Genomic DNA, 72,089 nt, shown 5'->3' with positions numbered 1-72,089 from the left:
CTGCTGAAGTCACGGTCAATGAAGAGGGTTGGCAGACTCGATCCATGGTGAAGGGATGAAGATCAGTCGACTGACTAGGGGTCAGAACATCCTGGCAATAGAACCAGGTCGACTGCCACCCCCTAACCAACTCAGGAAGAGTCATAGGAGGAAAAGTACTCGTAACCCTCATCTGAATCCCTAAACCCCCACACATTTGGATCATGTGCGTCCTTTCATCAGTCGGATTTTCCTTCTTCACAGTTTGGGAACGGCGGGTAAAGATGTGTTTGAATAAACCCCAATGCGGTCGACAACCCAAGAAGTTTTCACACAGAGAGCATACGCAGCGAGATATGTGATAGTGTTGGGAGAGAAATGATGAAGTTGGGCACCACAAAAGTTTAGGAAACCCTAGAAAAAAGGATGTGGGGGCAGAGTGAAACCACGGTCGACATGAGTTGCGAGGAGGATGCACTCACCCTCCTGCCGCTGAGGCTCGATCTGGTTCCCCGGCAACCTCGAAGAGCTGTCAGCAATCAAGCCCGCTCCGACCAGATCCTCCAAATCTTCTTCCCAGCTCGTGGACCAAATCCAGTCCCCCTGGATCCAACCAGGCGGTAATCCAGACCTCGACGATGACCCCCGACTCGTCTTCTTGCCATTCGCCGTCGTCGTCGCCTTCTTCGCGCCCTCCAGGGCCGCCGTCTTGTCCTTAAACATTGTGGCAGACTGCGCACGGGCGGGGTGGCGGCGTCAAGAGTGGAGGAGGATGCAGTGGGGAAGTAGAGGAAGAAGAAGGGGAATAAGGCGCACTGTGCAAACCCATCGGCCTCGACGCCTTTTATGGGTCTGCTTCCGAGTGGCTGACTTGTGGGCCCATGCAATCCTGTTAAATCCCGCAACAGTCGCACGCCTGATACGTGGCGAAAAAGGTGGTGCGAGAATCGAGGCGCCCCTGTCTATCCACCTCGTTTACTATGGCGCGCTCCATCCCGCGTGCTTCCCCAACGTTTCAAATCCCATGAGATCCAGGAACCAAAGAGTAACCAATCACACCGAAGATTATGTACCATATCGACACTTGAAGATTGTTAGTATAGTTCACTCGACGACCTCTGAATCAATCAAGGTGACTGAAATAAAGTTGAAGTTTCAACATGATTCCCAGACTCAGGAAAAATGCCTACGAAGCATAAGAATCATGTCATGATCAACTTCAACTCTCTTTTCATTCAGACCTCAATCCATTCGGGGGCTAATGACGATGCCATGGACCTAGGGTAGGGTCCTAGGCCTGACCTAGACGCCTTACCCAAGGTCACTACCCTAGAATCAAGAACATTCAAAGTGCAATAAAAGACACCGACTAAAGTAACCTTGGAGTGCAATCCACTCGATCAATTATCTCACTCGGATACACCAATATCATTCGACCAAGATGAAGTCACTCGACCATGCAAGAAACCAATTGGAGTGCAGAAGACCTAGTGAGGGAGTGCTGGATTAGGGGGTGTCCGTATAGCCGGACTATAACCTTTGGCCGGACTCCTGGACTATGAAGATACAAGATTGAAGACTTCGTCCCGTGTTCGGATGGGACTTTCCTTGGCGTGGAAGGCAAGCTTGGCGATACGGATATGTAGATCTCCTCCCATTGTAACCGACTCTGTGTAACCCTAGCCCTCTCCGGTGTCTATATAAACTGGAGGGTTTTTAGTCCATAGGACGAACAACAATCATACCATAGGCTAGCTTCTAGGGTTTAGCCTCTCTGATCTCGTGGTAGATCTACTCTTGTACTACCCATATCATCAATATTAATCAAGGAGGAGTAGGGTTTTACCTCCATCGAGAGGGCCCGAACCTGGGTAAAAACATCGTGTCCCTTGTCTCCTGTTACCATCCGCCTAGACACACAGTTCGGGACCCCCTACCCGAGATCCGCCGGTTTGGACACCGACATTGGTGCTTTCATTGAGAGTTCCTCTGTGTCGTCATCTTTAGGCCCGATGGCTCCTCCGATCACCAACAACGATGCGGTCCAGGGTGAGACTTTTCTCCCCGGACAGATCTTCGTATTCGGCGACTTTGCACAGCGGGCCAATTCGCTTGGCCATCTGGAGCAGATCGAAAGCTACGCCCCTGGCCATCAGGTCAGATTTGGAAGTTTGAACTACACGGCTGACATCCGCGGAGACTTGATCTTCGACGGGTTCGAGCCACAGCCGAGCAAGCCGCACTGTCACGATGGGCATGATCTAGCTCTGCCACTGAACAGTGCCCAGGAGGCCGCCCCAGTGTCCGCTCCGACCCTCAGCTCGGAGCCGACTGCGCCAATCGAGGACGGGTGGCTGGACACCGCCTCGGGGGCTGCAATCTCTATGGCAATCGAGCCGAACACCAGCCTTGTCCTTTGCGAAGCTCTTGACTCCAAGGTGCCGGACTCCTTTCCGGACTCCGAACCTTCCGTGCCCCTGCCGATCGAACCAGATTGGGTGCCGATCATGGAGTTTGCCGTTGCAGACATCTTTCAGCACTCGCCCTTCGGCGACATTCTGAATTCACTAAAGTCTCTCTCTTTATCAGGAGAGCCCTGGCCGGACTATGGTCAGCAAGGTTGGGATGCGGACGACGAAGAAATTCAAAGCCCACCCACCGCCCACTTCGTAGCCACTGTCGATGACTTAACCGACATGCTCGACTTCGATTCTGAAGAAATCGACGGTATGGACACCGATGCAGGAGACGACCAAGACCCAGCGCCTATAGGGCACTAGAAGGCCACCTCGTCATACGACATATACATGGTGGACACCCCAAAAGAAGGGAATGGCGATGGAACAACGGAGGATGACCCCTCCAAGAAGCAGCCTAAGCGCCGGCGTCAGCGGCGCCGCTCTAAATTCCGCCAAAGCAAAAACAGCGATTTCGGCATGGGAGATAATAACACCCCGGACAGTGCCGAAGACAACCCCCTACAGCAGGATTCAGCATAGGAGGATGGAGAAGCCAGCCCTCATGAGAGAGCGGCAGACAGAGAGGTAGAGGACGATAATTAAATGCCTCCCTCCAAAGACGAGGCAAGCCTCGATGACGACGAATTTGTCGTGCCTGAGGATCCCGTCGAACAAGAGCGTTTCAACCGCAGGCTTATGGCCACGTCGAGTAGCCTCAAGAAAAAACAGCAGCAACTTAGAGCTGACCAAGACCTGCTAGCCGACAGATGGATTGAAGTCCTTGCGGCCGAAGAGTATGAACTCGAATGCCCCTCCAAGAGCTACCCAAAGCGTAGGCTGCTACCCCGATTAGAGGAGGAAGCACCCAAACCTACATCACAAGCGCACGACGCGGCCGACCGACCACCTCGTGGCCGCGACAGAGAGGCCTCTCGGCCATCCACTCAAGCCGCACCCCGGCATCGCTCAAAAAATACCAAGGCACGGGGAAATGCACCAGACTTGTGAGACATATTGGAGGACAAGGCAAGGCAAACAAGACGATCTACGGATCGCGTGGGCGCCCCACGACACGTGACGATAACCGTCACGCCGGATATGGCAAATACGGCTAGCCCGAACACAGCAGACAAAGCTCATTTGAGCTACGTCGTGATATAGCCCAGTACAGAGGTGTCGCACACCCACTATGCTTCACAAATGAAGTAATGGATCATCAAATCTCCGAGGGTTTTAAGCCCGTAAACATCGAGTCATACGATGGTACAACAGATCCTGCGGTATGGATCGAGGATTATCTCCTTCATATCCACATGGCCCATGGTGATGATCTACACGCTATCAAATACCTCCCAGTCAAGCTTAAAGGACCAGCTCGGCATTGGCTTAATAGCTTGCCAGCAGAGTCAATTGGTTGCTGGGAGGACATGGAAGCCGCATTCCTCGACAATTTCTAGGGCACCTATGTGCGACCACCAGACGCCAATGACCTAAGCCACATAATTCAGCAGCCAGAGGAATCGGCCAGACAATTCTGGACACGGTTCCTACCCAAGAAAAATCAAATAGTCGACTGTCCGGATGTAGAGGCCCTCGCAGCCTTCAAACATAACATCCGTGACGAATGGCTTGCCCGGCACCTAGGACAGGAAAAGCAGAAATCCATGGCAGCCCTCACAACACTCATGACCGCTTTTGCGCGGGAGAAGACAGCTGGCTAGCGCGTAGTAATAACATGACCAAGAGCCCTGGTAATTCGGATACCAAGGACAGCAATGGCAGGTCGCGTCGCAACAAGCACAAGCACCGCATTAACGACAATGCTGAGGATACGGCAGTGAATGCCGGATTCAGAGGCTCTAAACCCGGTCAGCGGAAAAAGCCATTCAAAAGAAATACTCCGGGCCCGTCCAGTTTGGACCGAATACTCGATCGCTCGTGCCAGATACACGGCACCCCCGAAAAACCAGCCAATCACACCAACAGGGATTGTTGGGTGTTCAAGCAGGCAGGCAAGTTAAGTGCCGAAAACAGAGACAAGGGGCTGCATAGCGATGACAAGGAGGAGCCCGGGCCACCGAACAATAGGGGACAGAAGGGCTTTCCCCCACAAGTGCGGACGGTGAACATGATATACGCAACCCACATCCCCAAAAGGGAGCGGAAGCAAGCACTCAGGGACGTATATGTGTTGGAGCCAATCGCCCCGAAGTTCAACCCGTGGTCCTCCTGCCCGATCACTTTTGATCGAAGGGACCACCCCACTAGCATCCGCCAGGGCGGATTCACCGCATTAGTTCTAGACCCAATCATTGACGAATTTCACCTCACTAGAGTCCTTATGGACGGCGGCAGTAGCCTGAACCTGCTTTATCAGGATACAGTGCGAAAAATGGGCATAGATCCCTCAAGGATTAAACCCACAAAGACGACCTTTAAAGGCGTCATACCAGGTGTAGAGGCCAACTGTACAGGCTCAGTTACACTCGAAGTGGTCTTCGGATCCCCGGATAATTTCCAAAGCGAGGAGTTAATCTTCGACATAATCCCGTTCCGCAGTGGCTATCACGCGCTGCTCGGACGAACCACATTTGCAAATTTCAATGTGGTGCCACACTACGCATACCTCAAGCTCAAGATGCCAGGCCCTCGAGGAGTCATTACGGTCAATGGAAACACCGAACGCTCTCTCCGAACGGAGGAGCATATGGCGGCCCTCGCGGCGGAAGTACAAAGTGGCCTCTCAAGGCAATTCTCTAGTCCGGCTATTAAACGTCCGGACACCGTCAAGCGCGCCCGGAGTAACCTACAACAAGACCGCCTGGCACGTTCCGAGCAAGCGTAGCAGTGCGGCCCCAACCCCAACCCTCGCGAAATTGTGAAACCAGTACCAGCGTACATAATTATGCTCTGGAAATACCATGGGCATAAGAGGAGGGGCACAACCACGACACGCTCAAAATGCGGCTCAACCGCACTAGGGGCTCCCGATTTTGTCATTTCTTTTTTCTTACTTTCAGGACTCCACTGCTCGAAAGGCCTGTCCGGCAGTACAATCGCTGAACACACGATGTAATAGCCAGGGAGGCAGCAAGCTACGTCGAATATCCAGGTCGTCTCTATAACGAGCTAAATACCTGTCTTACATAAAGCCTTGCAGCTTGCCCCTGGAGGGGGACATGTCAAATAATCCCATCTCTTGCTTATCGCACTATTTTTATCGTTCTGCTCTCACAGCAACCTTTTAATAAACAATACATAGCTCTTGTCTATTATTGCATTCCTTTTTTATGTACATATGTTCAGTTATGACATTATGCAACTGTACACTTCGGTAGAGCCAATACATCAGGGGCTTAAGTACCCCAGAATATGGTGTGAGAAGTCCGAACACTCTCACGAGTGCGGCACCCCGAAGTTATAGCATTATATGCATCGGCTGTGAATCATGTCTTGGGTCAATAGTTGGGTTTTCCCGGCTCCCATGTTTTGGTACCTTACGTTCCGTTATATCGGCCAAGGTAGCGTTGGGAGAACTACTGCGATTGTGCCCCGGTTGAGCTGGGTTAAGCACCTCAGTAGAGAAAGCTAAAACTGACCGTCATGATAGGGCGAGAGCCGGTCGCTGTTCGAGAGGTTTCGAGTCCCTAAAGACTTATGCCGCTTAGAGCGAGGAGCTGGCTTTGTCCGGCCTAGGCGTGAATAGCGCCCCAAAATCGGTCTTTCGAATACTAGGGGCTTCGCCGAAATTTAAAATTATAGAATTCTATGGCTAAGTGAGAGTGATAAAGCATTATAGTCTGATTGCCTTGTTCGTTGTGCTGAGCGCCTCCCTCAAAGGACCCAAGACTGGGAACAAGAGCGCTCAGGTTTATCCCGAACACCACAGCACTCGTGGCATGGGGGTAGAAGCCGACGACTCGCCATCTCTCAGGTTTAATAAACGGTTGCACAGAAGTTAATATTTTAAATTCAAAAAGCATTGCTTAGCGCATATGAACAAGTTTTCAACACACAGGATAACACGAGCGAGTTTACTCAAAAATTACATCCTTGGAACACTCACCCGCCACAAGGCGGGCACCCTTCAGGACGGCCTCATAATACATCTCGGGCTTGCGATGCTCCTTCCCCTCCGGTGGCCCATCCGTCACCAGCTTCTCAGCATCCATCTTGCCCCAGTGTACTTTAACACGGGCAAGTGCCCTATGGGCGCCTTCGATGCATACGGAGCGCTTGATGACCTCAAGCCGTGGACATGCATCCACCAACCGCCTCACCAGCCCAAAGTAGCTCCCAGGCATGACCTCCCCAGGCCATAGCCGGACTATAAGGCCCTTCATGGCCTGTTCGGCTACCTTATGGAGCTCGACCAGCTGCTTCAGCTGGTCGCTCAAGGGCACCGAGTGTCTGGCCTCACCATACTTGGACCAGAACACCTTCTCCGTCGAGCTCCCTTCCTCGGCTCGGTAGAATGCGGCAACATCGGACACACTGCGGGGCAGATCTGCGAATGCTCCTGGAGAGCTCCGGACTTGGGTAAGTAACAAGTAATTCACTTTCACGTGCTTGCTTTGCATAAAAAATGCCTTACCCGCCGCTATCTTCTTCATCGCCTCAACTTCCTGGAGGGCTTTTTGGGCTTCGGCCTTGGCAGATTTGGCACTCTCAAGGGCCGAGGCAAGCTCGGACTCTCGAGTCTTTGAGTCAAGCTCCAAACTCTCGTGTTTTTTCACAAGAGGATGGAGCTCTTGCTGCACCTCCGCCCCCCGCGCCTCCTGCTTTTCTCACTCGATGCGCTCCATGGCCGCATTGTCTTCAGCCTAGGACAACGCTTCCTTCAGGGTCGCCACCTCGGTTGTGGCCCCTGTAATACTCACGTTGGTCCTGTCATTATTTGCAACCAGTTATTTTTATAGACTTACATAAGGTATTACTTACCTTCCCTGTCCTCGAGCTGCTTCTTGGCAAGGTTGAGCTCGTTCTCGGACCTCTCGAGGCTCTGCTTCAATGCATCGACCTCTGCAGTCAGTGCGGCAGAGGTCAGCAGCACAACCTGCATTCCCATATTGACATACTTAAGTAAGACTCTTGCGTTTATCTTTTCAGATCCTCAGTTCGGCTTTTCTTTCCGAACACCAAACTGAGCATTAGGGGCTACTGTCTATGCGGTAATATTTTCACATATCTTAAAAACATACCTCAAAGCCTGTTAGAAGGCTGGCATAGGCTTCCGTCAGCCCGCTCTTGGCGGACTGAACCTTCTGGATCACCACACTCATAATAGTGCGGTGCTCCTCGTCGATGGAGGCACCGTTAAGCACCTCCAACAAATTAACCGGTGCCTCCGGTTGGATGGAGGTCACCAGCGTCGTAGGCTTGCTCTTCTTACTAGGGGGCCGCCTGCCGGACTCCGGAACCACTGAAGGTTCCGATGCGGTGTCCGGCCCAGGGCCGGGCTTAGAGCCCTTTGGGGTTTTATCCCCTTGGCGCCTGGAGTCTGGGAGGTCGCCTTGCGGCGCCTCCAGGAGCACCTCCTCCTGGCTTGGACCCTTTTGGGACTCCACCTCGGCATCGTCCGTAGGGCGAGGGGAGGTAGAAATCGGGAGTGAAAGACTATTCACATCCAATGAATCCAGGGAGTCGCTCGACGGAGCGTCGTGCCGGACCTTGGGCGGACTGCATGATTATATTCGGCGTCAGAAGATACTGTACAATAAAGGAACGCCATGAGTTATTGTGGTATCCGGATACTTACGATTTTGCCAGGGGCTTGTCCCTGGATGGCCACCCCTCTTCGCCGTCATCGGCGTCGATGGAGTAGTCCGGAGGAAGGGTCCTTCCCTTCTTGGGCCCTCCATCCCCCCTAGTTGGGGCGGCCTTCCTTTTCTTTCCTCCCCCCGCTGGAGGGGGAGAGGCCTCTTGTTCCTCCTCCTCGTCTTCGTGGGAGGAGTGTGCTTCGGAGTCATCGGATGATGAATCCGACACCACCTGGTGCCGGGAACTTTTTCGAGTTCCCGTGGCCTTCTTCTTGGCCTTCTTCGCTGGCACCACATAAGGCGCCGGGACCAGCAGCTTCGCCAAGCGGGCATCTGCAGGGTCTTCGGGCAAGGGAGCCGGACAATCGATCTGTCCGGCCGTCTTCTGCATGTCCTGTCAAAGGAACGAGAGCTTAGATCCCACATAGAGTCAAACTATGAAAAAAAAGTATCCTATAAAGGGTAAAAAAGCTTACTGTGCTGGCTTGGCGCTTCATGCAGAATCCGCGATCCTCTGTAATTGGAGGAGGAACCTCGGCGCCCTTGAATAGCACCTTCCAGGCATCCTCGTGCGTTGTGTCAAAGAGCCAGGTCAAAGTTTGGTGCTGGGCCGGGTCGAACTCCCACAAGTTAAAAGCCCGTTGTTGACACGGGAGGACCCGGTGGATGAGCATGACCTGGACCATGTTGACAAGTTTAACCTTCTTGTCCACCAGGTTTTAGACGCGGGTTTGGAGTCCGGTCTGCTCCTCTGAATTACCCCACATCAGGCCCTTCTCTTTCCACGAGGTGAGCCATGTGGGGATGCCAGATTGGAACTCGGGGGCCGCTGCCCATTCAGAGTCACACGGCTCGATGATGTAGAACCACCCTGATTGCCACCCCTTGACGGTTTCCATGAAGGAGCCCTCGAGCCATATAATGTTGGGCATCTTTCCCACCATGGCGCCTCCACACTCCTCTTGCTAGCCGCCCACTACCTTCGGCTTGACATTGAAGGTCTTCAGCCATAAGCTGAAGTGGGGCTTGATGTGGAGGTAGGCCTCGCACACGACGATAAATGCCGAGATGTTGAGGATGAAGTTCGGGGCCAGATCGTGGAAATCCAGGCCGTAGTAGAACATGAGCCCCGGACAAATGGGTGGAGTGGGAAGCCCAGTCCGCGGAGGAAATGGGGGAGGAACACCACCCTCTCATGGGGCCTGGGGGTGGGGACGAGCTGCCCCTCATCGGGAAGTCGGTGCGCAATGTCGTTGGACAAGTATCCGACTTTCCTCAACTTTTCGATGTGCCCCTCCGTGACGGAGGAGGCCATCCACCTGCCTCCTGCTCCGGACATGGCTGGGGAAGGTTGAGGTGGGAAGTGCAGACTTGGCCGCTGGTGCTCGAGTGCGCGGAAATGGGTAAGCGAAGGAGGAAGAAGGCATAGATGGAAAAGGTGGATCCTTATCCCCTTATATGGGCGAACGAAACTATGTGCCCCACCAGCTTGGTAAAACTCGCTTATCTCCCAAGCGCCGTGATTAATGGCACGGTTGGGTTACCCACGCCCGTATTGATGAGAAATCCCGGAATAAGGGGACACGATCTTTGCTTCGACAAGACGTGCCAAGGAAACCGCCTCGCTAAACGTGCTGAGGTGGGATAGTAAAATGATTCGAATAAAGGCTTGGCCGTGGCGTGATGTCACGCTACGGAATACATTAGCAGATTAGATTTGTGCAAATATTATTCTCTCAACGGTGGTATGTGGAACTTATTTTGCAGAGCCGGACACTATCCTTGTGTTCAAAATCTTCTATGAAGTATTCGGAGGAGGAACCCGCCTTGCAATGCCGAAGACAATTTGCGCGCCGGACTCATCATTATTGAATCCTGGTTCAGGGGCTACTGAGGGAGTCCTGGATTAGGGGGTGTCCGGGTAGCCAGACTATAACCTTTGGCCGGACTCCTGGACTATGAAGATACAAGATTGAAGACTTCGTCCCGTGTCCGGATGGGACTTTCCTTGGCGTGGAAGCCAAGCTTGGCGATACGGATATGTAGATCTCCTCCCATTGTAACCGACTCTATGTAACCCTAGCCCTCTTCGGTGTCTATATAAACCGGAGGGTTTTTAGTGCGTAGGACGAACAACAATCATACCATAGGCTAGCTTCTAGGGTTTAGCCTCTCTGATCTCGTGGTAGATCTACTCTTGTACTACCCATATCATCAATATTAATCAAGCAGGATTAGGGTTTTACCTCCATCGAGAGGGCCCGAACCTGGGTAAAAACATCGTGTCCCTTGTCTCCTGTTACCGTCCTCCTAGACGCACAGTTCGGGACCCCCTACCCGAGATCCGCCGGTTTTGACACCGACACCTAGAGTCACCCAGGATGGCAACGGTCAGGCGTTCACTCCGTAGTCTTAAAGATCATTGATAGCTCTTTATAGCTGGCATTACCAGTAACGCCCTGTCTTAATGTACATTGAACCCTATAATGGGGGATGGTTGGGGTCTTGGCGCATTCTATATAAGCCACCCCCTCCTCTGGCACAAGGGTTCGCACCCCCTATAACACACACACACTCATAATCCAGTCGACCGCCTCAGGGCACCAAGACATAGGGCTTTTACCTCCTCCGAGAGGGGCTTGAACTCGTAAACTCGTGTGTACAACCTCGTCGTAGCTAGGGCCTTGCCTCCTCATACGTACCGCCTACTCTTACTGTCAGACTTAGTACCATGACACTATCCACTTTTACTGCCTTGCAATTTATCCACAGTTTTATTCTTGCAAAGTACTCATAGTTTTACTCTTGCAAAATAGTTTCATACTTGTTCTAGGTAAAGCAAATGTCAAGTGTGCGTAGAGTTGTATCGGTGGTTGATAGAACTTGAGGGAATATTTGTTCTGCCTTTAGCTCCTCGTTGTGTTCGACACTCTTATTTATCGAAGAAGGCTACAACTGACCCCCTATACTTGTGGGTTATCAGGGCCCGGCTAAGTGGCTGCCAGAGCTGCAAGTAACCGCACATTTTGAAAACCGCGTCAGTAGCACGTCATAGAGGAACATGCTGATCACAAGTTTATTGCACATGGTCCAAAGTGTCCAGCAAGAACCCCAATACACAACCACCTAATGTTGTTGTCACACTAAGGGGTGGCCTGGATTTCTGCAAAGAGGTCGGGGCAGTTGTTGTTGCACCAACAACCACCAACCGCTTCATGCAAGAAACTCCAAAGGAATTGGACGGACACACAGAGGAAGAAGATGTGATTCGAGTCCTCCACCGCCTGTCGTGGTTCTAAGTCTGACAGTAGAAAGGGGGTAGGTATGGAGAGGCAAGATCCTAGCTATGGAGTAGTTGTATACACAAAGGTTTTACGAGTTCAGGCCCTTCTCGGAGGAAGTAACAGCCCTATGTCTCGGAGCCCGGAGGCGGTCGACTGGATTATATGCGTATGAGTTACAGGGGTGCGAACCCTTTACACTGAGGAGGGGGTGGCTTATATAGAGTTCTCCAGACCCCTCTAGCCCTCAGTTATGCAGGGTTTAAAGTACATTAAGGTAGGGCGTTACTGGTAACGCTACAAATAAAGTGCCATGATGACCATAAAAGCTACTTAATGACCGACCGTTTCCCTTCTGAGTAGCGTTAGGTCTCCTGGTAGTCGAGTGAATGGCTTCATGGTAGAGTGGCTTCGAGTCCGTCGAGTGCCTTCGCGTCAGGTCCACCAAAAGGTAGTTTCTTCTAGAGATGTCCTTGGGGAGGGTATCTTGGACAGGTCCATGACCCTACCCTAGGTACATAGCTTCATCATTAGCCCCCGAATGGATCGAGGTTTGAGTGGGAAGGAGTTGAACATACTTCCGACTCATTTTCCTGCTATGAGTATGTCTTGTTTTGGATCAATGAGCTTTAGGTGACGGCACCAACTTCTTTCTCAGTCGCCTTGATCCATTCTTTGTATCCGTCGAGTGAAGTTTTCGCTTGGAGAACTCCGAACGGAAGAGCGGAGGAGATCTTCCGTTTGACGAATTGTTCTGCAGCTCGCGGATTTAGCGGGATCCGCATTTTTGGGAAGCGCGTGGGGCGGAGGAGGCCGCAGCAATTGGAAGGGATAAGGCAGGGACGCCTCGATTTCTGTGCCACCTTTTTCGCAACGTATCGCACTCGCGACTGTTGCGGGATTTGACAGGATCGCCCGGGCCTACAAGTCAGTCACTCGGAAGCGACCCCATATAATGCGTCGGACGGGGTTTTTTGAATAGTGCATTCTCATTTCCTTCCCTCTTCTCCAGATTCATCCGCCACGCTTGCTTCCGCTCTAGCGATGCTGCTTCGTGCATGCTTCGCCGGCGACGATGGTGAAGGAGAAAACGGCGGCTTTGGAGCGGGCGAAGAAGGCGATGACAAAGGCGAAGGGAAGGGCGACCAGTCGGGGCGGATCTTCGTCAAGGGCCGGCCTGCCGTGGGGCTGGATCCAGGGCAACTAGATCCGCTCGACGATCCGTCAGAAAGATCTTGATGACCTGGCCGATGAAGGACTGATCCCCCATGGATCAGTGTGGCTCCTGGGGAATGAGTCGGAGCCGCAGCCTTAGGAGGGTGAGTGTGTCCTCTTGGCCACCCATGTTGACCGGGGATTTTCTTTGCCCCCTCATCCTTTCTTTCAGGGATTTCTGAACTTCTTTGGGGCACAATCCACCATTTCACACCCAACTCTATCATGTATGTTGCTGCTTTCATGTCGTTGTGCGAGAATTTCTTGGGTTGTCGGCCTCATTGGGGTCTTTTCAAGCACATTTTCACCTGTCGCTCACAGACAGTGAAAAAGGCCAATCCGAGTGATGAGAGAACCCAAGTGATTCAGATGTGTGGGGGTCTTGGAGTTCAGATGAGGGGAAAAAGTGCCTTTCCGGCCATGGTCCTTCCCGAGTCGGTTCAGATGAGGGGAAAAAGAGCAGCCGACGCCAGGGCAGTCGACTGGACTCCCTCCTTTTTCTATGGAACGAGTGGGGAAGCCTTCTTCTTTGAAGGTGATCCCAGAGGAGAAGGCGCAGGTTAAAGTGTTGGTCGAGCGTGTAGTCCAGCTTATCTGTGACGGGGTGACCGGCATGGATCTCCTGGAGGTCTTCCTTCGACGACGCATCCAACCTCTTCAATATCGAGACCATCCGATGTGGATGTATTTTGGCACTAAAGACACCACTCAGGTCCACCCGGAGGAGGTCGAGGATGCCACGCTGGAGTGGTGGATGACTGCCATCACAGGGAATAAAGACAACCCCCGAGGAGCCAGGAGGATTCCTCCACTCGACCAATCATACGAGCCAAACAAGGTCCAATTTTGTTTCTCCGACTGTGATCCTGCTTTCTTCATTCCGTTTTGCTAGAATTCAGTCGACTGACTTTTGCCTTGTTTGTTGTCTTCTAAGTCACTACTGAAATGTACTCGGTGCCGAATGGGGCGCAAGAATAGGTCGAGGAGGAGGAGGCCAGTGGAGGTGAAAGCCAGGAGGAGTGGCAATCTGATGGTGAGGGGGATGAAGATGACGACGGCTCCAGTGAAGAGGAGGAGGAACAGGAGGAGGAAGAGGAGGAGGAAGTCGACCCTCCTTGCACGGAAAGGCGATCCAAGCTCGCCCACGACCCCGCGGTCGAGTGTGGCAAAGTAACTGTGCCTGTGGGGCAGTCAACGAAGCGCCCTCGGACATCCTCCCCTGCTCTGACTGAGAAAGCTCTGAAGCATCCCCGAGCGGTGTCATTGAAGCCGTCGAAGGCCCTGCCCAAGATGAAGATGGCCATTCCCACAATTTCCGGGTAATAGCAGAACTCGTGTTTCCTCGTTTAGCATGGATAGACTCTTGGTCGACTCGTTGGCTAACCGACGGGTTTCTGAAATCTGCAGTGCTGCTACTTCCGAGACCTCCACCAAGAACGAAGACCAGGAAATGGAAGATGCTGCCACCTCCAACCTTGGTACCCTCTCTGTAGTTTTATTTTCGGTCGATTGGAGTTCTGATTTTAACTTTGGATTTTTCGTGTAGTTCCTCCCCATGTCATCGATCTCCCTGATGATGACGACGAGGCGCCACGGAGGTCGAGGAGGAACAGAAAGGCGTCAGCTGGCAAGACTCCTTAGACTGCATCAGCGCCTGAGACATTGGTTCCAGAGGGTGGCAACATCACTCGGAACACTATGTCCTTCGCTGTGCCACTGACGAGTGCCCGGCCATCATCTTCGACTGCTGATCCGCCTTCCCTTTTCGCCACAGACCACGTCCCAGAGGACCAAGCGGGTGCTACTAAGGAGGCCATACGCCAGGCGGGGGTCATGATGGAGCAGGTGAAGGCGATCCGGGATGCCAGCCAAGCGGCTTATGATGCAAGCTCAACTCTTCAGAGCAACGTCCAGGTTAGTTGGTCGCCGCTTGTTCTGTTAGGATATGGTATCTGAAACTCTTCTTTCTGAAGATCTTTGTATTCGTACACCCCCTGGGTGGGTCGACTAAATTTTTGGATTGGTGGGGGCACGCTGAGTGCGCCCAGTGGGTGTAGTCCCCGAGACTATGGTGGACTGCTGGCAGTCGACTGTAGTCTTTATACTTTGAATTTCATCACTCTAACTTCTCCACTCGATATGGTCGAATGGAATTTTAGAACCAGTGGGGGCATGCTGAGTGCACCCACTGGGTGTAGTCCCCGAGACCATGGTCGACTGCTGGCAGTCGACTAAGGTCTGAAGAACCCATCTTCTCTTTTTTTTGTCTCTTTCGGTCGATTGATCAAATCGATCGGTAGAACCAGTGGGGGCACGCTGAGTGCACCCACTGGGTGTAGTCCCCGAGACTACTGTTGAATATTTTGATTCGGCTGTAGTCTTAGAAATACTACGATTTTTCTCTTAGTCACTCGGAAGTAACCTATCCTTAATGTTTGTCGACTGTCCTTTCGCAGAAATCTTGCGAGCTTATGACTCGCTATGCTAAATTGGAGAACAAACATATCCAGCTCGAACTTGACCTGAAGCTCGTTCAGGAGAACTTTACGAAGGTGAAGGATGAAGCAAAAGGTATGTTTGGTGAGAATCTTGACGACCGTCTTTATCTTTTTGTCCATTCTTGATTCTGATCTCATTGTCACTTTGCAGATAAACTGAAGGAGGGTCTGAAGAAGAAGGACCTTGACGTCGCCGAGGCGCAGAAAGCGGCTTCAGACAAGACGAAGCTCGTGTTAGAAAAGTTGTCTTCAGTCAGTAAACTTAAAGAGGAGAACGCCAATCTGAAAGCTGCTCTTGACGCGGCCAACAAGGAGGTCAGCCGACTGAAGAATGACAAGATAGCTCTAAGTGACAAACCTAGCAAACTGGCGGGAAAGAAGAACGATCTGGAGGCTTATCTGGGAGGGCTCGCCAAGAAGTTATTCCTCATGCTTGAAGGTAATCCCTTCTATCCGACTGACTTGTTATTATCGACTCATCATAAAACTGCTGGCTTAACTCTGAATTGTGTTTACAGAATTCTGCCAAAACTTTGAGGAGGAGACCAGTCGAGTGGAGACAAGCTTGGACCCCATTAACTCTCTTGTGAAGGATGAAGCTGCCATGAACGTGCTCCGTCTAGAGTCTCGTGTTGCTGGTGTGATCAACTACCTGGCCTGATTGAAGGTTGCGCTGTCGCGAATCGACCCGACACTCTGGCCTGGAGAGACGCTCCAAAATGACCTTGAGTCCCTAATGACTCGACTGAATGAAGTTCCAGGCCGAGTGCAGGAATGGAAAAAGTCTTGTGCCAGGTGTGGTGCTGATTTTGCTCTGTCTCTGGTCCGTGTTCACTGCATGGATGCGCGAGAGGAGAAGCTGGCGTCCCTCAAAGTGGCCAACACCAAGAAGCATGACTTCCGATCTTTCATGGAGACCTTTATTGCTTCTGCCACTCGGATTGCTGATGGAATCGACCTGGACGAGTTCGCCGCGCCTTCCAGTCCTCCACCTGAAGAATGAGAAAAACTTCTATGCATCTTCTTAAATTTGCCTCGGAATACCGAGTGGTTTTGTAACCGGTTAAACTTTGACAGGCTTGATGCCTAAGCACTTCTGAATCCGTAGGACGTTATCTGAACTTGGTTTATCGTTGAATATGCTTGCATGTGCCTTCGAGCGAATTTTGTTCTTCACTCGGAATATACTTTTAATACTTGTGACGCAGCTCCGAGATGGAGAATCCAGTCGACCTGTGCCTCATCGCTCTTGCAGGTGGGGATGAAGCACAAGTTGCTGTCGACCTGTGTCCTTGCGGATCGGGACAAAGCGCACATTGTATTTGTGGCGTAGCTCTGAAGGAGAAGGCGTCAGTCGACCTACACCTCGACACCCTTGCAGAGCGCACGTTGTATTTGTGGCGAAGCTCCGATGGAGAAGGTGACAGTTGACCTGCACCTCGTCGTCCTTGCAGAGCGCACATTGTATTTGTGGCATAGCTCTGAAGGAGAGGGTGGCAGTCGACTTGCACCTCATCGTCCTTGTGGATCGAAATGGATTTCATACTTAGGCGAGTACTGGACTGCAGCTAAGCCTCCGAGTGAGAGGCAGGCTCACCACTTGGTAGGATTTTTCAAACTTAGGCGAGTACTGGACTGCAGCTAAGCCTCCTAGTGAGAGGCAGGCTCACCACTCGGTAGGATTTTTCAAACTTAGGCGAGTACTGGACTGCAGCTAAGCCTCCGAGTGAGAGGCAGGCTCACCACTCGGTAGGATTTTTCAAACTTAGGCGAGTACTGGACTGCAGCTAAGCCTCCGAGTGAGAGGCAGGCTCACCACTCGGTAGGATTTTTCAAACTTAGGCGAGTACTGGACTGTAGCTAAGCCCCCCGAGTGAGAGGTTTGCTCTACACTCGGTAGGATTTTTCAAACTTAGGCGAGTACTGGACTGCAGCTAAGCCCCCGAGTGAGAGGTTTGCTCTCCACTCGGTAGGATTTTTCAAACTTAGGTGAGTACTGGACTGCAGCTAAGCCCCCGAGTGAGAGGTTTGCTCTCCACTCGGTAGGATTTTTCAAACTTAGGCGAGTACTGGACCACAGCTAAGCCTCGAGTGGGAGGTTTGCTCTCCACTCGGTAGGATTTTTCAAACTTAGGCGAATACTGGACTGCAGCTAAGCCTCCAAGTGAGAGGCAGGCTCACCACTCAGTAGGATTTTTCAAACTTAGGCGAGTACTGGACTGCAGCTAAGCCTCCGAGTGGGAGGTTTGCTCTCCACTCGGTAGGATTTTTCAAACTTAGGCGAAACGGGTTCGCGGCTAAGCCCCCGAGTGAGAGGCTTGCTCGTCACTCGGCCGGGATTTTTTTTACAAACTTAGGTGAAACGGATTCGCAGCTAAGCCACCCACTGGGGGATTTCTCACGTAAACAAAAGCAACAACAATCACTGGGAAAATTATAACACTCTTGTCTTTAATAAACAAACTACAAAGGTACTTTTTATTACATCTCACCCGAGTGAGTACTTAAGTGTAAAAGGGGCGGAGCAGCTCCGCGTTCTAGTCTCGTGGCTCATCAATCTGGCGATCGACATTGTAAAGACGGTACGCTCCATTGTGGAGAACTTTGGTGACGATGAAGGGGCCTTCCCAAGTAGGAGCGAGCTTGTGCGGTTTCTGTTGATCCACTCGGAGGACCAAGTCTCCTTCTTGGAAGGCTCGACTCTTCATGTTTCTGGCATGGAATCGACGCAATTCTTGCTGATAGATAGTCGATCTGATCATGGCCATCTCTCTTTCCTCTTCCAGAAGGTCGACTGTGTCCTGCCAGGCTTGTTCTGCTTCATCCTCGGAGTAGAGATCGACTCGGGGGGCATTGTGAAGCAGGTCACTCGGCAGAACGGCTTCAGCTCCATAGACCAGAAAGAACGGAGTTCGCCCAGTCGACCGATTTGGAGTGGTCCTGAATCCCCGAAGAACTGAAGGAAGTTCGTTGACCCACGCGCCTGCTGCGTGCTTGAGATCATGCATCAACCTGGGCTTTAGTCCTTTGAGAATTAGGCCATTCGCTCTTTCTGCTTGTCCATTCGACTGGGGGTGGGCGACGGAAGCGTAGTCCACTCGCGTGCCTTGAGAAGCACAAAAAGCTCGGAATTGGTCGGAATCGAAGTTTGACCCATTATCAGTGATGATGTTGTGGGGAACTCCATATCTGAATATCAACTCTCTGATGAAGCTGATAGCAGTGCTGGCATCAAGATTCTTGATAGGTTTAGCTTCAATCCACTTAGTGAACTTGTCGACTGCCACCAGAACATGGGTGAAGCCGCTCCTGCCAGTTCTCAGTGGTCCAACCATATCTAAACCCCAAACAGCAAAAGGCCATACGAGTGGAATGGTTTTCAACGCTGAAGTTGGTTTGTGCGACAAATTGGAATAAAACTGACACCCTTCGCACTTGTCGACTATCTCCTTCGCCATTTCATTCGCCCTTGGCCAGTAAAATCCCGCTCGGTATGCTTTAGCGACAATGGTCCGGGAGGACACATGATGACCACAGGTCCCCGAGTGGATATCGTCAAGAATTATCTGACCTTCTTCTGGTGTTATGCATTTCTGACTGACTCCAGTTGCGCTTTCTCTGTACAACTGCCCCTTTATCAGAGTAAAGGCTTTGGATCAACGGACGATCTGTCGAGCCTCTTCTTCATTCTCTGGGAGCTCTTTCCTTAGGATATACGCAATGTACGACACCGTCCATTCGGGAGTGACAACCAAAACTTCCATGATCAGGTCGACTACTACTGGAACTACAACTTCAGTCGCATCTGTGGCACTTTTTGGCTGCGGGACTTCTTCGGTGAAAGGATCCTCCTGGAATGATGGTGTGTGGATGTGTTCCAAAAACACATTACTAGGAATGGCTTCTCTCTTGGAACCTATTTTTTCCAAATCATTAGCTGCTTGATTTTTCAGTCGGGGTATATAATGAAGCTCTAACCCCTCGAATTTCTTCTCCAGCTTCTTACTCCATTGAAGTAACCAGTCATGGTTGGACTTCTGACGTCCCACTCCTTCATCACTTGATTAAACACCAAATCTGAGTCGCCATAGACCATGAGGCGACGGACGCCGAGTGAAATGGCCATGCGCAACCCATACAGGAGTGCTTTGTATTCTGCTTCATTGTTGGAGGAATCAAAGTGAATCTGGAGCACATATCTGACCTTATCTCCTTGGGTGGACATCAACACTACCCCAGCACCAGAACCATTCAGCATCTTAGAACCATCAAAGAACATGGTCCAGTGCTCCGAGTGAACTTGAGTCGGCAGTTGATGTTCAGTCCACTCGGTGATGAAATCCGCTATTGCTTGGGACTTGATGGCTTCTTTGCCTCAAACTTGATATCTAGGGGAAGGAGTTCAATCGCCCATTTTGCCACTCGACAGGTTGCATCTCTGTTGTGTAGAATCTCTAACAATGGAGCATCACTGACGACTGTAATGGAATGGTCAGAGAAGTAATGAGCAACCTTCTTCGTGGTCATATAAATCATGTATACAAGCTTCTGATAATGGGGGTATCTTTGCTTTGATGGGGTCAAAACTTCAGAAAGATAGTATACTGGGCGTTGAACTTTGAAGGATTTTCCTTCTTCTTCCTGCTCGACCGTAAGTACTGTACTGACGACTTGTCCCGTGGCTTCAATGTAAAGCAGCCAAGGCTCTCCGCTGATTGGGGTAGCAAGCACCGGCTGGGTGGAAAGCAGGGCTTTTAGCTCTGCAAACGCTGCATCAGCTTCAGGAGTCCACTCGAACTTGTCTGACTTCTTCATCAGTCAATAAAGAGGCAATGCCTTCTCACCGAGACAAGAGATGAATCGACTTAAAGAGGCCAAGCAACCAGTAAGCTTCTGGACATCGTGCACACGTACGGGACGTTTCATTCGGAGTATAGTAGCAACTTTTTCTGGATTGGCGTCGATTCCTTGTTTGGAAACGAGAAAACCGAGTAACTTCCCGCCAGGAACTCCGAATGTGCACTTTGATGGATTAAGTTTGATATCATACCTCCTGAGGTTGGCAAATGTTTCGGCAAGGTCAGTCAGCAGGTCAGAACCTTTCCGTGACTTGACCACAATATCATCCATGTATGCTTCCACATTCTGACTGATTTGAGTGAGCAAACACTTCTGAATCATCCTCATGAACGTGGCTCCGGCATTCTTGAGACCGAATGGCATGGTGACATAGCAGAAGCACCCGAATGGAGTGATGAAAGCTGTTTTGATCTCGTCGGGTCCATACAGACGGATCTGATGGTAACCGGAATATGCGTCTAAAAAAGACAGGCGCTCACATCCTGTAGTCGAGTCGACTATTTGGTCGATGCGGGGGAGAGGAAAATGATCTTTCGGGCAGGCCCGATTGATATGTTTGAAGTCGATGCACATGCGAAGTGACTTGTCCTCTTTAGGGACCATGACAACATTGGCGAGCTGATCGGAGTGGTAAATCTCTCAGATGAACTCTGCTGCTAAGAGCCGAGCCACCTCTTCGCCAATGGCCTTCCTTTTCCGGACGGCGGACCGTCACAGATGTTCTTTGACAGGTTTTACTTTTGAGTCGACTCATAGACGATGCTCAGCCAGTCCCCTGGGAACACCCGGCATGTCAGAAGGCTTCCATGCAAAGATGTCCCAGTTCTCACGGAGGAACTAGATGAGCGCTTCTTCCTATTTGGAGTCGAGTGTTGTGGAGATATGAGTCGGAGCAGCATTGGGGTCGGTCGAGTGAATGTGAACGGGTTTTGTCTCACCAGACGATTGAAATGTTGATTCTGTAGTGGGCTTCTTGGCTCGCAACAAATCACTCGGGTGTGCAGTTTTCTAGTATTCCTGCAGCTCCACCACTGCCATCTGAGCATCGACGATGTTTGAGCCTTTCTGAAAACACTCTTCCGCCTTCTTCCTATTGCCAGTAACAGTGATCACACCTTTGGGACCAGGCATCTTCAATTTGAGGTACACATAACATGGTCGAGCCATGAAACGTGCATAAGCTGGCCTGCCCAAAATAGCGTGATAAGCACTCTAGAAATCCACCACTTCAAACGTCAACTTTTCTTTGCGGTAATTCTTTGAATTGCCAAAAACCACATCAAGAGCAATTTGGCCGAGTGACTCAGCCTTCTTTCCAGGAATGAATCCATGGAAACTCATGTTGCTGGTGCTGAGTCTGGACATCGGAATGCCCATACCCTTCAGCGTCTCCGCATATAATATATTCAGGCCGCTACCACCATCCATCAAAACCTTAGTCAATCGAGTGCCTTTGATGACTGGATCGACCACCAGAGCTTGCCTCCCAGGGGTGGCTATGTGTGTCGGCTGATCAGACTGGTCAAATGTGATAGCAGTCTGAGACCATTTCAGATAACTGGGTGTCGCTGGAGCGACCATATTCACTTCGCGGTTGATAACTTTCAGTCGACTTTTGCTTTCAACATCAGCAAAAATCATCAGGGTGGAATTGACATGGGGATATCATTCGTCACTATCCTCTTTGTCCTCAACTTTATCCGACTCCTTTTCCTTATCTTTGGGTTGTTTTCCCTGAAATTTTTGGATCAAGAGCCGACACTGCCGAGTGGTATGTTTCGGGTAAATGAAGTTACCCTCTTCATATTTCTTCGTGTGGATGTGGCACGGCAAATCCATCACATCATTTCCTTCCTTGTCCTTTACCTTCTTGGGGTTCCAAGGCCCTTTAGGCTCCCCTTTAAACTTTCCTTGAGTCACAGCCAGGGCTTCTCCGGGAGCAGCTGGCTCGGCTTTCCGCTTTTGCTTCCGACTAGAGTTCCCTCCTCCGGTTTCGTGGGCGACTGACTTGTGCTTCCCACTCCAGAGCCGATCCTCCTCTTCACCATTGGCATACTTGGTGGCAATCTCCATCTTTTGACTCAGAGTCATGTCTCCGGTTCGACCGAATTTCAAGTTTAACTCTCTGTACCTAACACCTTCCTTGAAGGCACAGACTGCTTGGTGATCAGATACATTCTCTACCGTGTGATGTAGTGTGATCCATCTCTGGATGTAATCCCTCAAAGTTTCATTCGACTTCTGCACACAAGAATGGAGCTCTGTCAACCCTGCTGGTCGCTTGCAAGTTCCTTCAAACATGGTGACAAACACTCAGGCAAGATCTTCCCAAGTGTAAATGTTGCTGGGTGCCAACTGATTCAACCATGCTCTGGCCGAACCCTCCAACATAAGAGGCAGGTGCTTCATGGCCACCTCATCATTGTCACCGCCAATCTGAACAGCCACTCGGTAGTCTTCAAGCCAAGTATCGGGCTTAGACTCACCGGTGAACTTAATCACTCCAGTCGCCAACCTGAAGTTGGGAGGAATCACCGCGGCCCTGATGGCTCTGCTGAAACACTCTGGTCCTGAGACGTGTACTCTGCTGCTGGTGGGTACATCTCTGTCATGACCTTCTCGGTGAGCTCTGTTCCTGTCGACCAAACCTTGAACGATAATGGATCTCGCATCAAAGCATGGTTCCCTAGGGTCGACTGGAATCCTTCGCCCAACTTTGTGAGGGCGTGTGTCATCCTATTGTCGAGGCGCGTACGATCCACCCCTTGGGGGAGGGGTGGGCACTCGACGTCGATCATCGCGATCAATTCAGTGATCATACTGCTCACGGTTCTTGTACTGATCATGCTGGTCTCCATGTTCCTCACGCCTCGGGGGTGATCTTGGACTATGGGCCCACTGGACTGAATTCGCAGCGACGAATCTGCTGTGGATCCTATTCCACAACTGCGATACCGCTGAATTTTGATCTCCTGCTGCCCGGAGTAGATCTCTGATCTGCAACAAGCCTCTGCCAGCCTCTGATTGGGAAGGCTGAATCGACTCTGCTATACGGGCTACAACTGCTAAATTCTGGATCGGAGTTCGATATACCTGAGTCGGTGCTGGGAAGAGTTTACGTCGACTAGATGCCGGAACCCGTTCCCGCGCACGCTCGTCGAGTGCTCGCTGAAGGTTCTCCAGTCGAGTGCGCTCAGCTAAGTTAGCCAAGCGGCATCCTCTAAAGCCCGAGCCTCAGGGGTTTCTCCAACGATAGGAGTGTGCAGCGCATCCATGTTCCGGCGGCGAAGATCTTCCCTTTGCAGCGAAGTGAGAGGCTCGGGTTGATACTCTTCGTGGACCTGCGCTGGGTCACCTCCGCCGTCACCTCCGTCGGCGCGGGGGAAGCCGGGAGGACTACATGGTCCATTGACCATCAGGACCTCCGCCGCTATATCACTACTGTCGCACTCGGATGCAGTCTCTACGGAGCCAGTCGACAGGTCGAATAGGCCGTAGAGAGATTCGTCGGGCTCGATCGCCGCGACTTGGGGGGTGGCCGACTGGCGAGCCACCGCGTGTCTCACCCACCACTGAAGTCTCGACCGACCGGAACGCTTGCACCTAAGGGAAACAGGAAGGGAGGATGACACAGGAACCGACCGATACTGAGTCGACGGTTGCCGCAATAGGACGCCACGAATGCACGCGCGTAAGTGCGTTGCTCCATGGACTGGGAGCGCGTTGATGTCGAGTGGAGCCTCCTGAAGCCAAGCGGAGTCGTCGGCGATGAAAGTGAGCGCGCCGAGACAGATCTCACGGCCCTCAACCAGAACTCCGCCTGAAACCATGATGAAGAGATCGGAAAAATCGCAACTTCTCCAATAAAGTCGCTAAGACACGTGCCCCACGGTGGGCGCCAACTGCCGTGGTTCCAAGTCTGACAGTAGAAAGGGGGGTAGGTATGGAGAGGCAAGATCCTAGCTATGGAGTAGTTGTATACGCAAAGGTTTTACGAGTTCAGGCCCTTCTCGGAGGAAGTAACATCCCTACATCTCGGAGCCCGGAGGCGGTCAGCTGGATTATATGCGTATGAGTTACAGGGGTGCGAACCCTTTACACTGAGGAGGGGGGTGGCTTATATAGAGTTCGCCAGACCCCTCCAGCCCTTAGTTATGCAGGGTTTAAAGTACATTAAGGTAGGGCGCTACTGGTAACGCTACAAATAAAGTGCCATGATGACCATAAAAGCTACTTAATGACCGACCGTTTCCCTTCCGAGTGGCATTAGGTCTCCTGGTAGTCGAGTGAATGGCTTCATGGTCGAGTGGCTTCGAGTCCGTCGAGTGCCTTCGCGTCAGGTCAACTGAAAGGTAGTTTCTTCTAGAGATGTCCTTGGGGAGGGTATCTTAGACAGGTCCATGACCCTACCCTAGGTACATAGCTTCATCACCGCCCAACACAGAGGGCAGATCCCATCGCTAGGGCCATTCTGTTTGAGCACCTCCAAGCCCGAAGGGACCCGTCCCCTTATCCAATGCCAGAGAATGATCCTAATCTTTAGTGGCGGTCTAAGCACCCAGATATGGATTGGGGGCACTCGGGAAGGTGTAGCCGCAATGGTCTGGTATAGGCACTTGGTGGAGAACCGACCTAATGGCTCCAAGTGCCAAGAGATGCGATCATTCGGTTGATCCATGTTCAGGGGGTGGAACGCTATGCAATCAAAGAGGTCCTGCCAAGCACCAAGTTCCACGGGCCCAATTCGATGCCAAACATGAGTTACCCTAAGTCAATTAGAGCCTTCTTGACTAAGATCCTGGGCTCCATCGCGATCATAATATATTCTGATGTATGATCATATGCATGTACTTGTCCATTTTATGCAAGAGTCCATAAGTGTTCATTCTTATTTCAACATCAATTATTCTTTAGTTGGCAAGCATCATGTGGTGGGGAAAGATCCAGGCATATGTGGCCATTCAAATATATTTGATCATGAATTATTATTGTGACAATTATCTCTATGATAATTAAGTTGGGAGGCAAAACATTAAGCCCCTATCTTTCTCTGTGTTCGATGGATGTCATTTGTTCTAAAACATATGCTTTGAGTACTAGCAATCATGGAATACTATATGATAATTGAGTATGCGGAGCTCTTACTTACACTCTATCGAAAACAAGTTAAATTGTGATTGTTTGGTGACTAAGAACATAGGTTGTTAAGTTTCAAGAGAATGCATTGTTTGAACCATTACACGTGAATTGATTGCTACTTTATCATGATGAGTTTTATGAGAAAAAGTTGTTGTTATGATGCTAGGAAAAGTGGTTGAAACTATCATTGATCAAACATATGCACTATGCTAGCATTCACACTTGTAAATTATTTTTTATCATTTACCTACTCGAGGATGAGAAATAATTAAGCTTGGGGATGATGATACGTCTCCAATGTATCTATAATTTATGAAGTATTCATGCCATGTTTACAACAAGTTTATATGGTTTTGGTATGATTTGAATGGGACTAACCCGAATTGACGTTGTTTTCAGCAGAACTACCATGGTGTTGTTTTTTGTGCAGAAACAAAAGTTCTTGGATTGGGCTGAATATTTATGGTGATTTTTTATGGACCAAAAGAGAAACCCAAAGCTTTAAGGAAGTACCAGAAGACTCACGAGGAAGCGACAAGCCTGGGGCGCGCCGTCCCCCAAGGGCATGCGTGGCAGGCTTGTCGCTCCCTCGTGGCCCCCCTTGACGTGAAACCAATGCAAAGAAATCCTATAAATACCAAAAACCCCAGAAAGAAACCTAAAACTTCCGCCCCGCCGCCGCAAGCCTCTGTACCAAAGTGATCTCATATGTAGCCCTATTTCGGCATCTTGCCGGAGGGGGATATCATCACCGGAGGCCATCTTCATCATCCCGGCAACTACCATGACGAGGAGGGAGTAGTTCACCCTCTGGGCTGAGGGTATGTACCAGTAGCTATGTGTTCGATCTCCTCTCTCTCTCTCTCTCGTTTTCTTTATTTGGCACGATGTTGATGTACCGTGAGCTTTGTTAATATGGTTGGATCATATGGTGTTTCTACCTCTCTATATTGTTGTGATGGATTGAGTTTTTACCTTTGAGGTATCACTATTATCGGATTGAATACTTCTTGGATTTGAGAACACTTGATGTATGTCTTGCATGTGGATACCTGTTGTGACAATGGGGTGTTCTATTGATTCACTTGACATATGTTTTGGTATTCAACTTGCATATTATCGTGACATTGGGGTAATCTATGCATAGGGGTTGATACACGTTTTCGTCCTTCTTTCTCCAGTAGAAACCTTGGGGCACTCTTTGAACTTCTTTGTGTTGGATTGAATATTATGAATCTGAAGTTGTTTGATGCATATCAAATAATCAAATCACGGATACTCGTGGTGACATTGGAGTATCTAGGTGACACTAGAATTGGTTGATGTGTATCATATGGTGTTATTTTAGTACGAACTCTAGGGCTGTTTGTGACACTTATAGGGATGGCTCAATAGATTGATCGGAAAAGATGACTTTCAGGTGGCTTCATACCCTACAATAGTTTCATCTTATGTTCTTCGCTAGATAAGAACTTTGGAGTGACTCTTTGCCGCACGTTGAGGAATTGTTATATGATTCAATTTTGTTTGCACTATCGAGAGATTGCACTAGTGAAAGTATGAACCAGGCCTTGTTTCTAAGCATTGCAATAACGTTTGTGCTCACTTTTGTTACTTTGCTACCTTGTTGTTTTTATGTTTTCAGATTACAAAAACCTATATCTACTATCCATACTACACTTGTATGACCATCTCTTCACATAACTAGTGCACCTATACAATTTGCCATTCTATTGGGTGTGTCGGGGACACTAGAGATTTCTTGTATTTGATTGCAGGGTTGTTTGAGAGAGACTATCTTCATCCTACGCCTCTCATGGATTGATAAACCTTAGGTCATCCACTTGAGATAAAATTGCTACTATCCTACAAAACTCTGCGCTTGGTGGCCCAACACGAGTCTACAAGAATAAGTTGTGTAGTAGACATCAAGCTCTTTTCTAGCATCATTGCCGGGGAGGTGAGTGCTTGAAGGTATATCTTAGATCTTGCAATTGAGTATTTTATTTTCTTGTTTATTCACTAGTTTGGTTTTATAAAAGAAAACAATAAAAAAGGAATTGAAGTTGCATCAAGTTCTTTACCTTTATGATGTGTCTCTTGAAAATGATGGATCACAAAATTGTGCCAAAGTGTGAGAAGAAGAATTCAATAAAATGTTTGGCATAATATCCTTGAATGATGAGCATGATTGCAATGTTGTTAGTATGCTTGCTATGAATATCCATAATACTAATGATTATTGCACTAGTCATGATAAGAACATTTCTTACAAGCATGTCAACTTTTGTGTAGTGCATAAAGTTTGTGAAGACATGCCTTATAGGGATGATAGATTTTCTAAGAAGCATAAACATGATAAAACCAATTGGTGGCTTAAAGTGATAGATTAATTTGCTATAAAATTATGCTCTATTCATCCCATTACTTGTGAACTTTGCAATAGGGTTGGTCATCCTAATTTCCAATGCATACTTTTTCATGATCGAATTGTGGCCAAATATTGTAATAACTTGATGACCCTTGAACTTTATAATGAACTTTGTTTATTTTTTGGGTGTGAAGAATTGACACATAAGAATAGTTGGTTTGAAGCATTCAATTTCAGAGACTCTACTGAAACTAGCCCAAAGGAAATCTATATGTTTTGTGTGGTAAATTGCAATGAGAATGCTTATATTGCCAACTATAGAAAGACGGTAAAACCAATAGAATACAAAAGGAATACTAATGAAAGGGTAAATATTTCCACTTTCCCTCCTACTATCTCTCATGATGAAACATGTGATGAGAAGGAGATTCCTATCCAACATATCTCATGAATAAAAAGCTCAGAAAAATTAATTAAACCCACACATGATGTGGTGAAGAAGAAGAAAAGTAGAAAAAGTAGAGATAAAAATGTATCTCTCCCAAATAATGTTGCTCCTATTATTGTTGTACCTCATGAGGATGAATTGAATATAATTGTGGAAGATGATACACTTGATGATGATATTGTTTCTTTGTCCTATGGCACAATGTTTGAAGGAACTATTGAGGATGATTTTGTTTCCCTATTACTTTTCGTGATAATTATGATTGGGAAGATAGTGACACTTCCTATAATCTTGAGAATCTTTTTGGCACCAACTTAGAAAATTATGATGACAATAATTGTTATTCTATTGGTGATATTCATACTATTAATGATAAGAGTGATTATGCTAATGATATGCAAAACCACAAGCTTGGGGAAGCTATGTTTGATGAGAATGACATGTTTGAGAATTTATTTGCTACAATTAATGTTTGTCCCAAGCTTGGGGATGCTATGCTTAATGAAGATGATCTTTTTAGTCCCCCTACTTTGAATGACCAAATTTGTTATGATTGCATGCCTCCTATTTATGATGATTGCAATATTTATGAAAGTGGGTTTGGAAGATTGTCAAGTTTAGATAATAATTATCCCACTATTTTGGAGGGTCACTATTGCAGGATGCTGCTAACGCGACACTATAATCAGAGACCCTTCAATGAAACTGTGTGTGATGCATTAATCACAAACAGTGATGTAACAAAACCATCAAAAAGGATACAAAATGTTTGTGATGGCAGAGACATCAAGCACAATTCAGATTGTAGTTACGTGTGCGATGGGTAGCATATAGTTTAGTCAAATGAACTGTTTGTGATGAGCATAACAACAGAAACAGTCCGACAGATGAAGGTGTGTGCGATATACAGCATACAGTTCACTCATATGAACTATTTGTGATTAGGAAACACAGCAGAAACGGTCAGCCAGATCAAGGTGTGTGCGATATATGGCAACACACTTGGATGAACTGTTTGCGATTAGCCAACACAACATAAATGGTTCAACTTAACAAGATGTGTGTGATACGTGGCAAATGGGTTAGTAATCAGAAATGTGTGGGAAGACCGATAACAACATAGACGTTTCCTATTAACAAGTTGTGTGTGTTGTGAGCAAACGATCGCTCGTATACAATTGTGAGCGAATGATGAAATCATCACCGATGGGTTACATTGTTTAGACCGTGTGCGATGATTTGCTCTGTCCGCAAAACATCTACACTCTGTCTACAGAACATCAACTTATATTCTTATAAGAACAACATTACATAACCAAATTAAGCATACAATTACATAAGTGTCTACTGATAACCCACAAGTGTAGGGGATCACAACAGTTTTCGAGGGTAGAGTATTCAACCCAAATTTATTGATTCGACACAAGGGGAGCCAAAGAATATTCTCAAGTATTAGCAGTTGAGTTGTCAATTCAACCACACCTGGATAACTTAATATCTGCAGCAAAGTATTTAGTAGCAAAGTAGTATGGAAGTAATGGTAACAGTGGCAAAAGTAACAGTGGCAGTTTTGTAGTAATTGTAACAGTGGCAACGGTAAAGTAACTAAGCAAAGAGCAATATGTGAAAAGCTCGTAGGCATTGGATCAGTGATGGATAATTATGTCGGATGTGATTCCTCATGTAATAGTTATAACATAGGGTGACACAGGACTAGCTCCAGTTCATCAATGTAATGTAGGCATGTATTCCGAATATAGTCATACATGCTTATGGAAAAGAACTTGCATGACATCTTTTGTCCTGCCCTCCCGTGGTAGCGGGGTCCTATTGGAAACTAAGGGATATTAAGGCCTCCTTTTAATAGAGTACTGGACCAAAGCATTAACACTTAGTGAATACATGAACTCCTCAAACTACAGTCATCACCGGTAAGTATCCCGCTTATTGTCACTTCGGGGTTAACGGATCATAAGACATAATAGGTGATTATATACTTGCAAGATAGGATCAAGAACTCACATATATTCATGAAAACATAATAGGTTCAGATCTGAAATCATGGCACTCGGGCCCTAGTGACAAGCATTAAGCATAGCAAAGTCATAGCAACATCAATCTCAAAACATAGTGGATATTAGGGACCAAACCCTAACAAAACTAACTTAATTACATGGTAAATCTCATCCAACCCATCACCATCCAGCAAGCCTATGATGGAATTACTCATGCACGGTGGTGAGCATCATGAAATTGGTGATGGAGGAAGGTTGATGATGACGACGGCGACGGATTCCCCTCTCTGGAGCCTCGAACGGACTCTAGATTAGCCCTCCCAAGAGAGTTTAGGGGTTGGCAGCGGCTCCGTATCATAAAACGCGATGAATCCTTCTCTCTGATTTTTTCTCCCCGAACGTGAATATATGGAGTTGGAGTTGAGGTCGGTGGAGCTTCAGGGGGGCCACGAGGCACAGGGCGCGCCCTAGGGGGGGGGCACCCTCGTGGACAGGGTGTGCCCCCCTGACGTTGATTCTTTCACCAATATTTTTTTATTAACTCCAAAAAGTTTATCCGTGGATTTTCAGGTCATTCCGAGAACTTTTATTTCTGCACAAAAACAACACCATGGAAGTTCTGCTGAAAACAGTGTCAGTCCAGGTTAGTTCCATTCAAATCATGCAAGTTAGAGTCCAAAACAAGGGCAAAAGTGTTTGGAAAAGTAGATACGACGGAGACGTATCATCTACACACGTAACATTTCCACACATCAAAGTAAGCAATTACATGCATACTAAACTAGGAGAAATGAGAATCTAATCATATACTTCTTGTTGTGACGATGCTTGCCATTGCTCTGCTTCTATCTGGATCCCTGGTCGTTTTTTGGAAGGAAGAACTTCCTCATGTCAACGACCTGCCTGTACATCTCGTGTACGCCTCCTTGGCTGCATACACGACGTGAGTTTTGTCGAGTTTCTCCATCCAGGCTGAGTGCGAGGCACGCTTGTCCTTGTTGCATGAATCCTTCATGTCTCTGTAGTAGGGGTCGATGATGGCCTTGGCAAGGTGAACCAGTGAGTCCTTCTCATGCTTCTTGTTACGCCAAATCTTTTATTGGCCGTGGATGTCGAGAAGATTCTAGAAGGCGATGCCCGAATTCTTGAGCACCTTTACATCGTTGGTGATGTCCACCATAGTGAACATGTAGTGGGGGTTGTCGACAAACCTGGCGAAACGCTCGCAAGGCCTTGTGGCTAGGAAGTTGTGGTAGACCAAGACGTGATTACGCATGAACATCTGGGTGAAGGGGACCTTGGGACGAGACCCGGCACGAGTGTGGGTCATGTCGAGGTCGAACCCGACCACTTTGTACTTCTCCTCAGCAAGCAACAACTCCATGATGTGGATGGAGTGCTCCACCCAGACCGGGTTGTTGGTGTACTGATACGTCTCCAACGTATCTAAAATTTATGAAGTATTCATACCATGTTTACAATAATTTTATATGGTTTTGGTATGATTTTCATGAAACTAACCCGAATTGACGCTATTTTCAGTAGAACTACCGTGGTGTTGTTTTTTGTGCAGAACTACAAGTTCTCCAAACACCGTGAAACTTTTTGTGGAATTTTTATGGACCAAAAGACCACCAATGGGAGCAGCACCTGGTGGGTTGTGCCCACCTTGGTGGCCTCCCGTACCCCTTCTTTGCCCTATAAACTCCCAAATATTCTAAAAACCCTCAAGGAGACCCTAGATCGGAAGTTCCGCCGCCGCAAGCCTGTGTAGCCACCGAAAACCAATCGGGAGCCTGTTTCGGCACCCTGCCGGAGGGGAGATCATCAACGGTGGCCATCTTCATCATGATGGCTGCCACCACAATGAGGAGGGAGTAGTCCACCCTCGGGGTTGAGGGTTTGTACCAGTAGCTATATGTTTAATCTCTCTCTCGCGTGCGTGCGATCTTGAGATGTCACAATCTTGATGTATCATGGGCTTTGTTAACATAGACGGATCATATGGTGTTTCTCCCCTCTCTACTCTTGTTGTGATGAATTGAGTCTGTACCCATTGAAGTTTTGTTTTGTTGGATTGAATGTTCAGATCTAAGAACACATGATATATGTCTTACATATAAATACCTGTGGTGACAATGGGGTATTATTTTGATTCACTTGATATATGTTATGGCACTCAACTTGCGGATTCCCGAGGTGACTTCGGGGTAATCTATGCGTAGGGGTTAATGCATGTTTTTATTATCTTTTCTCCGATAGAAACTTTGGGTTCTCCTTGAGTGGATTGAGTATTATGAATCTGAAACTGTTTGATACATATTGTATAATTAACTCATGGGTACTCACGATGACATTGGGGTATCTAGGTGACATTAGAGTTGGTTGATGTGTTTCATATGATGTTATTTTGGCATGAACTCTTGATTAGGTCAATTGGAAAGAATAGCTTGCTGTTATTTTAGTATGAACTCTAGGATAGATTGGCCAGAAGGAATAGCTTTGAGGTGGTTTCGTACCCTACAAAAAATTTCTATCTTTTGTTCTCCGCTAATAGGAACTTGGGAATGATTCTTTATTGCACTTTGAGGGATAATCATATGATCCAACTATGTTAGCATTATTCAGAGATTGCACTAGTGAAAGTATGCACCCTAGGCCTCTTTTCCATTACTGCAATACCGTTTTGCACCGTTTTATTATTTACTACCTTGTTGTTTTTTATTGTTCGCACTACAAAAACTCATATCTACTATCCATACTACACTTTTATAACCATCTCTTCGCCGAACTACTGCACCTATAGAATTTGCCATTGTATTGGATGTGTTGGGGACATAAGAGACTTCTTGTGTTTGATTGCAGGGTTATTTGAGAGAGACTATCTTCATCCTACGCCTCCCACGGATTGATAAACCTTAGGTCATCCACTTGAGGGAAAATTGCTAGTGTCCTACAAAACTCTACGCTTGGAGGCCCATCACAAGTCTACAAGAATAAAGTTGCATAGTAGACATCAAGCTCTTTTCTGGCGCCGTTGCCGGGTAGGTGAGTGCTTGAAGGTATATCCTTAGATCTTGCAATCGAATCTTTTAGTTTCTTGTTTTATCAATAGTTTGGTTTATAAAAGAAAACTACATAAAAAATGGAATTGAGGTTGCATCATATTATTGATCATCTTTATAATGTCTTTCTTGAAAATGATGGTTCAAAAAATTGTGATCAATTGTTAGAACAAGAAGTCAATAAAATGTTTGGCACAAATTACTTGAATGATGAGCATGATTGCAATGTTGTTAGTATGAATTATTTGAATATCCAAAATGTTAATGATGATTGCACTGGCCATGATAATGATGTCTCCTATAAGAATGTCAATTTTTGCAGAGTAAATTGGGAGTGCACACGCACACCAAAAAGGGAAGATAGTGTCGGCGTCCTTGACTTGGGGGTATCCAATCCTACCTGCCTGCGGCCCACCACGTGCCTTCATCGACGGCCTGGTACGCCCCAGCTTCAATACCAACACAGCAAGGTGGACGACGCCCAGACCCCCGAAGGAGTTGGCCTCCTCAGGAGGGCTCCTGAGGGGCAGAGAGTTCTATGCAGCTACCTCATGAGGCTCAGCTGACGTGAGCCATGAAGACCAAGGCCAGGGGGGCGCCAGGCAGGTGCAGAGCGCATGTTTCCACTTTGGTGTAAGGGAGGCAAGCCACAGGGGCGGAGTCCCGAGGAATCAACCAAAGGTTTCCATTCTGGTGCAACAAGACCAAGACCGCCAGGACGGCAGGACGGAGGTCATCACCGAGCCCACTGTAGCGTCATGGCCAGGGGCTTTTCGCAGGCGAAGACTACTTTTGTCAGGATAGACTATACTGCTTGTCCCCTTTCAAATCCCGCTGTCGCAGAATCCCTTCCCACTCATATTTGGGAAGAGGACCAAGGCCACTATATATAGGACATAGCCACCTCCATAGAGGGGGACCGAAACCAGAACAAGTAGTGCACCACACCAGCTCAAGAACACCTCACCTCCTGAGGCTTGTTCATCCTTTGTACTAGTTCATCCATAGCCCCTCGAGGCAATCCACCACACCACACTGGATTAGGGTATTACACCACAATGGTGGCCCGGACCAGTATAAATCTCTGTGTCTTTGTGTCTCTATGAGCTCGACGCATTAGGCTAGGGAGGATCACGAGTAGGCAGGCTGGGCAGGTTGAGATCTCCACACGCACCCCAGAGTTCGAACCTCTCAAGGGTTGCCGGATCCCTAAATCCGACATTTGGCACGCCAGGTAGGGGTGTGTCGGATCCTCAGTTCCGTCATTCGAGCCATCTCCGCTCCGACATCTCCATGGCCGACGCGCCGGGCTCGCGCTGAGCGTCGGGTTGCGGTCGCCGCCCGCGTCGCTCAGGCGGATCTGGCGGGTGACGGCTGCGCCCGCCATGCTCCTTCTCCAGTGGCCAACACAGCCACGGGCCCCACCGGTCACGAGCAGCAAGCTTCATCGCTGCACCCGTCGGTGCGCCGTGACGGCCGCACCGCCACTCCGTCACTGACTCCAGTAGCTTCATCATCCCACGTGCGCTGAAGAAGGATGGATGCGGAGGCCGCTCTACTCACGACGCGTGAGATCCTTCGCTACTGCCCAGTGGGTGATCTCTATGCGTAGTGGCTCGAGCGGATCGCCGAGCTCATCAGCGTCGCGCACGAGGGCTCCGATGGGCTGGCTCGCTCACTGCCTCAACAACCACTGTAGCGGGCGACGTCGCGCATGGGGCTCCTCCTCCACCTCCGGCCCGGGGCGCCATCATCGAGCCAAGGCGTATGGCTCCACGGCGCAAACCGCAGTGCCCGGTGCCGGCTCGGGACGACATCAGCTGCCAGGTGGTGCAATGTCCCCAGGGAGAAACGTGTGTGCTTCCAGCACCCCATCACTAGGCTCGCCCGGCCGCCACAGGAGATGGCGGAGCGCGTGCACCAGGACCATGTTCCACCCCCTGGACGACCTCCAGTGGCCACGGCAGGATACCGTGCATTCATTGCGGAGCTCCGCAACATCGTCTGGTCGAGCAAGTTCAAGCCTGACCGACCTCCATGCTACGATGGCACCACAGACACCGCAGAGTTCCTACAGCTCTACGAGCTGAGCATCGAGGCGGCCAACAGCGATGAGAAGATCATGGCAAACTGGTTCCCGATGGCCCTCAAGGATGGTGCGCGTTCTTGGCTCCTGAACCTGACCGAGGGGTCGGTTTCTTCTTGGGAGGAGATGCGCAGCCGCTTCATCGCCAACTTCCAGGGCACCCGCGATCATCCCCCTGCCACAGGCGACCTGCGCCTTGTCAACCAGTAACCCGGAGAGACCCTGCATAATGTCCGCCTCAAGATTCCCAAGGTGTCTGACGAGGCCATCATCTCCGCGTTCACCAATGGCGTCGGCGATGTCAAGATGAAGGAAGAGCTAGCCATCCACGAGGACCTCTGCACCGCTCTGGAGATGTTCAACATGGCGAACAAGTGTGTGAGGGCTGAGGAGGGACGCCTCTCCCTCCTCGAGCTCCCTGATGCTGACCCAGAAGACAAGAAGACCAAGGCCAATGACACAAAGTGCAAGGGGCCAGTAGTTTTGGCGGCAGAGCCAGAGACCAAGCGCGGCTGCGACCACCCCGAGTCATCCAAGGGCAAGCGGCTGTTCTGTGCCTTCCACAACATCTACAGCCACAACACCAGTGACTGCCAGGAGCTAAGGGCTCTTCGTGATGAGAGCCTCGGTCGATGCCTCGAGCGCAATGACCGGGGCTACGGTCGCGGAGGTGGCCGAGGCGGAGGTCGCTGGGACGGACGCGACCGCCGTCAGGAGTGGCGCGACTGGCTTCGTGAGGACCGCTGGCAGGGCCAGCCTCGCGAGGGCAACTGGAGGGAGCAGCCTCATGAGGATCGCCATTAGGGCAACACAGCTTTGCCTCCTCTACCTCCACCGCCAAGAAGGAATGAAGATCACCACCAGGATGAGGGGGCTGGGGGATTCCAGGAGCCTCGGGCCATTGCCTGCATCTTAGGTGGCTCGCAGGCCCCGACTTCCCACCGTGTCTTCAAGAAGTTTGCACGTGAGGTGAATGCAGCGCTCCCCAAGCTTGAAGCAACTCGCCCTCTCAAGTAGTCCATGTGCGCCATCACCTTTGACTCCTCAGAGTTTACTGCGAAGGGCCTATCTTTTAATTTTTAGTATTTACTTTTATGCAAAGAGTCAAAGTTTTTCTCTCTATTCCTTTTTATTTTCTATTTTGGCAAGCATCATGTGGTGAGGAAAGATCTAGGAACATATATCCAGTTGGATATGGGTAGCATGAGTTATTATTGTTGACATCACCCTTGAGGTGAATACGTTGGGAGGCAAAACAATAAGCCCCTATCTTTCTTTGTGTCTGGTTGAAACATTTTTCTCATGTGTATGTGGTGAGTGTTAGCAATAATAGAAGACTATATGATGGTTGAGTATGTGGAGCTCTTACTTAGACTCTGTTGAATAAGTTGAATTGCAATTTCTTGGTGACTGAGAACATAGATTGTTGAGTTTCAAGAGAATTCACTGTTTGAACCTTAACATGTGAATTGGTTGCTACTATAACATGAGAAGTTTTTTATAAGAAAGAATTGTTGTTATGATGCTAGGAAAAGTGATTGAACTTGTCATTGATCAAACTTGTGCACTTTGCTAGCATTCACACTTCATAAATTATTTGTTTTATCATTTACCTACTCGAGGACGAGTAGGAATTAAGGTTGGGGACGTTGATACGTCTCCAACCTATCTATAATTTATGAAGTATTCATGCCATGTTTACAATAAATTTATATGGTTTTGGTATGATTTGCATGGAACTAACCTGGACTGATGCTGTTTTCAGCAGAACCCTCGAGGAGACCCTAGATCGGAAGTTCCACCGCCGTAAGCCTCTGTACCCACTGAAAACCAATCGGGAGCCCGTTTCGGCACCCTGCCAGAGGGGAAGATCATCACCGATGGCCATCTTCATCATCCCAGCTACCACCACAATGAGGAGGGAGTAGTCCACCCTCGGGGCTGAAGGTTTGTACCAGTAGTTATGTGTTTAATCTCTCTCTAGTGATCTTGAGATGTCACAATATTGATGTATCATGGCCTTTGTTAACATAGATGGATCATATGGTGTTTCTCCCCTCTCTACTCTTGTTGTGATGAATTGAGTCTTTACCCTTTGAAGTTTTGTTTTGTCGGATTGAATTTTTAGATCTGAGAACACATGATATATGTCTTGCATATGAATACCCGTGCTGACAATAGGGTACTATTTTGATTCACTTGATATATGTTATGGCACTCAACTTGCGGATTCCCGAGGTGACTTTGGGGTAATCTATGCGTAGGGGTTGATGCACATTTTTATTATCTTTTCTCCGATAGAAACTTTGGGGTCTCCTTGTAGTTCTTTGTGTGGATTGAGTATTATGAATCTGAAATTGTTTGATACATATTGTATAATTAATTCATGGGTACTCGCGGTGACATTGGGGTATCTAGGTGACATTAAAGTTGGTTGATATGTTTCATATGGTGTTATTTTAGCACGAACTCTTGATTAGATCAATCGGAAAGAATAGCTTGCTGTTATTTTACTATGAACTCTAGGATAGATTGGTCAGAAAGAATACCTTTGAGGTGGTTTCGTACCCTACAAATAATTTCTATCTTTTGTTCTCCTCTAATAGGAACTCGGGAGTGATTCTTTATTGCACTTTGAGGGATAATCATATGATCCAATTATGTTAGCATTGTTGAGAGATTGCACTAGCGAAAGTATGCAGCCTAGGCCTCATTTTCCATTATTGCAATACCATTTGTGCTTCATTTTATTATTTACTACCTTGCTGTTTTTTATTGTTCGCACTACAAAAACTCATATCTACTATCCATACTACACTTTTATCACCATCTGTTCACCGAACTAGTGCACCTATACAATTTTCCATTGTATTGGGTGTGTTGGGGACACAAGAGATTTCTTGTATTTGATTGCAGGGTTGCTTGAGAGAGACTATCTTCATCCTATGCCTCCCATGGATTGATAAACCTTAGGTCATCCGCTTGAGGGAAAACTGCTATTGTCCTACAAAACTCTGCGCTTGGAGGCCCAACATGAGTCTACAAGAATAAAGTTGCGTAGTAGACATCATGTACACCACCGAGAGCTCCATGAACCTTCTGTGGGTGTCCACCACGGCATGCATGGTGAACTGCTGCTCATCATTGGCAGCCGCTTGGAGCGCCATTGGAGCCGCCTAGGATACCATCTAAGAATTTGTCATGGTGGGTGTGCTTCTTGCAATACCGGGGCATGATCGGAAGGTTGAAGAGGCACAAGGGTTAAATGGCTACTATAATAAATGGGCGCCAGCCGGTCTGTAATTGTCACGTCATGTCACCATGCGTTCATAGGGGAGGATCCCAGAGCATGCTTGAGCACCCCACACATGTTTCGTTTGACCACGTGTGGGCTCAAAGAGGCGCCAAATGTATCATTGGTTAGACTGTTCTCTCACAACCATGCAGTTTACCGCATGCAACCGTGCAAGCTTCCCGCCCGCCTAGTTTGGCCACGCGTCGGCTAGAAGAGGGGCAAATCGTGGGTGTTTACTGGGAAAAAGCTTTGCACAAACAAAGTGTGTGGAATGACTTCGATCATAAGTTTACTCATGGGTGTTGAGGTTAACGTTACGTAGAAGGGTGATGATGGGCACTTGAGTGCGATAATTAATTATGCGCTCTGCAGGGCACACTGTTGAAGAAACTAACTGTGTACAATAATGTCAAAGATCGCAGTCGAGTTAGCTATACAGATCATGTGCTATGAGATCAACATGGGAAACACATTCAAGAATGGTTCATAAAATATAACCCCATTGCATATTAAGGTCAAAACAGTACTATCAATACACGAGTCTCATAAGATGCCATTTCAATAATTGTACCACAAAAGCCCAAAATATTACAAGGTTCAAATTCCAGAGTAATATGGCTCAAATTCTAAGATTACAAGGTTCAAACTGATATTAGAAATGAAATTCCGCTCATTTAGCTACAAACGCCCATGCCGATCAGCTGGACATGGATATAAGAGAGGTTCAAACTAATATTACCACTAGTAAGGCAGGTTTCGAAACCTCCTTATTTCTGCAAAGGGATCAGCCACTGACAAGTCATGTATGGGGTTGACACAATGACTTCCGATTACTCTGTCATCTGAAGTTCCAAATGAAATTCAGGTTTTTCGGAGCCTTTCCCATTCTGCCGCAGTCATCGGTGCTGATCAACAAACCATTCAGTTTTTGTGAAATAAATGTAGGGCAAACCTCATTACCTTCAACACCCTTGCTCTGACAACACAGAACCTCACGAATATAATCTCTAGTAAGGTCCACGCTAGGAGTTCAAACTAATTTCTAAGGGATGCAGATCTAGGAATTCAATGTGATTGTTATATTGTATCGCATTATCCACCATTGGGCCTAATATATCTGCAAAAGAAAAGAACGTGTTAGTGCCTATATGCAGTTTTGAACACTACTACATGCCTATTTGGTTTGCAAGATTTGTAAAATGCACTAACATGTCATCTTTGATCCAACATGATTAATATGGGCATTTGATTATAATCTAGAAAAATGTAGCCTTCTTCACAAGAGATTGGAGTGGATGAAAAAATTCCTTAGAAAACTAGTACAGATGAATCCAAACGAGAAATGCTTAAGGATTGTAACCATATGAACCAAGCAACCAATATGGGGGGAAAACATGTATGTACTAAAATCCTCCAAAATTCCTTCAGAAATCGTAGTACATTGTCATTGTAAACTTGGGAAAAGGTGCTAAAAATTGAACTCCCTTATGTTTAACATTTAACAGGAAAGGAACATCACCTTGATATATAGCTTCTCCAGGCACGAAAAGCATCTCAAGAAACTGACAACTTGATCCAGGTTGGGGCCGATAGATTCTAGTGCCAAGACCTTCACTGTGCGCAGATTCGGGGTCATGCTTGTCGAAATCATTTTTTGGATGACAGACGAACATACATCTTAAAAATTAGAAATAAGGTTGATATCACGGAGAGGTAGAAGGCTACTATTGTACCTGAACGGGTGTGAATCCAATAACAGTTCAGAGTATTTGACAGACGAGTAGCCCACCACTGTCAATTTCGGCGTAGAAATGACATTGATTCTTGTTGGACCTGATTGATCAACTACAAGTAATCTCTCAAATGAAGGTGTGTCCTCAGTGACCATATTGTGGTACACCTTTTGTGATCTCTTATTGTAGCACCAGCAATACACATAAATAGTCCGGAGAGTCATGGAGGTGATGTGGAAGCTACTCAACCCATTGATAGCATGAAGACGATGGTACTCGAGTGCAGTACAGCTACGGAGCAGGCGCTCCATGTCATCCTTTGGGATGCAGACGGGGACGAGCTTGAGGTGCTTCAGTCGTGGTAGAAAAAGATCGGGCGCGTCATTAAGGAGGGATGGCAGTTCACGAACTTGGTGAGACGCAACGTGGGCGCGAGGTGGAGTGCGGATGTTGGCAGCGAGCGCATATGCCCATCATTAAAACTGAGCTCCTCGAGCTGATCTAGGGTGGGGCATCTGAACCACTCGTCAAGCTTGGCTCAGCCCTTGCCGTTGGAACGGAACTTGCCCGTGCTAAGCCCTCTGATTGGGCCATGGTGACTGCTGAGGATCTGATGTGGAGCGAACCTCGAGATGAGGGTTGATCCATTGTTGGCCCGATCTTTCACAGCACAAACCTTCATCGCAGCAAGAACTAGTTGCAGGTTTACTAAGATGTTCGCAAATGCCACAAAACAACATGCCACCCCCTTGGTCTGAAGGAATAATGTGGACGAACTGTATAAGCTTAGCTTGTATTCTCCTACGCGTCCCGTCGCAGGAACTCACGCGCTAACATAGATTTTTGACAAGGTTTCTCTAAACTCGGTAATGACCGACGGCCAGAACTCACATGATGTCTAATTCATCTCAAAATAACATAAGCTATTACATGGCCGCGCCTAGGGTTTTATACGAGTCGGACCATCTAAAGAAAATTGAAAACCAAGGAAAATCCTATCTCTACTCTCACGGCTAAAAAATAAATAAAACAACTCCACGACTTTGCCTAAAGATAACTATAGGACTCTTAAGAAAATTGCCTTTTACATCTCAGTTGTTTTTATTTCCTAAGCAAACCATGACACGGTACATACGTGCCATCTTCACAAAATAAGCTAATGGTGGGCCCCATCCGATTTCCTTTAACGCGAGCTGAATGATCCCTCAGAAAATCGACGAATATGCTTCTTTCTCGGGTGGTCGTGCCTGATGAAAGTAGTAGTCGACCGGGACTCTTCTCTGGCTATTAGCAGCGACCAAAATTCCTCCCTCGTGGATACACATACTCCTTCTAATCTCTTTTTGCTCAAGCTGATCAAAAGCGCTAGCGTATGAGCATTTTCTTACATGCGTGTACATGCACATCTCCCAAGGTAATGCATGCACGATCAACTTTCTCTTTTCTTCTTTGTTATGTGAGTGCATCTCTATCATATGCATGCATGTAAATTCCATAGGGGAAACACTGTGAGTGACCTAAATAACTACTGGATTAATATTGTCGATTATTGGTGTGGTTATATCAGGATCTGGGAGAATGCATCCAAGCTTTTGCAATAGCCATGGCAGAGCTCGTGGGCGTCGATGAGGTCAAGAGTGGCGGAGTGCCATAGGGGGATCCACTATCGGGAAAGGACGTTGTCCGCGCCCATATTTGATTGGGAGTTGGGAGATGATGACTATCAACATATCATCGGGGAGGCTGCTGATGAAGTCTAGGACTGCTGGAGTCGCTTGCGGTTTTTGCTCGACTCGCCTTCGCGTGTTGTCAGCCTCGTTCTCCACCCCCGGAGTCTCCTGGTCAGCGGCGCTTTCTGATAGAAGTGGGAGTACAGGGAAAATTTAGTTAAAATAGGGCAGAAGAAAAGTGTATTGGTAACTAGAAGTTAGTAGGTAGGAATATACTAAGAAAATGGAATAATAATTGGTTGCTTAAATACTACACAATTCCTTTGATATTGTCGGGTAAGTCAACACGCAAATACTTGAAAAGAACACTTACTTCGAACAAAGTTTGGACGGATGATATCATCGGTGAAGTTAGCATATATCTCATGACCAGGCTCTTTTATGTGCAGTGCAATTTCAATGCCAGCTTTTAGTACATAAAACTTAGAAATTTCTGTCCAAAGGCCCATGCCAAAATAGGAGTGACCACGTTCATCAAGTCTTACATAAGCAATGATTGTAAATCCATGGTTGTTCAGTATGACGTCCCTGCAGTCTTGAGTTATGTAAAGGGGAAGATTGTGTACTGTAGGTGTTGTTGCATAGCAAAGGATGTGTTGCGGAAAATGGTAGGATTGTTAAATAATATGGTAACATGCAAATATGGGCGAAATTGGAAGAATAGTACAACAGTTGAAATCAAAGGACAAAAAACTATAATTAAACAGATAGTGTAACCATGATGTCATGGAAATATGAGAGTAATTGAAAGAACAATACATCATTAATTTTCCTAATATAGAAAGAAGAGGGGAAAATCCCATTTAACGTATATGTTGCATGTGGCACCTTTTATCCAAATGAAGCAATATAGTATATGTTCACGAAAGTAGACCATGCCAACTAATGTAGGGTGAGATTGAACATACTGTGCACATCCTGAAGTCATCTAGTATGATGAGATGGAACTCCATGGATGTGTGGCCGGGGCCGCAAAGTCCTGATGTGTCCATGCACTGTACACTCTATGAATTAAAGAAAACCCTCAAATCAGCTCAAATAAAAATGAATTCATGACGATTTCGGTCAGGTGATCAAAGGAGGCAGATGAACTGGGATAAGAGATGAGAGAATATATCAGTAAATTAGTTACCTTGTTGTCCATGAAAAAAAACCTCCATACCACGCAAATCGAGCGAAGCCGGGTCAATGGCGAGCAGCGTCGAGAAAGTCGATGGCAATAAGTGACAGCAAGCGGAAGTGAATGGAGACCTGAGGGGATGGCGGCTGGGGTGAGGGTTTTTGTGAGGTCGGGAGGGTGAGAGTTTTATTTCTTTCTTTTTGAATTGGGTGGTGAGGGTTTTCTGTCCCACAAAGATTTAGGAAAGGGCTTGCTAGAGCCAACCATGTGTGATTGAGTAACTGGGAAAATGTAAGTCATTGCAAACGGTTCCAATTTGGGAACCGTGTGTGATTAACTGGGAAAATAACCATGTTTCAGGGTGGTTCCACTTTTCCTTCGTCGGTTGAATCTGAATTTTTAACCACGCTAAACATTCACCCTAATATGCATAAAATTCCATCAATCAAACTAAATTATCGGTTAGTATCGGTTGAGCCTAAGTTTTTGCTTCTTTGCATGACATGTGCTATTCTTGGAGTGTCTTTTCTGTTTGTTTGCTATTTGAATAAAAGACTTAAGATCTGAAATTTATAAATGAGAGAGAGCCCTCACATAGCTACTTAATTGTTTGACAACTCATTGATCTTCACTTATATCTTTTTGGAGTAGTTTGTCATTTACTCTCATTCTTCACTTATATCTTACGAGTAAATTGTTGAATGAACTGAATATCACAAAGTTGAAATTATATGTGCTTCATATGCTTATATCATGCCTAGTAGTAGTTTCAAATTGGGTTTAGAAATTAAAATCTATTGAAGCTTGACAATTAAATATTGGGCATACAAGCAATTCATGAATGATTAGTATAAGGAAGAGAACTTTCAAATATAAATATATTATCTTGGACAACTTTTATGATTCTAAATACCCATTGATTATCTTCAATTTTGAGCAAATTAGTTGAAGTTGGACAAGGAAGACAACGTAATGAGTTATGTTTGGGTATATTTGCATAGAAGTTATATTGTTATGGATCCTCCAACATGTGGTGCTTGCTTAGGATCTTTTGCTAGCCAAAAATTGGTACTAAGTAGAGATACTACTTGCGCATCCAAAAACCCTTGAACCCAGTTTCTTGCCATGAGTGTCCACCATATCTACCTATGGATAGAATAAGATTCTTCAAGTAAGTTGTCATCAGTGCAAAAAGCAATAAAAATTGCTCCTAAAATATGTATGATCTTTTATTGCAAGGGAAAATAAGCGGTGTACAAACTTGTGATGGTAAATAAATAAAAGCGAAAGACTACATAATAAAGGTTGCTATCACAAGGGGAAATATAACGTGATGTTACTTTGCATTAAGGGCTTGCACATCAAAAAAATTCAAAAGTGCATGACAACCTCTGATTCCCTCTATGAAGGGCCTATCTTTTAATTTTTAGTTTTTACTTTTATGCAAGAATCAATAAGTGTTCATTCTCATTTCAACCTCAATTATTTGGCAAGCATCATGTGGTGGGGAAAGATCCAGGCATATATGGCCATTCAAATGTATTTGATCATGAATTATTATTGTTATCAATTATCTCTGTGATAAATAAGTTGGGAGGCGAAACATTAAGCCCATATCTTTCTCTGTGTTTGGTAAATGTCATTTGTTCTTAAAATATGCTTTGAGTACTAGCAGTCATAGAAGACTAGATGATAATTGAGTATGCGGACCTTTTACTTAGACTCTGTTGAAAACAAGTTGAACTGAGATTGTTCGGTGACTAAGAACATAGGTTGTTAAGTTTCAAGACAATCCATTGTTTGAACCATAACATGTGAATTGATTGCTACTTTATCATGGTGAGTTTTATGAGAAAAAGTTGTTGTTATGATGCTAGGAAAAGTGAATGGAATTATCATTCATCAAACTTATGCACTATGCTAGCATTCACACTTCATAAATTATTTCTTTTAACATTTACCTACTTGAGGATGAGCAGGGATTAAGCTTGGGGACGGTGCTAATACGTCTCCAAACGTATCTATAATTTATCAAGTATTCATGCCATGTTTACAATAATTTTATATGGTTTTGGTATGATTTTAATGGAACTAACCTGGATTGACATTGTTTTCACCAAAACTACCATGCTGTTATTTTTTGTGCAGAAATAAAAGTTCTCGGATTGGGATGAAAATTTACGGTGAGTTTTCTTGGACCAAAAGAGACCCCCAAAACTTCAAGGAAGGACCAGAAGACTCAGGAGCAAGTGACAAGCCTGCCCCCCCCCAGGGCGCCCGTGGTAGGCATGCCACTCCCTTGTGGGGCCCCTTGAAGTAAAACCAACACCAAAAATTCCTATAAATACCAAAACCCCCAGAAAGAAACCTAGAACTTCCACTCTGCCGCTGCAAGCCTCCGTACCGAAGCGATCTCATCTGTAGCCCTGTTTCAGCACCCTGTCGGAGGGGGAAATCATCACCGGAGGCCATCTTCATCACCCCAGCGTCTACCATGATGAGGAGGGAGTAGTTCACCCTTGGAGCTGAGGGTATGCACCAATAGCTATGTTTTTTATCTCCCTCTCTCTCATTTTTTGATTTGGCACAATCTTTGTGTACCGTGAGCTTTGTTAATATAGTTGGATCATATGGTGTTTCTCCCTCTCTAGCTTGTTGTGATCAATTGAGTTTTTATCTTTGAGGTTTCACTATTATCGGATTGAATACTTTTTGGATTTGAGAACACTTGATGTATGTCTTGCATGTGGATACCTGTGGTGACAATGGGGTGTTCTATTGATTCATTTGATATATGCTTCGGTATTCAACTTGTCGTGACATTGGGGTAAGGGGTTGCTACACATTTTCATCCTTCTTTCTCCGGTAGAAACCTTGGGGCACTCTGTGAAGTTCTTTGTGTTGGATTGAATATTATAAATCTGAAGTTGTTTGATGCATATCGGATAATCAACTCATGGATACTTGTGGTGACATTGGAGTATCTAGGTGACATTAGAATTGGCTGATGTGTATCATATGGTGTTATTTTAGTAGAAACTCTAGGGTTGTTTGTGACACTTATTGGGATGGCTTAATAGATTGATTAGAAAAGATGACTTTCATGTAGTTTCGTACCCTACAAAGATTTCATCTTATGTTGTCTTCTAGATAAGAACTTTGGAGTGACTCTTTATCGCGTACTGAGGAATTGTTATATGATTCAATTATGTTCGCGCTGTTGAGAGAATGCACTAGTGAAAGTATGAACCCTAGGCCTTGTTTCTAAGCATTGCAATACCATTTGTGCTCACTGTTGTTACTTGCGACCTTGCTATTTTTATATTTTCATATTACAAAACCTATATCTACTATTCATACGACACTTGTATCACAATCTCTTCGCCGAACTAGTGCACCTATAAAATTTTCCATTGTATTGGGTGTGTCAGGGACAGCAGAGATTTCTTGTATTTGATTGCAGGGTTGTTTGAGAGAGACTATTTCATCCTACGCCTCCCATAGATCGATAAACCTTAGGTCATCCACGTGAGGGAAAATTGCTACTATCCTACAAAACTCTGCGTTTGGAGTCCCAACACGAGTCTACAAGAATAAAATGTGTAGTAGACATCACCTGGGTGGCCTCCCATTTAGACCTGGAGTGTCCAAATCTGATGACGTGCTGCTCAATGCACCCTCCGATGGTGCATGTCAGTAGTCTTCCAACGGCGTGTACCTAGTGGTCGGTGCAGTGGGGTATGGCGAAGTGTGGCCCTCGCTGGCTTTCTTCCGACATAAGTGGCGGTGCCCAGATCTGGTTCGGGTGAGCTGAAATCCATCACTTAGTGTAGCGACCAGACCTCAAACGGTCAAGTCTTTGTGCATCAGTGTCATCCCAGGATTGGTAATGCTGACACGCACAATACTCAAGGGATTATAACAGAGTTTCAATCACACACTTATTACATCGAGTCCTCATAAAGAGTATGATTACATAAATAAATCATGGTTGAAGGTCATCTAAACTAGATAACTGCGGAAGCTTCGAAGGTAAATGAGTCCATCAACTCCAACGGCATAGCTGAGTGCAAAATAACGACCTATCGCACCTTAATCATCATCTGAGTAGTCTGTAACATAAGACGTTACAGCCCGAAACGGGTCAGCACATGGAATATGCTGGCATAGTTACACTATAAAGCAATGATAATGCAAATACTATATCTACATGCAATATTTGGCTGGTGGAGGCTGTAAGTTTCATGGTTTTGCATCAAGCTAGTTTTTTCCTACAACAAAGGAATAAATTTATTTAGCTACTCCCATGTTGCCCATTATTTGAGAAGGTAACCCCAACTCAAATTCCAATTAAAAGTATCATCATAACCCAATTCAAAATTAATTAGAGTAACATGATGAGATCACATTAATAGATTCAAGTACTAGATACTCAAGATGTCCATAACCGGAGACACGGCTAACCATTATTAGTTTATACACTCTCCAGAGGTTTGCACACTTTTCCCCACAAGACTCGACCGCATCCATGATCGGATGATCGAGACATAGCCTTTCTAAAGCATTAACTCTCTGCTCCGGGTAGACAGTACCACCTACAACCCTCTACATCTGCTAGTCTACCTCTTCAAGACGCAACTTACTCAACTATGCCAGAGCCCATAATGGCTTGTGGCTGCACACGGAAGTTTCTAGCATGAATAATCTTATGATCCCTTTTAGCCTGGGTGGCATTCCAAAGGATAATCACACGGGTACTCCGGGATTTCCAAAACAGACAACACTGGGTACTCTAGGTGCCTCAACCAATCCACCTAGATGTGTATTAAAGTTGCCACCTTAATGTTATCCATAATTAAAATAACTCTCAAACTTCCATGTGTGAATCGCGATCCAATCCCCTTCTACGAGCATGGCTAAGCAATAATAAGCATAACGTATATTCCTGGGGTGATCAAAAGGTATTAGGTTCCTACCTCAAACACTACAACCAAAACCACATGTTCCCAATCCTACCAATGCAAGTATGTGGGGCAGAACTAATGCATAGTAAAAACTAGGTATAAAAGAGTATGATCAAAGTGTAACTTGCCTTGCTGACAATCTGCAAACTCTAGGGATTCGTAGTAATAAGCTTCGCACTTTGGGTAATCTAGCGTAGACAAACAATAGCATTCATAAGCAATCACTCAAACGAAACACGAGAAAACTCGAGAAACGATCCAAATCAAACACGAAACAAGCAACGGCTTAAACTAACAAGAGTCAAAACCTAACAGCATTATTAACATGTGAATTAGTTCTTAACAGAAAGTACATGTGATTAGCTACGATCCGCAAAAAGATTCAACTCAAACGGAGCAACGAAACTCAAAATACAGACGAAACAAGACCGTTTACTAATCTGGACTAAAGTCAGACTTTACATTACCAAAATCATGTTCAAGTTGATTAACTGGAAAGAGGGCTTAGAGACGAAGATTTTGGCGTTGGTTTCATCTAATTTGGATAAATGAGTAAAAAGTTATACTAGTTCAAAGATCAGGGGCTGAATCACGATAAAAATAATCATGGATAAGTCCCTGGCCAAAAATAAAATAAAAAGAAAAGACTAACGAACGAATGTTCGCTGTCTGAACCTAACCGGCGAACAACGTTTGTTAAAACGAATGAACAGACAAACTTCCGCTAAATAAAATAAACCAACAAAAACCGATCTAAGAAAATAAATCGGAAAAACTAAAAAAAACTGGGGTTTAACCGAGAAAAACCTGACCGGTCAAACCGGGTGGCTTCGGCGAGATCCACGGTGGCGGTCAACGGCGTCAGGCGGCTGCGGGGCAGCGGCGGGTGGCGGCGGGGTGGTGACGGGTGGCGGCGAGGCGGAGGCGGTGCGGCGCAGTGTCGGCGGCGAGTGGCGCTGGGCGGGCGGCGGTGCAGGCGAGCGCAGGCAGCGGCGCGGCGTCTTGGGGCTCCAGGAGGGCCCCGGACGCGCTTATAAAGGGGGCGAGCGGCGGCGTTGCTTGGGGAGGGGGCGGCCCGGGGAGGAGTCTGGTTCGGACTCCCCTCGGTGTCCGTGCGCGGCACGGCGGCAGGGAAGGCGGCGGCACGCGAGAGTGGGCCGTCTGGGCTCCGGCCCAGTCGGTCCGGGAAACTCTTTTTTTTTAATAATTTTGCCCGAAAAGAAAAATCCTAAAAAATTAAAAAAAATCTAAAAATGCCAAAAACAATTTTCGCCGTCTAAATAAAATATTTCGAACTAAGTGAACATTTTTTTGGCCTAAAAATGCAATTTTGAAAAATGCATATTTTTCTAATTCAAATAAAATAGCAAATAAAATACTAGAAAAATCATAATTTGATTCTAAAATTCTTTCTCCAATATTTCTCTAAATTTGAAGAAGTCATATTATCTTCTCGTTTATTCTTAATATTTCAAATATTTGGAGAGAAAAATAATAAAATCAAATTGATCCTTTCTTCAAATTTGAATAAAACTTAAATATGAATTTTGTGAAACCTCCAACTCTCTCCGTGGGTCCTTGAGTTGCTTAAGATTTCTAGGATCTCAACCAAAATGCAAGAATAAATATGATATGCATATGATGATCTATGTATAACATCCAAATTGAAAATTGGGATGTTACAAACCTACCCCCCTTAAGATGAATCTCGCCCTCGAGATTCGGGTTGGTCAGCAAAAAGGTTTAGGTGGTCTCTACGAAGGTCTTCCTCTCGCTCCCAGGTGGCTTCCTCCTCGGTATGGTGGCTCCACTGAACTTTGCAAAACTTGATAACACTAGTAGAAAAAGGGCCTACAGTCCCGGTTGGTGAGGGCCTTTAGTCCCGGTTCATTAACCGGGACTAAAGGTTCGGTACTAATGCCCTGACCCTTTAGTCCCGGTTCGATCCAGAACCGGGACAGATGGGCCTCCACGTGGCTTGTCGCTGAGCCCAGGCAGGAGGGCCTTTGGTCCCGGTTGGTGGTACCAACCGGGACCAATAGGCATCCACGCGTCAGCATTTCTGTGGCTGGGGTTTTTGTTTTTTTTTTGAAAATGGGGGGGGGGGTTTGGGGGGTTTTGGGGGGTTAATTTAGGTGTTTCATATATTGTGCTATAGCTAGCTAATTAATAGAGAGAAGTGTCCTCTCTTTTGTCCGTGCTTGGTCGACGCTACGTACCATACATACATACGTATAGAGAGGACTAGCTAGACACGCTAGCTAGCTAGTAAGCAAACAGAAGATCGTCATGAACATATATGCATACAGAGAGAAGTGATATCGACCACCTCTCCTTCTCCGAGAGATTGGTCGAACAAACAAGTTCTCGTATATCTATCCGACACTACCGGCTACATATATACAATAATTATCTTTTACAAATATATAATCTCCTAAAATACGGACGCGTGGTCCACATAGTATTCTCCGTCTTCAGCGATCACGTGGTCAAGAAAGAATGCCGCCAATTCCTCTTGAATTGCTCGCATGCGATCTGGTGCTAGGAGTTCATCCCGCATCCGAAACATCTAATTTTAAGAAGGGGGTCAATACATATATATATATATATATATATATATATATATATATATATATATGAATGAATGAAACTCAACACAAATGATGGTAATAAAATAAAATTGTGAATATTGTTATTTACGCACTTCATATTGTTTGTCGGAGTAGCCCCGCTCACAGGTCGTGTGGCGGATGGACTCGCAAATGTAGTATCCACAGAAATCATTCCCTTGTTCCTGCCACAACCACTTTACAAGAAATAGAGGTCAATCAAACTGATAATTAGCAAGCATGCTAAATGGTATTGATGAAACTAGCGCTTGAATCACTAGGAGATGCCTGGAATATGCTACTATATAGTACTTACTTTCGGGTGCCTAAATTGCAGCTTCTTCGGTAGTCCCGGAGCTTTTTTGGTGAATTTTCTCCAAGCCCTGCCATACAAAGAAAACAATTACTTGATATCAGAAATGAACAAAGTTGCTGATATGGTGGATAATGATCGATTTAACTTACTTCTCGAGCATTTCAGTCATGTCCGCATACTCCTTGGGATCTTTTCGCTTGGAGTCTAAGACAGTTACTACTCCCTTCTCAAGCTTAATCTCTAGGAGAATATAGTGGTAGCTGCGCACACATGCATAACTCATCAATATTACATTACTATAACCTGGACTAATAAGGAAACCGAATATGCCACAAGACAGTAACACTCACTTGAAGTTGTAAGGAAAGAGTATTATATCTTTGTGTTCATTTATTTCCAACGATCGTAGCAAGTTGGCCTCGGTTTCTTGGGCACGATATTGAACCTCAGTTGCATCTATGAGATACGTGTTAATGAACCCAATATCTCCCACTTGTCTTTTCTTCAATTCGGCGATCTTCAATCTGCATAATATAGTGAGGATAATTATAAATACATGCAAATGAAAGGGCTGAGTTATATAGAGAGACTTAATGACGGAAGTAGTACTACTTACAGACAGTAGGAGGTGACCGTTGCTTTATCGATGGCCAATTGATTGAAAAACTGATAGAACTCCTCAAATGGAATAGGCAACAGTTCAATTCCAAGGAGGTCATGCTCCTTTTTAACTCTCACATACAAAGTACTCCTCCCCTCAGACTCTTTGCAGGTTTTCATGTACCAATCATGCAATCTTCGCATCATCGTTGATAGAGAACTTTCATCTTTGACGAGAGGCTTCCCGTACTCGTATCTTTGTATCTGCACCTCCAAGATATCATAATGTACATCGTCGGGCAGGTAATCTGCAGGATTGCCATAACCGGGCACCATCCTCGGATCGACGATGTCGCTAGCAGGCACCTTGAGCGGGGGGCACGATTGCTTCGCTTGTTCGCCGAGCTGGGCAATTTGTTTCCCAGCTCGTCGTTCTTTCATCCTTTGATCACTTTTAGTACTTCCCGACCTCTCCGCTTCGGCAAATGCCTTTCCAATAATGCGCTCATAGTTGCCTTTCGGCGGAGACTTGGGTGGTTTTGTCAGGGCAGCCAGAGTGCGCTTCCCTTTCACCGGATCTACCTTCTCCTCCGGAGGTGGATGTCTCTTTGCTTTCAACCCTTGAAACCAGTCATCCACTTCGGTCTGCGCGATCTTCGCGTTTTCCTCCTCGCTCCTCTCGTACGGTAACTTCTCTGGAGTCTTCAGAGAAGGACCGAATCTGTATCTCCTCCCGCCTTTGGCTGTACTGCTAGACGCCGGCAGAGTAGACGGAGCGGATGTCTTCTTTCCTTGCTTACGAGGTGGAGGAGAAGGACTGCGACGCGCCGTAGAAGCCGGAGCGGCGGCGGGTCTCTTCCGCCCTTGCTGACGAGGCGGAGAAGGAGGAGGCTGGCTGCTCGGGCGCGCCGGCGCAGGCGGAGAAGGAGGCGGAGTGCCGCCACGCGCCGGAGAAGGAGCGGGCCGAGTGCCCTGATCGTCACTCGCCGGTGGAGGAGGCGGAGTGCCCTGACTCGCCGGAGGAGGAGGAGGAGGCGGAGGCGTCCAGTTCGGAAGGTTGATGAGATCCTTCCGCCATAGGCATGGAGTCTTCAGAGCAGAACCCAGCCGATACTCCCCTTCACCGGTAGGGTGGTCAAGCCGGAGGTCCTCAAATCCCTCCGTTATTTCATCGACCATCACCTTAGCATATCCTTCTGGAATCGGCCGGCAGTGAAAAGTTGAGTCGGGTTTAGTAGGATAAACAGAGCCAACAGCCGCCTTGACCTTCAAATTGCTCCATTGCGCCATAAGGTGGCAATTTTCAGCATCCGTGATAGCATCCACGGGATAGCTGGCAGGAGCCGTCAAGGCATGCTCTGGCTGAAGCAGCTCGGTGGAAGCCACGCTGCTTTTCCGCTGAGATGGCGGGGTAGCTTCGGGGGAAGCTTCGGCAGGTCGTTTGCTGCGATCTGCTTCTCGTTCCTCTAGCCCCATTACCCTTTCGTGCAGCGACTGCAGTTGGCTCTGCTCCAGTTTCTTCCTCCTCTCGTGGGTTTTGTAACCCCCTGCGTCCGGAAATCCAGCCTTCCACGAAACGGAGCCTGGCGTGCCTCGTGTCCGTCCAGGGTGCTCAGGATTGCCGAGGGCCATTGTGAGCTCGTCCTTCTCCCTGTCTGGAACGAACGTCCCTTGCTGCGCTGCTTCGATATATTGCTGAAGCTTCTTGACTGGTATGTCCAATTGTTCCTCCGTCCAAATGCACTTCCCTGTTATAGGGTCCAAGGATCCGCCGGCCCCAAAGAACCAAGTCCGGCAACGTTCTGGCCAGTTCATTGTCTCTGGTTCGATCCCTTTATCAAGCAGATCATTCTCAGCCTTGGCCCACTTAGGCTGGGCTACGAGGTAGCCACCTGACCCCGTGCGATGGTGAAGCTTCTTCTTCTCAGCATTTCTCTTGTTTGTCGCCGACATTTTTTTACTCTTTTCCGATGTCTTGTGGGCCACAAATGCGGGCCAGTCATCTCTGATCTTCTCATATTTGCCAATGAATTCTGGTGTCTCATTTTTTTCGACATACCTATTGAGGTCTTTCTTCCAATTCCTGAATAGGTCTGCCATCTTCCTCAGAGCAAAAGACTTGATTAATGGCTCTATAACTGGCTTCTCCGGATCATCCTCCGGTGGTAGGGTGAAATTTGACTTCAGCTCAGTCCAAAGATTCTTTTTCTGCATCTCATTGACATAAGACACCTCAGGGTCTTCGTTCTTAGGCTTATACCATTGCTGGATGCTGATCGGGATCTTGTCCCTAACCAGAACCCCACACTGAGCAACAAATGCCTTCTTTGTCCGGTAGGGTTCAATCGGTTGGCCGTCGCGCGCGATTTGTATGATCTCAAACTTTTCATCCGAGCTCAACTTTTTCTTCGGGCCTCGTCTCTTTACCGAAGTTGTGCTCGATCCGGAGGGCTAGAAAAAAGAACAAAGACGAGAGTTAATTAATATGTGTACATACCAAAACAATGAATGCATCAATTAGCTAGTCAGCACAGGCTTAACTAATATATATACCTGGCCGGACTCGGTTTGGTGATCACCGGAGCCGTCCTCACGGTCTACTTCTTCACCCTCTCCTTCTTGCACCGGCATTGGGTCATCGGAGCCATGTAAATCAATGAGGAGAGGGCCAGCTGCTTCTTCACCCTCTCCTTCCAGACCATCGTTGTCGTTGAGAAACATCGAGGAGAGGGCATCACTTCCTTCTGCGATTATGTCCCTCAACAATGCTTCTTGTGCTTCGTCTCGGGGGGTGTCCATAGTTTCTACAAATATTTACAACATGGCAATTATTATTCAAACATGACAGATATGGATATATTAGTGGCAAACGTAGAACTAGCTAGCTAATCACAATAAGGAATCATATTAGTGGCCTCGACGCTGCTTCTCTAGGGTTTGGGGTGGCCTTGACAACGCTTCAAGGGTTAGGGGGTGGCCTCGAGAACGCTTCAAGCTAGGAGGGGTTAATATCGACCCCCCCACGTGTTGAAGCTATCGGGAGGGGGTCGGTGTTGAACACTACATCTATGTCCCACAAGTGACGTGGGCATCGACGCCTGCGGTAGGGTAGAGGGTCGTGGATCGCCGAGCGGTCGAGGGTCAAGGGGTCGAGAGCCTTCGACCCTTGACCCCTTAACGACCCTCGACCCTGAAACCTTCGACCCTTGACCCCTTAATGACCCTCGACCCTGAAACCTTCGACCCTTGACCCCTTAACGACCCTCGACCCTCTACCCTAGTTCCCGACCCTCGACCCCTCGGTGATCCTCGACACCCTCGTTATATCGACAACGAAGCAACATACATATACATGGGAAAATAATGTTATCGGGGAGGGGGTATCGGTACCCCCCCCCTCGTGTCAAAGTTTCTTCTATCTCCTCTATTCCTTTCTTTCTTCTTCTCCTCTCATGTTGAAGTTATCGGGAGGGGTATATCGACGATGACAGAGGAGAAGATCGAAGAAAAAAAGAAGAAAAAAAAGAGGAGAAGAAGAAAGGAATAGAGGAGAAGAAGAAAAAATAGAATATTTTCTATTTTTTCTTCTTCTCCTCTATTCCTTTCTTCTTCTCCTCTTCTTTTTCTTCTTTTTTCCTCTTCTTATTTATTTCTCCTCTTCTTCCTCCCCTCTTCTTCTCCTTTCTTCCTCTTCTTTTTTCCTTTTTCCTCTCATTCTTTTTCTTCTTCTTCCTTCTTAAAAATACATGAAGTAGTATTGCTTGTTTTTTTAAAATAATGTTCAAATAAAAATCTATGAACAGAAAACATATATATACACAGAGAACATATATACATTTTTATAAAAATGCAAAAAACAAAAAAATCTAAAAAAAGACATATAAACAGATATACACATATACATATATACTCATACATATACACACATAATCAGGAAAAAAACTATATTTGCAAAAAAAGGGGGAAGAGGGGGGCGGTGCCGGCCCTGACCAAAGCGGCGCGGGGCGAGGCAGAGGCGACGGCGAGGCAGAGGCGACGGCGAGGCAGAGGCGGGGCGGCGATGGCGTCGGGACGGCGCGGCCGGGGTGGCCCGCGGCGACGACGTCGGGGCGGCGCAGGGGTGGCGACGGCGTCGGGGCGGCGCGGGGTGGCGACGGCGTCTGGGCTCGAGGGCGCGGCCGGCGACGGCGTGGGCTCGGGGGCACGGGCGACGGCGACGGCGGCGGGGCAGCCTGGCGGCGTCGTCGGGGGGCAAATGCGCGATGAAACTGAAAATTTTCACAAGTGTTGTTTATATACACTGAGCATTAGTCCTGGTTGGTGGCACCAACCGGGACTAATGCCCCCCTTTAGTCCCGGTTGGTGCCACCAACCAGGACCAAAGGCCAATTTTCAGCAGCCCAAAGGGCGGGAAGCGGCGGCCTTTGGTCCTGGTTGGTGGCACCAACCGGGACTAAAGGGGGGCATTAGTCCCGGTTGGTGCCACCAACCGGGACCAAAGGCGGACCAAAGGCCTTGTGCTGCCCCGCGCCAAATGTTTAGTCCCACCTCGCTAGTTGAGAGGGAGCCGCACCAGTTTATAAGGTGCGGTGCGGCTCCCCTCTCGAGCTCCTCTCTAAAGCAGGCTTTCGGGCCTAACTCTGCCATCTGTGCCTGTGGGCCTACTGGGCCTTCCACGGGGCTGAATCCTGGCCCACAGGGTTTCTAGTCGTATTCAGGCCGTGGGGGCCCAGTAGGTGGCATTTTTTTTGTTTTTTTGTTTTATTTGTTGCTTTATTTAGTTTATTTTGGTTTTGGTTTATTTTTCTTTTGGTCTTTTGCTTTATTTTTAATTCTTTTTGCTTTTAGTTTTAGAAAAATTATAAACTTTTTGTTAGTGCCATTAGTTTTCAAATCTGAAAACTCTTTTTTTGTTTTCTTTGTTGCTTTATTTATTTTATTTTGTTTCTACTTACAACAAAATACTTATTGTTGCTATTTTTATTTTTTTCAGTTTTTTGTTCTTTTTTCTGCATTATTTAGTTTTTGTTGTTTTTTGCTTTATTTTTTAATTCTTTTTGCTTTTAGTTTTAGAAAAATTATAAACTTTCTGTTAGTGCCATTAGTTTCCAAATTTGGAAACTCTTTTTTTGTTTTCTTTGTTGCTTTATTTATAAACCGGTGTGAGCGCCCTTCGGTTGGCGAGGTTTTAAAATTCATAGTTTTCAAATGAACTCTGAAAAAGTTGGCATAGCATGTGCATGTACAAAACGGACAATGGTATCATACTCGTCTGTTACAAAGTTGGCATGTTATCATCATAATAGTTGCGGGAGAAAGTCTTCACTTTTTCTTCGCTTGTGTCGTTTGCTTATTGCGCCGTAACCATGGATAATCTTCATCGTTTATCAGGATGCTTGGGTCAGCCTTGACTTTGAAGGGGGGAATTTCATGAAACTTTTCATACTCTTCAGACATGTCTGTCTTGCCCTCCACTCCCAGGATGTCCCTTTTTCCTGAAAGAACTATGTGGCGCTTTGGCTCATTGTATGATGTATTCGCTTCCTTATCTTTTCTTTTCCTCGGTCTGGTAGACATGTCCTTCACATAGATAACCTGTGCCACATCATTGGCTAGGACGAACGGTTCGTCAGTGTACCCAAGATTTTTCAGATCCACTGTGGTCATTCCGTACTGTGGGTCTACCTGTACCCCGCCTCCTGACAGATTGACCCACTTGCACTTAAACAAAGGGACCTTAAAATCTACTCCGTAGTCAAGTTCCCATATGTCTGCTATGTAACCATAATATGTGTCATTTCCATTGTCGGTTGCTGCATCAAAGCGGACACCGCTGTTTTGGTTGGTGCTCTTTTCATCTTGGTCAATCGTGTAAAATGTATTCCCATTTATCTCGTATCCTTTCCAAATCATTACAGTCGAAGATGGTCCCCTGGACAACAAGTACAGCTCATCACAAACAGTGTTGTCACCTCTGAGACGTGTTTCCAACCAACTGCTGAAAGTCCTGATGTGTTCACATGTAATCCAGTCGTCGCACTGCTCCGGGTGTTTGGAGCGCAGACTGTTCTTGTGTTCATCGACATACGGGGTCACCAAGGTAGAGTTCTGTAGAACTGTGTAGTGTGCTTGAGACCAAGAATATCCGTCCCTGCATATTATTGAGTCCCTTCCAAGCGTGCCTTTTCCAGTCAGTCTCCCCTCATACCGCGATTTAGGGAGACCTATCTTCTTAAGGCCAGGAATGAAGTCAACACAAAACCCGATGACATCCTCTGTTTGATGGCCCATGGAGATGCTTCCTTCTGGCCTAGCGCGGTTACGAACATATTTCTTTAGGACTCCCATGAACCTCTCAAAGGGGTACATATTGTGTAGAAATACGGGCCCCAGAATGACAATCTCGTCGACTAGATGAACTAGGACGTGCGTCATGATATTGAAGAAGGATGGTGGGAACACCAGCTCGAAACTGACAAGACATTGCGCCACATCACTCCTTAGCGTTGGTACGATTTCTGGATCGATCACCTTCTGAGATATTGCATTGAGGAATGCACATAGCTTCACAATGGCTAGTCGGACGTTTTCCGGTAGAAGCCCCCTCAATGCAACCGGAAGCAGTTGCGTCATAATCACGTGGCAGTCATGAGACTTTAGGTTCTGGAACTTTTTCTCTGGCATATTTATTATTCCCTTTATATTCGACGTGAAGCCAGTCGGGACCTTCATACTGAGCAGGCATTGAAAGAATATTTCTTTCTCTTCTTTCGTAAGAGCGTAGCTGGCAGGACCTTTATACTGCTTCGGAGGCATGCCCTCTTTTTCGTGCAAGCGTTGCAGGTCCTCTCGTGCCTCAGGTGTATCTTTTGTCTTCCCATACACGCCCAAGAAGCCTAGCAGGTTCACGCAAAGGTTCTTCGTCACGTGCATCACGTCGATCGAAGAGCGGACCTCTAGGTATTTCCAGTAGGGTAGGTCCCAAAATATAGATTTCTTCTTCCACATGGGTGCGTGATTCTCAGCGTCATTCGGAACAGCTAGTCCGCCGGGACCCTTTCCAAAGATTACGTGTAAATCATTGACCATAGCAAGTACGTGATCACCGGTACGCATGGCGGGCTTCTTCCGGTGATCTGCCTCGCCTTTGAAATGCTTGCCTTTCTTTCGACATTGATGGTTGGTCGGAAGAAATCGACGATGGCCCAGGTACACATTCTTCCTGCAGCTTGCCAGGTATATACTATCGGTGTCAAGTAAACAGTGCGTGCATGCGTGGTATCCCTTGTTTGTCTGTCCTGAAAGGTTACTGAGAGCGGGCCAATCGTTGATGGTCACGAACAGCAACGCCTTTAGGTTAAATTCCTCCTGTTTGTGCTCATCCCACGTACGTACACCGTTTCCATTCCACAGCTGTAAAAGTTCTTCAACTAATGGCCTTAGGTACACATCAATGTCGTTGCCGGGTTGCTTAGGGCCTTGGATGAGAACTGGCATCATAATGAACTTCCGCTTCATGCACATCCAAGGAGGAAGGTTATACATACATAGAGTCACGGGCCAGGTGCTGTGATTGCTGCTCTGCTCCCCGAAAGGATTAATGCCATCCGCGCTTAAAGCAAACCATACGTTCCTTGGGTCCTTTGCAAACTCATCCCAGTACTTTCTCTCAATTTTTCTCCACTGCGACCCGTCAGCGGGTGCTCTCAACTTCCCGTCTTTCTTACGGTCCTCACTGTGCCATCGCATCAACTTGGCATGCTCTCCGTTTCTGAACAGACGTTTCAACCGTGGTATTATAGGAGCATACCACATCACCTTCGCAGGAACCCTCTTCCTGGGAGGCTCGCCGTCAACATCACCAGGGTCATCTCGTCTGATCTTATACCGCAATGCACCGCATACCGGGCATGCGTTCAGATCCTTGTAGGCACCGCGGTAGAGGATGCAGTCATTAGGGCATGCATGTATCTTCTCAACCTCCAATCCTAGAGGGCATACGACCTTCTTTGCTGCGTATGTACTGTCGGGCAATTCGTTATCCTTTGGAAGCTTCTTCTTCATTATTTTTAGTAGCTTCTCAAATCCTTTATCAGGCACAGCATTCTCTGCCTTCCACTGCAGCAATTCGAGTACGGTACCGAGCTTTGTGTTGCCATCTTCGCAATTGGGGTACAACCCCTTTTTGTGATCCTCTAACATGCGATCGAACTTCAGCTTCTCCTTTTGACTTTCGCATTGTGTCCTTGCATCGACAATGACCCGGCGGAGATCATCATCATCGGGCACATCGTCTGGTTCCTCTTGATCTTCAGCAGCTTCGCCCGTTGCAGCACCATCGTGCACATCGTCTGGTGCATCTTGATGTTCAGTAGCATCACCGTATTCAGGGGGCACATAGTTGTCATCGTACTCTTCTTCCTCGCCGTCTTCCATCATAACCCCTATTTCTCCGTGCCTCGTCCAAACATTATAGTGTGGCATGAAACCCTTGTAAAGCAGGTGGGTGTGAAGGATTTTCCGGTCAGAGTAAGACTTCGTATTCCCACATATAGGGCATGGACAACACATAAAACCATTCTGCTTGTTTGCCTCAGCCACTTCGAGAAAATCATGCACGCCCTTAATGTACTCGGAGGTGTGTCTGTCACCGTACATCCATTGCCGGTTCATCTGCGTGCATTATATATAATTAAGTGTGTCAAAAATCATTACAGAACATCATGAATAGATAATTAAGTGACCAAATTAATAGAAGTTCATCATCACATAAAAACCAAAGTAGATACATAGTTCTCATCTAACAACATAAAGCTCTGCAGAGCATCTAAATTAATTAAACCATACATTGAAACTATGTAAAACATTTCAATGCGAAAACAAATGCGATCATAATCGCAACCAAGGTAACAACTGATCCAACGGCATAATGATACCAAGCCTCGGTATGAATGGCATATTTTCTAATCTTTCTCATCTTCAAGCGCATTGCATCCATCTTGATCTTGTGATCATCGACGACATCCGCAACATGCAACTCCAATATCATCTTCTCCTCCTTAAGTTTTTTTATTTTTTCCTTCAAGAAATTGTTTTCTTCTTCAACTAAATTTAACCTCTCGACAATAGGGTCGGTTGGAATTTCCGGTTCAACAACCTCCTAGATAAATAAAATCTATGTCACGTTGGTCGGCATAATTTTCATAAACAATAAATGAACCAATAGTTATGAAAAGATAATATATACCACATCCGAATCATAGACAGGACGAGGGCCGACGGGGGCGGATACCAAAACCATCGGCGCACTATATAAGATGCAATAATAAAAGTAAGAAAATAATACAAGTATCTATCTAAACAAACAAGTAATAATATTTTTCCTTTCAGAAAGAAGATAAGAACAAGAGGCTCACCACGGTGGTGCCGGCGATGAGATCGGCGCGGGTGATCGACGGCGGTGAAGACGGGGACGGGGCGTGACGGACCGCTAAACCTAGATAAATATTGAGGAAAATGGAGCTTGGCGGTCGAGCTTGGAGAGGAGAAACCTTAAGTAGTGTGGCTCGGGCATTCCATCGAACACCTTGTGTGCATAGGAGGTGAGCTAGAGCACCACCAAGCCCTCTCCCCCTCGGCCAGAAAAAACAGAGCAGTGTGCTCTGCTCTTGCGCGAGGGGCTATATATAGGCAGAACCATTGGTCCCGGTTGGTGGCATGAACCGGGACTACAGGTAACCCTTTGGTCCCGGTTCATGCCACCAACTGGGACCAATAGTGGTGGGCCAGGAGCCAGGACCATTGGTCCCGGTTCGTCCCACCAACCGGGAACAAAAGGTCCGGACGAACCGGGACCAATGGCCCACATGGCCCGGCCGTCCCCCTGGGCTCACGAACCGGGGCAAATAGCTCCATTGGTCCCAGTTCTGGATTGAACCGGGACTAATGGGCTAAACTGGCCTGGATGAAAGCCCTGTTTTCTACTAGTGTAACCTTGCTGCGAGTAACTCGGCTGGAAAACTCGAGAATCTTGACTGGCTTCTCCTCATAAGTCAAATCACTGTCTAACTGAATCACTTCCAGTGGCACTGTATTTCTCAGAGGAATATCGACCATCTCTGCGTGACACTTCTTCAACTGGGAAACGTGAAACACATCATGAACTCCTGACAATCCTTCTGGCAGTTCCAGCTTGTATGCAACTTCTCCCATATGTTCCAAAACTCGGTATGGTCCCACAAAACGTGATGCTAGCTTTCCCTTAAGTCCAAAACGCTTAACTCCTCGAAGCAGGGACACACGAAGGTATACTCTGTCTCCGACTTTGTAAACTGTCTCCTTGCGTTTAGAATCCCCATAACTCTTCTGCCTGGACTGGGCTACCTTGAGTCTGTCGTGAATCAACTTAACCTTCTCTTCAGTCTTTGATTAAATCTAGTCCGAACAACTGTCGATCTCCAACTTTATCCCACAATAACGGTGTCCTGCACCTCCTTCCATACAAAGCTTCAAAAGGGCCATCTTCAAACTGGCTTGATAACTGTTGTTATAGGAGAACTCTACATATGGCAAATTGTCGTCCCAACTAGATCCATAAATAGCGCACAAGCTCTCAACATGTCCTCCAGAATCTGATTGACTCTCTCGATCTGTCCATCTGTCTGTGGTTGAAAGGTTGTACTGAGTTCTAGCCTAGTACCCAAAGTCTCATGCAACTGATTCTAGAACTTTGAGGTAAACTGGGTTCCTCTATCCGATACAATGGTCCTTGGAACTCCATGCAGACATACGATCTTGGTCATGTATATCTTCGCCAACTTAGCACTCATATAGGTGGTCTTCACCGGGATGAAATGAGCTACTTTCGTCAAACGATCGACTAAAACCCAGATAGAGTCATAGCCTGAACGAGTCCTGGGCAATCCAGTGATAAAATCCATGCCTAGTTTATCCCACTTCCATTCGGGTATTGGCAATGGCTATAGCAATCCAGCTGGCTTCTGATGCTCTGCCTTAACTCTCTAACATACATCACATACTGCTACATACTCGGCAATATCCTTCTTCATTCCTGTCCACCAGAAACTTTCCTTCAAATCTAGATACATCTTCGTGTTTCTTGGGTGAATCGAATACAGCGAATCATGGGCCTCATGCAGAAACTGCCTGATCTTGGGGTCATTAGGCACATATACATGATCCTCAAACCATAAGGTGTCGTGCTCATCCTCACGAAATCCTGTAGCCTTCCCTTTAATCATTCTTTCCTTTATCTCGGCAATCTCCTTATCAGTCTTCTAGGCTTCTCTGATCTTACCCATCAAAGTGGACTGAATTTCCAATGTTGCTACATAACCTCTTAGAACTATTTCCAAACATAGTTCACGAAGATCCTCTGCTAACTCCTTGGGTAATCCTCCGGTCATCAGCGTATTAACATAACTCTTGCGACTCAACGCATCTGCTACTACATTGGCCTTTCCGGGATGACAGTGCAATCTCATATCATAATCCTTAATGAGCTCCAACCATCTCCTTTGCCTAAGGTTCAACTCCTTCTGTGTGAAGATATATTTCAAACTCTTATGATCCGTGTATACCTCACAATGGTTTCCGATGAGAAAATGTCTCCATGTCTTCAGCGCATGCACTACGGCTGCTAACTCCAAATCATGCATAGCATAATTTAACTCATGAGGTTTAAGCTGTCGTGAGGCACATGAAACAACTCTTCCTTCCTGCATAAGCACTGCTCCAAGTCCTCGACGTGAAGCCTCGCAATACACTTGATAATCCTTTCGTTGGTCTGGAAGAATCAGCATTGGGGTTGTAACCAAATGTTTCTTCAACTCCTAAAAACTGGCTTCACACTCCTCAGTCCATTTGAACTTGGTGTCCTTCTTTAGTAACTCCATCATGGGCTTTGCAATCCTGGAGAAATTCTCAATGAACCTCCTATAATATCCTGTGAGTCCAAGAAAACTTCTGATCTCTCCAACTGATGTAGGTGCCACCCATTTAGTCACAGAAACAACCTTGGTAGGGTCTATGGCTATTCCTTCTCCGGATATAACATGTCCGAGAAATCCAACTTCCTTTAACCAAAACTCACACTTGCTGAACTTGGCATACAACTGATGTTCTCTAAGCTTCTCAAGAACCAAACGCACATGCTCCTTATGCTCCTCTTCGTTCTTCGAGTAGACCAATATATCATCAATGAAAACCACGACGAACTTATCCAAAAACTCCATAAACACCTTGTTCATCATGTTCATGAAATAGGCAGGCGCGTTAGTCAGACCAAATGACATAACAGTATACTCATATAACATGTACCTTGTGGTAAAGGTTGTCTTAGGTATATCCTGCCCTCGAATCTTCAACTGGTGATAACCCGATCGAAGATCAATATTAGAGAAAACTTTAGCTCCTTGCAACTGGTCAAACAAACCATTGATCATCGACAAAGGGTATTTGTTCTTGATCGTCACCTCATTCAATGCACGATAATCAACAACCATCCTTAATGATCCATCCTTCTTCTCCACTAAAAGCACTGGGGCTCCCCAAGGTGATGAACTTGGTCGTATGTGACCTTTATCCAGTAACTCCTTAATCTGCTTCTTAATTTCCTCCAAATCCTTTGCGAGCATCCGATACGGTCTCTTTGATATTGGCCCGGTGCCTGGCAATAGCTCAATCAAAAACTCAATGTCTCGATCCGGTGGCATGCCTGGTAACTCCTCTGGAAATACATCGGGGTAATCCTTCACCACTGGTACTTCCTCATGTACAACTCCTGATAAGGAATTCACATGAGTCCTCTTTGGCACATGTCGGGATACATACTTGATCCTCCTTCCTTCTGGGGTGGTGAGGAATATCGATTTACTTGCATAATCAATGTTCCCTCCATACTTCAATAACCAATCCATGCCTGATATTATATCCAGTCCTTGTGACTCCAAAATTATTTGGTCTGAGGGAAACACATAGTTACCTGTCCTTAAGGGTAACTGATCACACCATAGGCTGGCCATATACTCTGCTCCTGGTGAACTTACTAACATCGGTGACCTAAGGGCTTGGGTTGGCAGGTTATACTTATCCACAAATCCCCTTGATATGTATGAATGCGATGCACCAGTATCAAAAAGAACAAGTGCGGTAAATGCATTAATCAAAAACTTACCGACAACTTCGTCAGGTTGATCCTCAGTCTCCTCCATGCTGATGTGGTTCACCTGACCTTTGGTGAAGGGGTTGGGCTTCTTGGCAGAACCTCCATTGTCGTTTCCATTCTTTGCTTCAGGACATTCAGTAGCATAATGTCCGGTCTTCTGGCACTTGAAATAGGTAATGTGGCTCAGATCCCTCTTGGTTGGTGTTCAAGGGTTGGAATGGTTCTGGTTGCTGCTTCCTCCATTCCCATTGCCATTCCTGGTGCTACTATGGTTGTGCGAACTTGCTCCTTTGTGTGTGTATCGTCCATGGTTATGGCCTCCATGGTTGTGGGTATGTCCTCCCAAGTACGGGGAATAGCGGGGCTTCTGCTGGGCTCCAGAAGTGTACCTCCCCTGTCAATACTTCCTCTTGCGATTATCAATCTGTTGCTGCTTGCCTTCAATCATAAGGGCCCTATCTACCAACTCCTGGTAGTTGTTGAATGTTGCCACCATCAACTGCATGCTCAGCTCATCATTCAGTCCTTCCAGAAACTTCTCCTGCTTAGAGGTATTTGTAGCTATGTCAACTGGGGCATAGCGTGCTAACTTACTAAACTCATCCACATACTGCCCTATTGTACGTCCTCCTTGGCGCAAGTTGCGAAACTCACGTTTTTCATGCTCATGGATCCAGCTGAAACATGGGCCGTGCAAAAAGCCTGCTGAAACTGATCCCATGTAACAGTGTCAATGGGGTAAGTGGCTGTAAAAGTCTCCCACCATGATGATGTGGGCCCATCTAGCTGATGTGCGACAAAATGCACTCTCTCTGCATCTGTGCATCCTGCAGTGGTCAGCTCACATCCAATCTTGCGGAGCCAATCATTTGCAACAATCGGCACGGTGCTATTAGAGAACACCGGCAGATTCAACCTTAGGAAACGGGCTAGGTGATCAACAGTGGGTGGTGGCGATGGGTTGTTATTGTTCTTGTTGCCTTGGTTCTGATTATGGACTAAAAGTTGCATCAATGTATTCTACTGCTGGATCAACTAAGTGAGCTCCGGTGGGAAGGCAAATCCATTGTCATGTCTCAGAGGCATCTGATGGGTTTAGAAGGGGTGAGAAATCAGAATAGAACTGGGGTCTAAGAGAGATTCACTGCCCACAATGCTCATGAGACAAACACAATCAATTTCACTTCAATCAATAGCACACAAGTCACACCAGAGCAGTCTAATCTATAACTACAAACTCGATCGTTGCAACTACTTTGAGGGAGAATACTACTAATTACAATGGTGGTCGTCTAGAAATTTTCATCAGAAGAAGACTCCATAATATCTGCTCTAGCTTCATCAACGTAGTCATCATCACTATCAGGGTCGGAGTCTGTGTCGTCAAGGATGATGTAGTCTCCTGGTTGGTTCTTCTTCTTTGGCATGGGGTCTCCCATGAAAACTCCTAGCTTCCTTGTCAGATCGTCATTCTTTTCTACCAATATAGCAATCTCCTCCTCGTATCCATCACATGTAGACTTGATCTCATCTTCCAGCTCATTGTTCCTCCTCACCAGTTTCTTGATCTTCTTCATGTGGATAATTTGTTGATTCTCCTGTTGACGAATATGATCTCCCATCTCTTGAATGTAAGCTGTGATTGATCCATCCCTCCTGGTACGAATCATTTCCCATTTGTCATCTCGGCGGCCACATATCTGGTAGACGGTATTCTCCAGCTCCTTGTGATACACCTCACATATGCGTCCAAAGGTGATATGTGCGGCCATGCTCTTTCCAATACTCCAGCTTGGTGCATCCAGGTAGAAGTTAATAGGCTCCGTTGTTGGCGCAAAGGTCCTCCCAGGTATCCAGACTTTGATCTTCTAGCGCTCCTCTTCCGATATAGATGTAGAGAAAGTTCCTGTGAAGCTTGGTAATCCGATATTTAGATACTTAGTGACTTCCTTCAAGTGCTTTTCTGAAAGGGGTGTCATCATCTGGCTGAGTTAACTTGTTCCTGGGATCCTCCATCTATAGAGTAGAAAGAGAGGAGAATTAGAAAGGAGTAGAGAGAAGAAATCATGTGGCTCATTCTAGTGGCTACGTTCTATAGTCAACGTGTGCTCTGATACCATCTTGTAGCGACCAGACCTCAAACGGTCAAGTCTCTGTGCATCAGTTTCATCCCTGGATCGGTAGTGCTGACACTCATAGTACTCGAGGAATTATAACTGAGTTTCAATCACACACTTATTACATCGAGTCCTCATAAAGAGTATGACTACATAAATAAATCATGGCTGAAGGCCATCTAAACTAGGTAACTACGGAAGCTTCGAAGGTAAATGAGCGGCATAGCTGAGTGCAAAACAACGACCTATCGCACCTTAATCATCGTCTGAGTAGTCTGCAACATAAGAAGTTGCAGCCCGAAACGGGTCAGCACATGGAATATGCTGGCATAGTTACACTATAAAGCAATGATAATGCAAAGACTATATCTACATGCAATATTTGGCTGGTGGAGGCTGCAAGTTTCATGGTTTTGCATAAAGCTAGTTTTTTCCGACATCAAAGGAATAAATTTATTTAGCTACTCCCATGTTGCCCATTATTTGAGAAGGTAACCCCAACCCAAATCCAAATTAAAAGTATCATCATGACCCAATTCAAAATTAATTAGAGTAACGTGATGAGATCACATCAATAGATTCAAGTACTAGATACTCAAGATGTCCATAACCGGGGACACGGCTAACCATGATTAGTTTATACACTCTGCAGAGGTTTGTGCACTTTTCCCCACAAGACTCGACTGCATCCATGATCGGATGATCGAGACATAGCCTTTCTGAAGCATTAACTCTCTACTCCGGGTAGACAGTACCACCTCCAACCCTCTACATCTGCTAGTCTACCTCTTCAGGAGCTCACGCAACTTACTCAACTATGCCAGAGCCCATAATGGCTTGTGGCTGCACACGGAAGTTTCTAGCATGAATAATCTTATGATCCCTATGAGCCTGGGTGCCATTCCATAGGATAATCACATGGGTACTCCGGGATTTCCAAACAGACAACACTAGGTACTCTAGGTGCCTCAACCAATCCACCCAGATGTGTATTAAAGTTGCCACCTTAATGTTATCCATAATTAAAATAACTCTCAAACTTCCATGTGTGAATCATTATCCAATCCTCGTCTACGAGCATGGCTAAACAATAATAAGCATAACGTATATTCTTGGGGTGATCAAAAGGTATTAGGTTCCTACCTCAAAAACTACAACCAAAACCACATGTTCCCAATCCTACCAATGCAAGTATTTGTGGGGCAGAACTAAAGCATAGTAAAAAAACTAGGTATAAAATAGTATGATCAAAGTGTAACTTCCCTTGCTGACGATCTACAAACTCTAGAGATTCGTAATAACAAGCTTTGCACTCCGGGTAATCTAGCATAGACAAACACTAGCATTCATAAGCAATCACTCAAACAAAACACGAGAAAACTCGAGAAACGATCCAAATCAAACTTGAAATAAGCAACGGCTTAAACTAACAAGAGTCAAAACCTAACAGCATTATAAACATGCTAATTAGTTCTTAACAGAAAGTACATGTGATTAGCTACGATTCGCAACAAGATTCAACTCAAAATACGAACGAAACAAGATCATTTGCTAATCTGGACTAAAGTCAAATTTATAGTACCAAAATCATGTTCAAGTTGTTTAGCTGGAAAGAGGGCTTCGAGACGAAGATTTTGGCATTGGTTTCATCTAATTTGGATAAGCGAGTAAAAAGTTATACTAGTTTAAAGATCAGGGGCTGAATCGCAAGAAAAATAATCATGGATAAGTCCCTGGCCAAAAATAAAATAAAATAAAAAGACTAATGAACGAACTTTCACTGTCTGAACCTAACCGGCGAACAACGTTCGTTAAAATGAATGAACGGAAGAATGTCCGCTAAATAAAATAAACCACGAAAACCGATCTAAGAAAATAAACCGGAAAACTGAAAAAACCGGCGTTCAACCGAGAAAAACCTGACCGGTCAAACGAGGTGGCTCCGGCGAGATCCGTGGCGGCGGCGACGGCGGCGGGCGGCTGCGGGTGGCTGCGGCGCGGCAGCGGGTGGCGGCAGGGTGGCAAGGCGACGCAACATCAGCGGTGAGTGGCGCGGGGCGGGCGGCGGTGCGACGGCTTGGGGCTCCAGGGGGGCCCGAGCGCGCTTATAAAGGGGGCGAGCGGGCGGCGTTGCTTGGGGAGGGGGCCGGCCCGGGGAGGAGTCCGGCTCGGACTCCCCTCGGCGTCCGTGCACGGCACGGCAGCGAGGAAGGCGGCGGCGCGCGGGAGTGGGCTGGCTGGGCTCCGGCCCAGTCGGTCCGAGAAACTTTTTTATATATATAAATAATTCCGCCCAAAAAGAAAATCCTAATAAAATATAAAAAAAATCCGAAAAATGCCAAAAACAATTTTCACCGTCTAAGTAAAATATTTAGAACGAAGTGAACATTTTTCTGGCCTACAAATGCAATTTTGAAAAATGCATATTTTTCTAATTCAAATAAAATAGCAAATAAAATACCAGAAAAATCATAATTTGGTTTTAAAATTCTTTCTCCAATATTTCTCTAAATTTGAAGAAGTCATATTATCTTCTCTCGTTTATTCTTAATATTGGAAATATTTGGAGAGAGAAATAATAAAATCAAATTGATCCTTTCTTCAAATTTGAATAAAACTCAAATATGAATTTTGTGAAACCTCCAACTCTCTACGTGGGTCCTTGAGTTGCTTAAGATTTCTAGGATCTCAACCAAAATGCAAGAATAAATATGATATGCATATGATGATCTATGTATAACATCCAAATTGAAAATTGGTATGTTACACTTAGTTACCTAGGTGCCTCGTTATGGTGGAGGTGAGGGTGTGAATGAAAGCTTCGCTCTCTAGCGCAGACGACGACGATGCACATGAGTGTCGCCTTCATCTTGAGGATGTCGTCGCATGTCCCTCCCCTAGGCTAGGGCTCCGATCGTCGTGTGTCCCTCCCCTAGGCTAGGGCTCCAGGTGAAAACCCATGCCTGTTTGACCTCGATAACAGTGACGGTTTGGGTTGTTACCCTCCTAGGGACGATGTCGTGGGGCTCAGGCGCCATAGGTTGGGCCACAGCGGTGCGTTCTAGTCGTCTTATTCTCTTGTGCATCTTTTTTCAGTTTGATTTTTGGTGTGCGGTTATTCTTTGTTTTGCTTTGTTTGAGGGCTTCCTCGCTATCTTATATCGCTTGACCATGCATTGTCATTGTTGCTTTATATATAAAATAGAGTGAAAACCTAATTAGAATTGTGTGTGTGTGTGCGCGCGCGCGCATGTACGTGCTCCATACTCGTGCAAAATGTGCACATCACACATAGATGCAGATTGATCATGCAGTTAATTGGATTGCTATATTTTGAAAAAAAATGAATTTCTATGATAGTTTCATTGGTTTAGTATAGTTAATTGAAGGATGTAGCTCTCTTTCATCTAAATAAGAATTAACTACTCCCTCTATTCACTTTTATAAGACGACGCCTGTAGACATTTCAGACAGCACCCAAAACAGTTCAATGTCAGTTGTTTTGGACGTCTTATAGAAGTGAACGGAGGGAGTAAGTTTCATCGAGCTTTTACATCATCTGATTTTACATGAAATTTATTTTTTATTTAATTAATCAAATGGCATAGATGTTAGATGTGAGCTCGCTAATTCTTTCAAGATGAGAATTAGCAAATCTCGTAATTAAAAAGACTGCATGCATTTGCAGCTGGTAGCTCTCTGATGAGCTAACGACCGAGTGGTGTTAGAGCATCTCCAATAGATGGTCCAAATTTTGGTGGTCCAAACCGGTGATGGTCCAAAGTTGGAGCACCAAAAAGTGCTTTTTACATCTCCGAAAAAGGCTCAACTCCAATACATGATCTCAAACAGATATGTAAAAAAGAGAGCAACTCCAACAGATGGTCCAAAACAAAGATTAAAATGACCAACTACTACTTCATCTCAACATAATTTAAACATGAAATTCAACATAGTTTCATACACAAATTCAACTACTACTTATTCGAACTAAGTCGGTGGGAAACGACACCTATGGGATCAATGGAATCCCTTCTACGGTTGCGGGGCGCGGGGATCGTGAGAAGAGCGGGACTAGTAGACAACACAAAGGGATTTACCCAGGTTCGGGTCGCAAAGGTGCGTAAAACCCTACGATCCTGCTTTGGTGGATGTATTTAGTGTTCTTGAGCTCTCGAACTAGCTCTAGGTGTTGTGAGGTTCGAAAGAACCGAATCCTTCTTCCGTGTGCCATGGGCCTCCTTTTATAGGCAAAAGGGGCTGCCACAATGGCACACAGGACGTGGAAAGTGCTACAGCATTACGAGCTTATCGCTGGTATTACAGGACAAAGTGCATTTAATGCAAGGCTTAGGTGTCCCTTCACTTTATCGGGGACGGGGGCGAGGCCCGACCCGTACGCCACCGCTCCTTCAAGCTTCGACACGCGCCCTGGCCAGCGACGCATGCGGTGCCATGTAGGCAGGCAGGCAGCTGAGGTGGCACGGTGGTGGAGCCTCCACGAAGGGCTGCAGGTTGCCACGCAGGTGCCTGCCCGGCTGGTTGGGTCAGCAGCTGCATGCAAACGGCGATAGAGGCTTGGCTTGCGCGGTCCTGGCAGTGGCCCTGCCGGTGCGCTTGGCGAGGGCCTTGCCGGGTGGCCCGGCAAGGGTCTTGCCGTGGCGCCTAGGTGTCCCCAGCAAGGATCTTGCCGGGGGTCTTGTGGGTTTCTTTGGTGAGGATGGTCGCCTTCCTATCCACATTTGATCTTGACTATTCTTTGTCTTCACAAATATATGCATGCCACCACAGAGGTGCCTCCCGAGCCCTGTCCCAATGCGTTTGTCAAACGTTGGTGGGCTCAAGGGTGGCTCGCTTCGGCTGGCGTGGGCGAGATGCCACAGCAAGGGTCTTGTCGGGGCTGCTGAGGCTGCCCCAGCAAGGGTCCTTGCCGGGGAAACCTGCTTTGCCCATCTGATCTTTGTGGCTTTGGTCCTTGTCGTTGCTTTGTTTGTCTTGTGCCTTCGGCTTCTCTCCGGCTTCCCTTTCCTACCGTGTTATGTGTGGCCGTGGCGGGAGGCTCTGACTGCCCGTGCACAAGTAAAGGGGTCAAAAGGGGAGCCCCTACTTTTGTACACCGACAGGACCCCCGGGCCTGGGCCACACATAAGAGCAGCACGTTGTTGGGCCAGGCCCAGAACGGTGCGCGGGCAGTTGGGGCAGATTTTCACCGCGGTAACTGCTCCGTCCGCTGCGCTTCTCCAC

This window comes from Triticum aestivum, chromosome 2B (assembly GCF_018294505.1).
Source record: "Triticum aestivum cultivar Chinese Spring chromosome 2B, IWGSC CS RefSeq v2.1, whole genome shotgun sequence".
Classification (NCBI taxonomy): domain Eukaryota; kingdom Viridiplantae; phylum Streptophyta; class Magnoliopsida; order Poales; family Poaceae; genus Triticum; species Triticum aestivum.
The sequence above is the reverse complement of the archived record's forward strand: the minus strand, read 5'-3'. Positions refer to the sequence as shown.